Genomic DNA, 72089 nt, shown 5'->3' with positions numbered 1-72089 from the left:
TAAATCATGGAAGGAGCCAAGATGCCCTTCAACAGATGACTGGATTAAGAAGTTGTGGTCCATATATACAATGGAATATTACTCAGCTATCAGAAAGAACGAGTTCTCAACATTTGCTACAACATGGACGGCACTGGAGGAGATAATGCTAAGTGAAATAAGTCAAGCAGAGAAAGACAATTATCATATGATTTCTCTCATCTATGGAACATAAGAACTAGGAAGATTGGTAGGGGAAGAAAGGGATAAAGAAAGGGGGCTAATCAGAAGGGGGAGTGAAGCATGGGAGACTATGGACTCTGAGAAATAAACTGAGGGCTTCAGAGTGGAGGGGGGTGGGGGAATGGGATAGACTGTTGATGGGTAGTTAAGGAGGGCACATATTGCACGGTGCACTGCGTGTTATACGCAACTAATGAATCATCGAACCTTGCATCAGAAACCATGGATGTACTGTATGGTGACTAACATAATGTTATAAAAAAAACATTAAAAAAAAAAAAAAAAGACACCAGGGCAACTGTTTCTGCCCCCAGGTCCTGTCCCCCTGCTTTAATAAAACCACCTTTTTGCACCAAAGACATTTCAAGAATTCTTATGAATAAGGCATGTTTGTCTTGACCTTAACGTTCCTCTAAGTGACTTTAACAGTTCTTGACATTTTCCTCTATATCTAATTCTTCATATCCTGAATATTGGTAGAACATCTGCACAACTTACTACTGAGGGTGATTATACCTCATGGAGTCTTCTTAGGGTTCTCTTATTTCCATCAAGCTTACAAATCATTTTGGTTCCCTGTTTAGGTCTGCAGAAGTCTTTCCACAGTATAAGAGGTCAATGAATATGACAGCTTTAAATAACCCTGTTTTGGAGTTTCTTCATTCTCCAGTTGGGACTGTTTTATTTGGGAGCACGTTGCTCCTTGTGTTACTCCTCAACACATTCTTATTCCAGTCCCATGCAAAGAGGCCTATAGATTTGATATTCACCCATTTCACTTAGGTAATAACAATTCCTTTCAGTGGGATTCCAGAAGTAGTAAATGCATTTGGAATACGAAATTTTCTAGATGATATTGGTTGTAAGGCAGTGGTTTACATATACAGAGTCACCGGGGCTTTCCCTTTGCACCTCTTTTCTCAGTATTTTTCAGGCTATAATTACTACTTCCCACAACATCGATAGGCATGTCTCAAACCAAAAGGCTTCACATACATTTTCCATCTCTCTCTGCTTTCTAGATCATTAACATCAGATCTACATCCATGTCATCACCAGTTCCTTGGCCCCCTTCAACACCAATGAAGTTGCACAAATGTGGTATCTGACATGCTGTAGCAGGAGAGAACCTGATAAACTTCAGGAGGCTGCTTTTGTAGGGGGCATGGGTTTATGAGATTTCCTGTGTGTGTTCCTCCTGATCTGTACCAGTGTGTCCATGGTAGCATTCCTCGACAACAGCCTCTGCCCAAAACCCTTTCTTGAAACTAAGGCAACCCACAAGACCCTGGCATTTGTGAGCTCCTTGTTTGTTTTTGCTTTTGTTTTTACTCAGCCAGTAGCTGCCTTACCATTTACAGAAGTTATAGACAGAAAGTACAAGGGCTGGAGAACATCAGACTTTTCTCTCTCCTTGTTATCCAGCAATCTGTTCTCTTGTACTGATGAAAAATATCAAATAGTACTTCCTAAACTGTGCCTTTGTAAAGATTAGAAAGTCCTCTCTAAACTATTTCCCTCAGAAGTTTGAACTCCCTCACACAATTCTCTGTCACAAAGGTCATGTGATTAGAATTTCCCACACTACAATTTTAATGAGGTAAAATTCTGAAAAGACATTAATAAATTTTACTTTGAACATTTCATCAAACCATTCAGCTTCATGAACATACAAAATAAATGACCAGATGTTGGACTAAAACATGTTTGAGGGGTGCTGGGTGGCTCTGTAGATTGAGTATCTCACTCTTGATTTTGGCTAGGGTTGTGGGATCCAGCCCCACATATCCAGCTCTGAACTAAGTGTGGAGTTTGCTTGAGATTCTCTCTCTCCCTCTGCATCTCCCCCTATTGACACCCTCTCTCTCTCTCTAAAGTAATAAATCTTTACAAAAATGTTTTAGACTGTTGTGCATGGATGGAGCCATCTTTGACCTTTCTGAAAATGATTGTCAAATATTTATGCTTATGATTATTTGGATGCCCTTAATTTTTTAGAGATCTTCACTAATGTGAAGGATCTATCAAATAAATTACAGTAGCTACACTTGCTGATTATGCTAGACTGTCTTCATCAGTCAAAATATTTTATGTCTTTATTGTTATATACTTAAAACTCAAACAATTCTTGAGTTTACTATATGCTTTTGATTATATCTGATTAAGTATGGAGAGTGATGTAACTGTAAATATAACTATGTTCCCTTCACACAGTGAATACTGATCAAGATTCCCCAAAACACAAAGTTATTATACATTCTCAAGTACTTTATGAAACCCATATATTACTTTTTATTTATTTGGAATTATTTGCCTCACTAGAAGTATTTCTTCAGTTTCCAATATATTTTTATAGGCATATTTGTGTAACAATAGCAGAAAATTTATCTGTGTACTTTTGTACTTCTATTAAAATATTTAACAATTCCCATGTTTCACAGTATAACAATTAGAAATGTAAAATTTTTTCCTGAAGACTAATAAAATCTCAATAAAATAATTTTAAATATAAGTAAATGAAATAACAAGGTTAATTGAATTTAAATAAAAAGATCAAATAAACTATTAGAGTAATAAATTATATATATATTTAAGATTTTATTTCTTTGAGAGAGAGAGAGAAAGAGCGAGTTGGGGGCGGCAGTGGGAGAGGGAGAAGAAGACTCTCTGCTGAGCAGGGAGACTGATTCGGGGCTTGATCTTAGGACCCTGACATCATGAGCTAAGGCAGGGCAGACACTTAACCAACTGAGTCATCAGGGTGCCTCAATAATTAGAAATACTTTTGAACTAAGTAGTGTGATCAATCAAATATAATTTGAATCTGATGAGGAAAAAAAGAGAAGCCTAATGATGAAAGTGCAGCTGCTCTCAGTACATGGGTGAGTCATAAATCACAGACCTCTGTGCTTCAAAGCTCCACGGGATAGAGAAAACTCATAGTTGGAGGCAGAGAACAGAGATTTAAAGTAAAGATAGATGGAAGTAAAACAATTCAAATACATTCTTCTTATAATAGAAACAACTAATGCACGAGAACACACAAATGTTGAAAGTAAAAAGGGACAAAATTATAATAGGCTAATTGAGAGAAAGCTAAATTAACCAAATGTGAATTATGAGTCAAAAACTTGCACCTGTAATGGACAGGCTTGTATAATAATGAAAGAAAAGTGCTGGTCGGATTTTGATAGGAGTTGCTTTAAATATGTAGGTTGCCTTGGGTAGTACAGACGTTTTAACAATCTCTGTTCTTCCAATCCATGAACGTGGCATGTTTGTGCATTTCTTTATTTATTCTTCAATTTCTTTCATCAGTGTTCTACAGTTTTCAAAGTACAGATCTTTTACCACTTTGGTTGTTTATTCCTAGGTATCTTATGATTTTTGGTGCAATTGTAAGTGGGATCGATTCCTTGATTTCTTTTTCTGCTGCTTCATTATTGGTGTATAGAAACGCAACAGATTTCTATATATTGATTTGTATCCTGTGACTTTGTTGAAATCATGTATTAGTTCTAGCCATTTTTTGGTGGAGTTTTCAGGTTTTCTACATGGAGTATCATGTTGTGTGTGAATAGTGAAAGTTTGGCTTCATCCTTGTTGATTTGGATGCATTTTAGTTCTTTTTGTTGTCTGATTGCTGTGGGTAGGACTTCCTGTACTATGTCAAATAATTATGGTGAGAGTGGACATTTTTGTCTTGTTCCTGATAAGGAGAGGAACAACTCCCAGTTTTTTCACATTGAGGATGATATTAGCTGTTGGTCTATAGTATATGGTCTTTATGATGTTGAGTTATGTTCTGCCTATCTGTACTTTGTGGAGGGTTTTTATCAAGAATGGTCCTGGATAGAGTTAGAGTGTATTATGCTAAGTGGAATAAGTCAGAGAAAGACAAATACCATATAATTTCCATCATATGTGGAATTTAAGAAACAAAAGAGATGAACATATGGGGGAAGGGGGAGAAAGAAAAGTAAAACGAGAGAGGAAAACCTCATAAGTGACTTTTGATGATGGAGAACAAACTAAGGATTGATGGAGGGAGGTGGTTGGGGGATGGGCTAGATGGGTGATAGGTATTAAGGAGGTATTTGTTGTGATGAGCCCTGGGTGTTGTGTGTGAGTGATGACTAACTGAATTCTACTCCTGAAACCAATATTGCACTGTATGGTAACTTACTAGAATTTAAATAAAAATTTGGAAAAAAATAATGAAAGAAAGTTAAATTAACTGAGAAGAAATATCTGTCCTCACATTTTGTACAATAAAAAGAGTAACTCCATAAAAGTTTAGTGCTTTTAGAATCTGGTAAACTTAACTGACCATTAATTTTATAGAAACTGCTGTACAAATGAAGATGTTATATATGCACCTGGTGGTAACTATGAATCAAACACCTATAATATATGCAGAAAACATAAAGAGAAAGACTCCAAGTATAACACGAAAGAAAATCATCAAACCACAAAAGAAAAGAAGGGAACAGAGAAGAAATGAAAAACAACCAGAAAACAATGAACAAAATGTCCATAAGTACATGCCTATCAATACTTACCTTAAGTGTAAATGCACTAAATCCTTCAATCAAAAGATATGGGGTGACTGATGGATATGAAAAAACAAGACCCATCTATATGTTGCCTATAAAAGACTCACTTCAGACCTAATGACACACACAGATTGAAGTGAAAAGCAAGGAAAACATATTTTCATATGCCATATAAATGAAAATAAAAAAAAAACCAGTGTAGCAATACTTATATCATACAAAATAGACTTGAAAACAAAGACTGAAGAAAGAGACAAAAACAGCCACTCCATAATGATAAAAGGATGAACACAACATGAGGAGCTAACAATTGTAACTATGTATGCACATAGGAGCTCATAAATACTTAAACCAAAAATTAAAAGACTTAAAGGGCAATAACAAGTCATAGAAGAGGACCTTAACACCCAGTTACATCAATGGATGGATCATTCAGGCAGCAAATCAACAAGGAAACAGTGGCTTTGAATGACACATCAGACCAGATGGACATAACTGATGTATACAGAACATTAGATCCAAAACCAACAGAATACACATTCATTTCAACTGCAAGGAACATTCTCCAGGACAGATCATGTTAGGCCACAAAGTAAGTCCCAATAAATTTAATTGGGATGCCTGTGTGGCTCAGTCGTTAAGCGTCTTCCTTCTGCTCAGGGCGTGATCCTGGCATTCTGGGATTGAGCCCTGCATCAGGCTCCTCTGCTGGGAACCTGCTTCTTCCTCTCCCACTCCCCCTGCTTCTGTTCTCTCTCTTGCTCCCTGTCTTTCTCAGTGAAATAAATAAATAAAGTCTTTAAAAAATTAATAAATTTAAAAAGATTAAATTCATATTGAGCATCTTTCCTGACCATAGCAGTATGAAACTAAAAATCAGGTACAAAAAATAATTGGAAAAATCACAGACATGGGGAGACTAAACAACATGCTACTAAACAAGAAATGGGTCAACCAAGAAATCAAAAAGAAAATTTGAAAATAAAAGGAGACAAATGTAAATAAAACCTCAGTGATTCAAATCTTTGCCATAGCAGTTCTAAAACAGAATTTTACAACAATACAGTCCAATCTCTAGAAACAAACCAAAAAAATCTTGAACAATCTAATCTTACCCCTAAAAGAAGTAGAAAAAAGAACAAACAATGCTCAAATGTAGTTGAAGGGGGAAATAATAATGATTAAAGCATAAATATATGACATAAAGTCTAAAAATAAAAATTTGAATTAAACCAAGAGCTGATTCTTTGAAAATCTGAACAAATTTGATAAACCTCAAGTTAGACTCCTAAAGGAGAAATGATAAAGGACTCAAAGAAATAAAGTCAGATACAAAGGAGGAAAATAACAATCAACACACAAAAACACAAAAGATTTTAAGAGCATATTATGAAAAATTAGATGTCAACAAACTGGACAACCTAGAAAAAAATGGATGAATTCCTAAGAACATATAATTTTACAAAACTGAACTAGGAAGAAATAAACAATGGGAACAGACTGATTACTACTCATAAAATTGAATTAATAATAAGCAAAATTTAACAAACAAAAGTCTAGAATGAGATGGCTTTACAGGTACATTCCAGCAAATACTTGAAGAGGAGTTAATACTTATTCTTCTCAAGCGCTTACAAAGATGGATGAAAATGGAAAACTTCCAAATTCATTCTATGAGGCCAGCATCAATCATCCTGATACCAAAACCACACGAAGACACCACAAACAAAACAAATTAAAACAAAACAAAAAAAATGTTCAGGCCAATATCCCTGATGAACACAGGTGGAAATTCCCTGAACAAAATATTTGCAAACCCAGTTCAACTATACATTATAAAATCATTTCCATGATCCAGTGGGGCTTGTTCCAGGGATGCAATATTCACAAATCATTAAGACTGATGATAAAACACCGTATCAAAATGAAGGATAAAACTGATATGATCATCTCAATAGATGCAGAACAAGCATTTGACAAAATTCCAATATCCATTTATCATAAAACTCTCAATAAAGTGAGATTAGAGGGAACATAACTCATCATAATAAAAGTCATATATGAAAAATCAATAGCTAACATAATATTTGAAGGTGAAGAACTGGAAATGATTCTATAAGATCAAGTCTACTCTCATCGCTTTTTTTCAACAGAATACTGAAAGTCTTAGACACAGCAATCAGAGAAGAAAAATAAATAAAAATCATCCAAATTGGTAAGGAATGACTAGAACAATAACACTTTCTGGATGACATGATATTATAGATAGAAAATCCTGAAGACCCTATCAAAAAAATTTAAAGTGATAAATGAATTCAGTAAAGTAGGAAGGTTCAAAATTTATATACAAAAATCTATTGCATTGGGGCGTCTGGCTGTCTCAGTCATTAGGGCATGTGACACTTGATCTCAGGGTTGTAAATTCAAACCCTATGTTCAGTGTAGAGATTCCTTACTAATAAAATGTTTAGGGGTGCCTGGGTGGCCCAGTCAGTTAAGCATCCCACTCTTGATTTCAGCTCAGGTTTTGATCTCAAGGTTCTGGATTGGGGCCCTATGTTTTCCTTTATGTTAGACATGGAGCCTACTTAAAAAAAAATAAATTCTTTTAAAAAATCTGTTGCATTTTTATATACTGCTAATGAAATAGCAGAAAAATTAATAATTCCACTTACAATTCTATCAAAAATAATAAAATATCTAGGAAGAAATTTAATGATGAAAGAAAAAGATCTATACTCTGAACATTATAAAACACAGATGAAAAAATTGAACATAACACAAACAAATGGAAAGATATACCATGCTAGTAGATTAGAAAAATTAATATGGGTAAATGTCCAAAAAAAAAATCCATACCACCCAAAGCAATCTATAGATTCAATGAAATCCCTATCAAATTACCAATAGCATTTTTCATAGTATTAGAAGTAATAATATAAAGATTTGTTTGAACCACAAAAGGTAGCCATAGAAATCTTTTTTTCTTTTTTAACCTTTTCACTTCCAGTTTACCTAGTAGAATATATTTTCTCTCACAGGTTTTTGTAGCTAACTTCTCATCAATCAGGTTTCACCTTATATAACACTTTTTCTGAGAAGTTTTCCCTTGCAGATCTATCTAGATTAAGGCTCCTGCAATTGTATCACATATTTGTTGGGCTTTTAATTTAATTCCAGTTAGTTAACATACAGTGTTATATTAGTTTCATGTGTACAATATAGTAATTCAACAATTCCATACATCACCAGCTCCTAATAAAATCTTGAGGAATAAAAATTAAATTGGAGGATTCACAATCCCAGAGCATTTTTTTTTAGAGGTGGAGGAGGGACAGAAGGAGAGGGAGAGAAAATCTCAAGCAGGATCTATGCTCAGTGTGGAGCCTGATGTGGGGCTTGATCTCATGAAGCTAAGATCATGACCTGAGCCAAAATTAATAGAAGGATGTTTAACCAATGGAGCCACCTGGTCTCCCCTCATAATCCTAGATTTTAGGATATGCTACAAAGCTATAGTCATTAAAACAGTATGCTGTTGGCAGAAAAATAGACACATAGACCAATGGAACAGAATAGAGTGCCTGCATTTGTAAGCTTGAGGCAAAAATATAAAATGGGGAAAAGACAGTCTTTTCCATAAATTGTACTGGGAAGCTGGTCAGCTACATGGAGAAAGAAGGAAACTAGACCACTTTCTTACACCATGCACAAAAACAAACTCTCAAATGGATTAACGATCTAACTGTGAGACCTGAAACCATAAAATAACTAGAAGAATTAAGAAGCAGTAATCTGTTTGTCATCAGCCATAGAAACATTTTTCTACATATGTCTCCTTGTCAACGGAAACAGAAGCAAAATTAAACTACACTAAAATAAAAAGCTTTCTTCCTGCTAGGAAAACAATCAACAAAACATGAAGACAACCTACTGAATGGGACAAGATTTTGCAAAGGACATATCCAATAAAGGGTTAGTATCCAAAATATATAAAGAACTTACCTCAACAGCAAAAAACCAAACCAAACCAAACCAAACCAAACCAAACCAAACCAAAACAACAGTCCAATTAAAAAATGGTCAGATGACCTGAAGAGATATTTTCCAAAGAAGACATCCAGATGGCTAGTAACCACATGAAAAGATCCTCAACATCATTCATCATCAGGGAAAAGCAAATTTTTAAAAATTTAACTTCTTTTAACCAACATAGAGTACATCATTAGTCTCAGATGTAGCGTTCAACAATTTATCAGATGTGAATAACACCTCGAACTCATCACATCATGTGCTGTCCTTAATGCCCATCACCCAGTTACCTCAACCCCCCACCCGCACCCCTCCAGCAACCTCAGTTTGTTTCCTATACTCCAGAGTCTCCCATGGTTTTTCTCCCTCACTGATGACTTCCCATTCTGTTTTCCCTCCTTTCCCCTATAGGGAAATGCAAAGGAAATGAAAATGAGATATCACCTCACACCTGTCATAAAGGCTAAAACAAAAAACACAGGAAACAACAGGTGTTGGCAAGGATGCGGAGAAAAAGGAACCTTTCTTGCACTGTTGATTGGAATGCAAACTGGTGCAGCCACTATGGAGAACAGTATGGAAGTTTCTCAAAAAGTTAGAAATGGAACTACCTTGTGATCCCATAATTCTACTACTGGGAGAGAGAGAAAAAAAAACACAATAATTTGAAAAGATATAGGCACCCCTGTGTTTATAGTGGCATTATTTACAATAGTCAAAATATAGAGGGTCCATCAGTAGACAAATGGCTAAGGAAGATGTGGTGTGACATCCCTCTTCCTCTGGCTGCAGTGCTCCCCTCCCAGGTTCCTGGATGCCCTTTTCTTCATCTCTTCAGTCATTGCAGAAACCTCACCTTTGAAGAAGGGCCCATCCTGACCCCTCCTTTCAAAATGCAAATCCTCCTGCCTGCACCAAGAAATCTGTTCACATACATATTTTTTCCAATTTACTAACTATTATGCCTCTTTCAATAAAAAATAGGAGCACAATTAAAACGTTCTTTGTGTCTCCTTTGTTCACTAGTCTATGGCCTCCATCTGAATATACCACCTTAAGGATGATGGTTGCCATGTGTGTTGTTGATGACTTTTGAAACCTTGACTACTTGGTGCATAGTTGTCCAGTGATCAGTTCAGATAAGAGATGGTACCTTTGGTCTGATGTTTTGGGGTTTGGTGCCTATGTTATTAAAGAAGGGGTACACTGCTGGGATATGAGCAGGAAAGAACCTCTACCTTCCCACAAGATACACGTTAGCATGGGACCAGACTCTGTAGAGCTCACTTTGGAGAAACAGGAGCTAAGTGATCATGTTAATAATGTACAAAGAAATCTGATGTCAGCACTTATCTCATTGGCCTGGTCCCTACACCAATATCAGCTTCATTTTGTTTTTCAACTGGACTGGTTTATCACAAAATGTAATTTTTAACAACTCTATTAATTCCAAAAAGAAAAATAAAAACCACAGGGTAAATTGCTTAAATTATAGTTACATTAGTTATAGTTTTTATTCTGTATTCAGTATTTAATTGAATATTCAGCTTTGGTTATTAACCTTGAGCACTAGCATTTATATATATTTTAACTAAATCAGTGTAGAATTAGACACTCCAAATTGAGCTATGGATCCATAGAAGTCTCAGAAGAGAAAAATTACTCTCTGGATGGCTGTACTTTGACTACAGCAATAAAACACCTTTGTTTTCTAGCAGCTGAAAACAATGAGCACTCTAAGTGTACTTCCTCCTCTGGTCTTGTAGAACTCTCTAGAATCACTTGTCAATTTAGGAAGAGATGTTTGTGACCACAGGTGCTGACTTTAATTAAATACATTTCTAAGTTTATCAAGAGAATTTGTTGTAATTTGTGATTCCTCTGGACAAATCAAGAAGTTCACTCTGCACAAACCGGTTTCCAGTCCTTGGGGATCCAGCAACCGGCCCCTCCTACAGCCCTGGATCCAGGCACCTGCACCCAGCTGCAGCCATCAGAGGTGTCCCCTGCACTGCTGAGGAGCTCAGATGAGGTAAGTCCTCTCCCTGTCTGCAGCTCTTGCATGAAGGGAGACACCTGGCCATTTTTCCAAGAATTTGCTTCTTCAATTCCTTTTTTGTTTCAGATCTTCTTATGCTAAATCCTTTGTCTTTCACAGTAAGTCTCTTCTCTCTGTGGTCCTACTCCCCCACTTACCATTTTTTCCCTATCATTTCTTTTCTATTCCAATTCTCTCCTCTCTCTTTCCTCTTCCACTTTTTAGTTTTCTGTCTTCTCCTCTCATTGCTCTTCTTCTATAAAGCTCATTGCTCTGATTAAAATTATAGAGTTTTTCTTCCACTTTGCAATCTTCAAACTCACCTCATATATTAAAATTTGTTTTATTTTTAATATACCTTACTTTTTATGTTTGTTTATGCCTTTACTAATCTTCCACCTCTGGGACTGTTCTTATCCATTCTCATTTCTCTGACTTTATTTATTGTCTTCAAAACTCTGTTTTTACTTTCCTCTTGAATTTTCCCCTGGTTTTCTTTTTATCCTCCAGTTTTGTTACTCTCTCTTTCTTGTCTGTGCCTCTGTTTTATTAAATGCATATATTTTATTTCTTTCTGTCATTTCTTTACATTCTTTAACCATAGTTTCTGTACTATTTTTCATTCTTTTGTAATGTCCTTTCACATAAGACTAAGCACCTATTCCTGTCATTCTTATGTGCTCTGCCTTCCTCTTGCACATGTTCTAATTTTATAATAAACTTAAAAACTTTTAGTGAGTTTATTTTCACTCTCATTTATTCTAGTATAGTTTTCTGTCCGTGTATAAGTCTTCTTAGTCTCTCTTTGCAAGTCTAATTTAAACATCATTTAAAATATTTTTATGGACCAATAAAGTGCACAGAATTGAGAAACTTTTAAAAACATTAAGAAAGGATGCTGTAAAAATTTCAACTCATTCTGAACTTTATATATCTATATAGAATACTCTCTAAAAATATATCATTCTCACATTCAAATTTATACACTAACATGAAGAATAAAAGCTGCTTTCTCTAAGGTGCATTTCTAGGTATTTGTTTCCATGATTTTTACTTATTTAAGTTTGTATAAATTTATACTGTGTTTATACTTTCTTCTCTTTGTTTTTCTTTTCTTACTAATTCAGTCTACTCCCTCCCATCCTTTGTTTCTGTTATTAGTGTCTTTTTTTTTCTCTTTCTTTCATGTCCACTTCTCTTTTCCCTCTTCTTTTTTTTCTTGTCTCACAGGTCTTTCTGTTGATTTGGAATTTTACTTTTTTTTTTTTAAATTTTTTATTATGTTATGTTAGTCACCATACAGTACATCATTAGTTTTTGATGTAGTGTTCCATGATTCATTGTTCACTTATAATACCCAGTGCTCCATGCAATACATGCCCTCCTTCATACCCATCACCAGGCAAGCCTATCGCCCCAACCCCCTCCCCTCTGAAGGCCTCAGTTTGTTTCCCAGAATCCATTGTCCCTCCTGGTTCATTCCCCCTTCTGTTTACCCCCCCCTCCTTCTTCTCTTCCATCTTCTACTGATCTCTGTGCTATTCCTTATATTCCACAAATGAGTGAAACCATATGATAATTGTCTTACTCTGCTTGACTTATTTCTGGAGTTTTAATTTTTAATTCATTTTTCCTTTTGTGGCTATATAAGGTACTAAATTCCTTTTTTGTTGTTTGTTAATTTTGTTATTAGCTTTTTATTTCTGATTGCGTTGACACGCCATTCCTCACACCTATGAGTGATTTCGGATATTTATATTGTACCAATGTATATCTTCTTTGAGCTTTATAATTCTTGTTGATTATGTTGGGGAGGACATTCTTTTCCTCTCCTCTTTTATGTTGGGTCTGGGGCCTGCAAATTAAGCCTCCAAAAGACATTTGAACAGAAGGAAAAAAAAACCCAAATTTGTTCATGGGCCTATGGGAGCTCACAAAAGACAAACTTGTAAATTATTAAAATTAGGGTCTTTTATACCTAATCTCAAAAAGGAAATGGAGTGAGGGTGAAGAGGATTTATAAGATAAACAAGTAGGTTTTCAGGGGAGGAAAGGCAGATACAAAAAGTTTGTGATGACCATTGTCTATGCAGGTGTAAGTGGTGTTTTTCATCCTTTTCATGGTGATAAAAACCACCCAGAGAGGGGATTTTTTTTAACACTTTCATTGCCAGAAGTTCCTGCTTTCAGTGAGGTAAAGGAAGCTCCTAGAAGGCTTTTTTTTCCTGCTAATATCTTTACTTTAATATAATCCTTATCATAATTTTGAGAGTTTATGTGGTTCTCCACAATCCTATGTAAATGTTTTCATAGCAGTCTCTTACTCAGATCACTGATGCTTCTAGAAATTTATTCTTTTTTCTTGTTTACCTAAAGTTCCCCATCTCCTGTCTTCTAATTTATTCTGACAGACATATATCATAATAGTTTTTCTATTTCTTGTTAAACTTTATTTTTCCCATAATCCTCTCTTTGCTTCTGAGCCTTTTTTATTTGCGCAGTCTTCTTTAGCTGTTTGCCTGCCTTCACTTGTGTTTTGTTGTTTGCTTTCTCTCTCTCTTTCCCCTCATTTTGTTTAGGTGATTTCCCTGCTGGGATGACACTACCTCCATCCTCCTGTTCTTTCTAGTGTCACTTGTTCCTTCATATTTATTGTCCCTCTCTTTACTTTTTCAATTCGGTTAACTGTCCTCTCCTGATTTTAATTCTCTTTCTCCTATATTTCCTTTCACCTCTTCCACTTATGTCCTCATTTCTTTTAACCAGTCTCTCCACATAGTGCCTTGTTTTTTTTTGTTCATGTCTTGGCTCTTCATCATCCTCTGATATGACAAACAAAATATAGAAACAATTTGTCAAGGTCAATGCAACAAAAGGTTTAGATTTTGTTGAAAATTGCATTTTCATTTCATTTCATAGATTTTACATTCCATTTAATAAATTTTAAATATTTGTAAGAATTGACGTTTTATCATATTGGATATTCTGATGTATAAATGTCAATGTAGTGCTACTTAGTTCCATCTTTCTTAACCTCTGTCAATTGAGTTACATAAAATATCCATGAAATTTTTGCAGAAATTTAAGATAATGTCATAGTATTACTTATTGTAAATCCATTATTTTCTAAAATTTCATTCTCTGGTCAAGGAAATAACTTGTAAAATCATGAGTTGCAGTACCTATTACACTATTTTTCTCTAGAGTTTTAACCTTTTTTTCAGTGTAGACCTTTTTCATCAGTAAATGATAATAATCACTTTTTTTTTGGTGTTTTGTAGTGCTTATCCTTTTTAAATTCTTTACCACAGATCTTAAGAGATAAAATGCAATAAAAATGGGGACCAGATAGTTGGTACAGTTCTGACATTTCTGACTAATAAATAAGTATCTTGGGTTTCATAATTTATTAGTTTGTTCTGTTCATATTAGGTAACTACCTTGCACAAACTTAGTAATTTCCTTCATATTTATACTATAGGACAGAATGTTATTTTTATCATAAATGGATATTAAATGTATATGAATGTACTTTTCCCATATACTGTGAAAGTCATACACCTTTGTTCTTTAGGATGTTAATATGGACAATTATGTTAACAGAGTCCCTGAAGTTAAGACATATTAGCATTTCTTTGTAAATCTAAACTCTTAACATTACATTATTCTTGTTTATATCTTCGTGCTTACAATTTACAATTATTTAGATGTATATTTATATAATTTATTGAGGTGAAATGAATATAAGATAAAATTAACCATCTTAAAGTGTGCCTTTCAGTGGCATTTATAATATTTGCAATGTTGTACAACCACCACTTTGTTAAGGTTCAAAATATTTCACCACCTGAAAGAAATCACAGACGCCCTCCTCCCCACCCAGTCACTCCTCTACCCCTTATCCTTCCAATATCTAGCAACCACATGTTTGCTCTGTCTATGCATTTATGCATTTGGTATATTTTGTATACATACAATCATACTCTAAGTGACTTTTTGATTGTGAGTGGTTTTACTTCTAGGCTAGGCTTTCTCATGCAAGTGTGGTCATGTCAGTAGTTAACTAGAGGATGACTGGTGTCCCATACGGGCTTTGATGTTGTTTGGAATGAAATGGCTTCACATATAGTTTTGGAATTTGCCTGAAGATTTCTTCTCTGTGGTTGCTCATCCCATAAAAGGCTAGGATGCTTCACATGGTGTTGTGGTGGGTTTGCTGTGAGGCAGAACAGCAAGCTCCACCTAAGGGCACTTATCAAGATTTTGCTTGTGTCGTGTTTACTCTATGCTGACTGGCCAAAACAAGCCAAGTGACAACCAACGTTAAAGGGACAGAGAAAAGCCACCTCATGTGTGCAACCTCAATTTCAGGGGAGAATTTATAGGCATTTTTGTAGTCTACCACTTCCCGGGATCAAGAGCGAATGAGATGTAGGGAATTGGAGACAGGGAGTAGAGACAATACCTCAGAGGAGAATTGCTCAAAAGAAAAGAAGAGAAATTATTCAGAAATGCGCAAGACACTACTTTCGCATATTGATGGGGGAAATTTGATAATGCCTGAGAGAGAAAAGAAAAACAGAAGAGATGTTCACGAGCAGGAAAGATATTTCCAGATGTATTGCACAATGGCATGGATAGAGTGTGACAAAAAACATAGACAACCCATTCTCAGAGCCAGAGGACAAAGCTGAGATTCTGAGCAAGGATACAGAAAGTGGGATTGATGTACTGGTGGAATTTGGGGGAATATCTTTTGATTGCTTTATTTTTCTGAATTAAATATGGAGATCATTGATGGATGAATGAATGAAAAATATATGGTTTGTATATATATATACACAGATGAAATATACATATACATACTTATACAATGGAATATTATATGTAATATATATACAAGTGTATATACATAATGGCATATTATTCATATATATAATGGAATATGTATATATACACACACAATGGAATATTATTCAACTAAAAAGACAAGGGAATCTTGCCATTTGCAAGAACATGGGTGGACGTTGCTGGTATTATGCTAAGTTGAATAAGTCTCACAGAGAAAAACAAATATTGTATGACCTCACTTACATGTGAAATTAAATAAAAATCCCCAAACGTCCACTGATTTCATAGATAAAATCAGACTGATAGTTGACAGAAGTGGAGATTGGAGTGTGGGTGAAATGGGTGAAGGGAGTCAAAAGGTGTAAACTTCCAGTTCTAAAAAAATAAGTCACGGGGATGTTATGGGTAACGTGGACATCGTACTGAATGGTGCTATATTGTATATTTGAAAGTTACTTCGAGTGTAGAATTTAAAATTATCATTACAAGAAACAACATTGTAACTATGTGTGGTGATGGATGTTACATTGACTTTTCATGTTGATCATTTTGCAATATACACAAGTATCAAATTACTATGCTGTACATCTGTAACTAACATAGTATTTCATTTCAATTATATCTCAATGAAAATATGCAATACACCATCAATTGAATATGAGAGTTGGAGAGGATTTGTTGGTATTTTGAGAAAGGACAAGTTATGAAATAGTCACCAATAGGAGTGAGAATACTCAAGGAATACTCTTGAAAATTTAGTGGAATTGCTGGCTGTAATATAGCTCGCTGGAGCTTAGTGGTGAGGAATTTAATATAAGTTCACTTAATATGGTTATGTCTTTTTCTCTAAGCCTTGCTTATCTGAGTAGAATGATATAAAGTAGGCAGACTATGTGTGTGTGTGAGGACTATAGAAGCAGGAAAAAAAGTGATGGCATCACATGCTTTTGCAGGAAATAATTTTAATCCTGGATCAAGGAAGTTTAGACAAAGAGGAGAGATTGGGAGATCTTGTGGAGTGTAAAGAGATCAAGTTTTGCAGACCCAGGTGATCTCAAAGTAATTTTGGGGTCAGAGATTACATAAACTAAGCTGGAAATAGCTGGTACCAGGAGGACGAGATGCTTGGAAGTGACACTTAATGAATTTCCAATATTGGCAATGACAGACTGGAGATGGGGAAAGGCAGTGACAGACTGTGCATGAGTTGGGTGAAGGCAGAGGCAGGAGTGTTGGAAGAGAGGAAATCACAAATGTGAGAGAGGCTGAGGATACTGGACAGGCCATTTATGTGGATCCTACGATCACCAAAAATATGACAGGAGGTGAATTGGGGAGTGTTACAGTGAGTCAAGTTCTAGAAGGAGAGTGATTTGCGGTGAGTAGATTACCTCCACATGGACAGTGGTGTGTGTAGCCTGATGACAATTTGCTTCAAAGCTGGGGTCATGAAGAATTATCTGAAAGTGCTGGGAATCAAAGAAGACATTCCCACCTTCAGGCCTGGTGATACAGGGTACAGGGGAGAGATAGATCTCACTACCTGAGAGAGATTCAAGATAATCAGTGACTTTAGTGTAGAATAAAAAGATATAGTGAATTTTCAAAACAGAACTGGAGGATGCAGTGTGCTGACCCAGGAGCCGATGTGATATCATGTACATTGGAAGGGTCTTGGAGCTGGGAAGGTGTAGCAGGTTCAGAAAGCCATTTAAAGAGCGAGATGGTCATGTGCAACTCTGGGGATGGAGTGTTCTCCTGGTGATTGACTATATCAATAATGTGTGTCATGTACAGGAGAAACTGAATAATATGCATTAAAATACATAATAATTTTCTATTATTCATGACAGAAGTTGGAAATTCGTTCAAATATTTGAGGTGAAGTTCAGAACATACACATAGAACATAAATGGAATCTGTATACATCTGACGTATTGTTTTTAATAAACAAAAAAAATCTTCTTTAGATTCTTATTTCCTAGAATTGCGGTTAGGTGTTCATAAAAAAGCATGCTTTATCTCATCCCATATATTCCTGTGCAGTGACATCAATAATCCTTGATATTTACCTCTAGAACTAATTCTTACTTTCCTGAATGTTGTTACAGAGCATCTGCACAACCTCCTGCTGAGGATGATCTTACCTCATGGAGTCTCCATATGATCCCATTTTTTCCATCAGGTTTACAAACCATTTTGGGTTCCTTTTGAATCTGAGCAAGAGTGTATCAAAGTAAAGAGGGCAATGAATGTGATGGTTTCAGGTGATACTATTTTGGGAGTTTTCGTTCTCTCTCAAATTGGGATTGGTTTTATTGGAAACACATTGCTACTGGTGTTACTCATCAACACCTTCTTAGTCCAGCTACCTACAAAGAAGCCTATAGATTTGATATTTATCCATTTGATTTTAGGGAATGTCATGACAATTGTTTTCAGTGGGATTCCAGAAGTAAAGAATGCCTTTGGAGTAAGAAATTTTCTAGACGACATTGGTTGTAAGGCAGTGCTCTACATCCACCGAGTCATCCGGGGTCTTTCCGTCTGCACCACGTCTCTCCTGAGTATTTTCAGGGCATCATTATTACTCCCAGCAACTCGAGGTGGGCATGGCTCAAGCCCAAAATCTCTACATACATTTTTCCTGCCTTCTGTTCTTTCTGGATCATCAACATGCTGATCTACATCCGTGTCATCATGAGTACATGGGCCCCCTACAACACCGCTGATGTTGGATCAGTGTATTCTCTCACATACTGTATTGGGAAGGATCCTGATTACATTCAGTCAGTTGTCTTTCGAGGGTCCGTGGTGTTACGAGATTCCCTGTATGTCTTCCTCATGGTCTGGAGCAGTGCGTACATGGTAAAGTTTCTTTTCACACATCGCAGGACAGTCCAGCATCTCCACAGGACCAGCCTCAGCCCAAGACCCTCTCCTGAAACCAAGGCCACCCACACAATCCTGGCACTGGTGAGCTGCTTTGCTTTCTTTTACTGGAGTAACAGCTTCCTTACCATTTATGTAAGTTATAAACGTAATGTAATTGGCTGGAGAACATCACTATAATTCTATCCCAAGGTTATCCAGCAATCTGTCCTTTGGTACTGATCAAAACTCAAACAATTTTTTTGAAGTGTGCCTTTGCAAAGATGAGAAAATCCTCTCAACACAAAATTTCTCTCAATGCATGATGCCTCACACTTTTCTGACCCAAAGGGCCTCAATTAGAATTTTCCACCCTTAATTTAGGGAAGGTCAAATTGTGAAAGAGTGTTAAGAATTGTCCCTTTGGACATCTCTCAAACCATCCAGCTTCCTGAACGTAGGAGATAAATGGCTAGTCTTGTGGAATAAAACATGTTTGAGAGCATTACACCTAGATGGGACAATCTTTGTATTATAATGATTCTCAAAAATGCATTTTGATTTTTTTGCATTACCCTATTTTTAAGAGAGAAATCCTATTGTGACATATTTATTCATTCAGTTACAGTAACTACACTTGCTAAATTATGCTAGATAGATCTTCCCTTAGATCAAAAGACTTAGTATCTGCACTATTCCATACTTTACACCTTGGTGTCCATACATGAGTTTACCATATGTTTCCAATTATACCTGGTGTAACCAATAACAGTGATATGTGTAAATATAATCATGTTTTCCTCATCTTATGAATAACACCCCAGTCCCCAAAAAACTATCCTCATATACTTTACGAATCCCCACTTACTTCCTCTATGCACACCTTTCAATGTTTTTGCATCACTGGAGGTATTTCTTCATTAGTTTTGTTTTCTGAAGGCATGTTTATTGTGTCAATAGCAAAATAAGTTTTCCTTGTAGATTTCTACTTTTAGAAAGAAATATGGAGCCATTCCATTCTGTCATATTACGCTGTATCAGAAATCCTCAAAAATTCTGCTAGACAAGAGCTAAAATTTTCAATAAAATATTTTAAAATATTTTCCCCTTATAACTATGCTCAAACAAGTATAAGGGAGCAAACATCACACTGAAAGTGAAGCTGTCCTCAGAACATGAGTGACTCTTACAGCACAGACCACTGTGCTTCACAGCTTCTCAGAAGAGGGAAGACTGGGAATTGGAGCCAGAGTACAGAGACTGACTGATGAGTTTAGAATAAAAAAATTCAGCTACATAAAAACAAGGAAGGCATGAAATCACTCAAATTGAAAACAATTACTATATGCAAATACTAATTTTTAAAAGATAATGTGAGTATTTCTAAACTGTCAGACAAAAATTGGGACTTGTGATGGAGAGGATACTACAGTTATGATAAAGTTTAAAACAACTGAGAAGAAAGGGTGCCCTAAAATTTTGGACCCTTAAGAGGTTAACTTCAATATAAGAAGACAAATTAGAAACAGAAGGCAGCATGTCCATGATTTTAGTGGGGGATTCACACACATTTATTTCAGTAATTAATACCCTTATAGGGAAAAATTGTGCACTTAAAACACATACCATGGATCAATGCAAATCAAAACCATAATGAGATACTTTACACCCACTAGATTGGCTAAAATAAAAAAGACTGATGATTACAAGGGTGGAGCGGATGTGGGGAAATTGGAACCCTCTTACACAATTGGTGAGCTCGTAAAATGGTGCAGCCACTTTGGAAAAGAGTTCAGAAGTTTCTCAATAAGTTAAACATAGAATTAACTTCTACAGCCCAGCAATTCCACTCCCAAAGAACTGAAAAGAGTTCTCCAAACAAGCAGGTGTATGTGAATATTCACAGCAGTGTTATTCATAATATAAAAACATGGGAACAACTGAAATGTCCTCCTACCAGTGAGTGAATGAAAAGCTGTGGTATATTCATAGCATGGAATCATATTCAGGAATAAAAAGAAAAGGAGGACTGATACAGTCATGAACCATGAAAATATGCTAAATGGAAGAAGTGAAAAATTTTTTAATATTTATTTATTTATTTTTAAAGATTTTATTTATTTATTTGACAGAGACAGCCAGCGAGAGAGGGAACACAGGCAGGGGGAGTGGTAGAGGAAGAAACAGGTTCCTAGCGGAGGAGCCTGATGTGGGGCTCAATCCCAGAATGCTGGGATCATGCCCTGAGCCGAAGGCAGATGCTTAACGACTGCGCCACCCAGGCCCCCCCCCCTTTTTTTTTAGAGAGAGAGAGAGAATGAATGGTGCAGGGACAGAGGGGGAGAGAGAATATCAAGCAGACTCTGTGCTGAGTGCAGACCCAACATAGGGCTTGATCTCATGACCCTGAAATCATGAACTGAGCCAAAATCAAGACTCAGACACTTTACTGACTGAGCCACCCAGGCACCTCTGGAAGAAGCTAATCTTAAAAGACCACATAATGTATCATTCCTTATATGAAGTGTCCAGAATAGGCAAACCCATAGAGACAGAAAATAGATTAGCAGCTGTCTAGGGCTATGGACAGGAGTGGTTGGGGGAGGGTGGGGTGAAACAGGGAATGCTTCTACTGGGCACAGAGTTTCCTGTAAGGGTGATGAAAACATTCTAGCATAGATTGTGGGGATGGCTGCACACACCTGTAAATATACTAAAAACCACTGAATTGTACACTTTAATTTGGTGTATTATATGGTATGTAAATCTCAGTTCAATAAAGCCATTATTTAAAAAAAGGATACATATCAATGGACAACGTACCTAAAATTGTAATTTAAAGTACATATTAGAAATTATTTTCAACCCTGTGTTAGGGAATATACATTTGTTCACATGTACATTTAGACCATTTAGAAACTTGGAACATTGAGAAAGTTGACCTGAGTGAGGAGTTCATAACGTTTCTAAAGAAAAAGCAGAAGTGTTTCTACACAGATCACATTCTCTGGCTTCTATAAAAATAAGGTAGCAATTTAAAACAAGACAAGAAAAGCTGCAATACTTTAGGAAATTGGAAGTAGTTTTTAACATAACTTACTTGATGAGAAAATGTCAGAGAAATGGTATGTTATGCATTCTTCAATACTGAAAGGCTACATAACTAAATTGAACAATGCAGCTCAAGGGGTAAATGGAGGACAATTTATGATCCTAAAAGCTAGAAAGGAAAAAGTCTAATAGTGTAATAAAATAAGGGTTCAAATTAAAGCAATATAAAAACTAAAATGCAAAAAAGAGTAAATGTGGATAAATAAATTACACAAAAACCAGACACGAATGAAACAAAAAAATTAAGAAAAGGAGAAAGGAGAAAGCCAAGGAATTTACCTTGACAAATATTATAGAGTAAGAGATTTCAAGTTGGAGTTAATAAAAATACATGTAATTCAATAAAGCTGAGCTGAGAAAAAGAATTCCCGTGTGATCACTAATGCAATTGAAACAGTCGTTTAAAAACTACATACATGGGATTTCTACTTCTGGCAATGTTGGAATATGTAATTTAGACAGCCCTTCTGCTGAAAACAACTGCAAAAAATGGATAAATATAAGAAAGCATGCTCTAGGTGAAGGAAATATGAAGGGGCCATGTAGAAAGAGTAGAGTCAGATTGAGGGCCCATATTTTGTGCTGTGTTCATCACGGAGATGTTTCACAGTTACTGCAGAGATTCCATGGAGAGAGAGAGAGACTTTGCAGAGCTTTTAACAGTCTCACAAAAACAGAACCAAAAGCAGAGTCCAGGGCTCACACAGAGTGAGCATGCCTGTTAATAACCCAAGTTTGGCTGGCTGCCCATAGCTGGAAAGATCATTACTCAAGAGACACGTTTTGATTGGAAATGAATTTGACCTTCATTCAGAAAGCCAGCAAACCGCGGAGAAGGCAGATTCTTGTCCAAAAGTCAACTCTGAGGTTTCTGCTATTCCAGGGTTTCTTAAAGTGGTTTAGGGTAAGCAGTAAAGGGAGTGCAGTGGTCTGCAACGTTTCTCGTTATCTCAGTGCTGGTGTTGGGGTGCTCCAGGTTCTGGTTTTTGTTTCCTTGCATGCAGGAATACCTTTTTCCTTCTGCACAGGAGGGCAAGGTCTACAGATGCACAAAGGGAGGTTAGTAAAATAATTTGTATGACCTAAAGAAAGAAAAACATTTTTCTAAAAAAATTACTAGGCTAATCAAAGAGCCTAGGGGGATTCAAACAGACTTGCTGGCTTCTGTGACCTGGGAAAGTTCTGGTCCTTTAGTTCTCAAGACCATTTTTCTATCTGCTACAGATCAAGGGACTAGGTCAGCAACTAAGGAGAATGCTAACCTGAAGCAAGCAAACCCTCAGGACTGACTGGAGTGCTATACAGGTCCCAGGCAACCATCAAACTAGATATAAACCAGTCTTCTCAGGCACTGAGGTCAAGCATTGATTCCTCTCTGTCTAGTAAACAAGATTAACTGAAGTGTCAGAGTTCTTCAGAGAAACAGAACCAATAGGATACACACACACACACACACACACACACACACACACACACGCACAGTCCTATACCTACAATGATAGATTTATTTTAAGGAATTACATCAGATGACTGTGAAAGGTGGCATGTCTGAAATATGTAGGGAAGGATGGGTGTCCTCAAATTCAGGTAAAGTCTGATGTTCCAATCTTGAGTCCAAATTCCATATGGTGCCTACAATCTAGGTAGGATTTCTATGGTAAGGACTTGAGCTAGAATTTCTTCTCCAAAAAACCAATTTTCGCATTTAAGGCCTTGAACTGATTGGATGAGGCCCACCCCAAATATTGAGATAAATCTTCCTTATTTAAAATCAACTTATTGTAGATATTAAGTACCATTACAGCAACATCCAGACTAGTGTTCAACCAACCAACTGGGTCAAGTGACACATAAAGTTTAACCATCACAGCATGGTTGCTACAACCCTTTGCCATCTGCAAAGAGCAAATGTAAAGCCTCTCTGAGCAGATATCACCCAGAGCCTCAGATGACTTGTATGGTGTTTTATTTACCATGCTCAGACTTTTAGGGAAGGTAACCTGAAAGAAAAACTGAGATTATTAATGGAATGAAAAAAAACCCAGAGTCATGGGGTTTCAAGTGATACACAAGTGATTCATAGAGTTCTGTATAACTGTATTGCCCCTGGGGAGGAGAATTTAAAAGTGCAAAGTATGAACATGGCAGGAAAAAATGGAATTAGGAGGAGGAGTTAAAATGACAGAGGAGTAGGGGACCCTAATTTCATCTGGTTCCTGGAATTCAGCTAATACTTATCAAATCATTCTGAACACCTGTGAAAGCAACTGGACATCTCAGAAAAGAATTGCTGCAATTCCACAAATAGAAAAGTGTCCTCTTTTTGAAAGGTGGGAAGTGCAGAGATGTGAATCTGAGGTGATATAATGGACGATAAACCACGGAGGTGGGGAAAGCCTCTGTAAGTTTGGTACCAGAAAGTATTATAATCAGTGGAGCACAAAATCAGAACGTTTAGAAGTCTGCCTGAAAGGTGCTCAGGGGGCAAAGCCAGGCAGTATCCCCAGTGGGACAGCATGGTCTCAGGATCCCCACGGTCACAAAAAGAACGGGGGTGCCTAAATGTGACAGAGTTCCCAAGCATCAGAGAGGGGAAGCCAGCTGCAAACAGCTAGTCTGGGTGTTGGCTTTCTGCTCAGTGTTGCCATTAACTGCAAACCACTATGTGGTCCAGTTGATGAGGAAACAGAAGGCAAGCTGAGGACAAAGCAGAAACTGACACCCTGCAACCCGCCCACCAAGGGATGTATGTGACATTCCTCAGGCACTCCTGGCTGCCCTAAAGGACAAAGAGTTAACCTACAGAGACCACAATCCTGTAAGACTTGAATCTCCCTCAGTTTACAAATGTCTTAGTGATCTACAAGAACAAAACATTTCTATCAGGAGCCTAGCTTCCAGAAGGAAATGTAGATACAATTATATGTCCTCACAATCTGCAGCCTCCCTGAAGTCCCCAAATATCTTCATGTTAATGCCCTATTAGAGCGGTAAACAACCTTAACTTGAAAATGGCAAGAACCCTGGTATCCTGTGAGTCTTCTTTCACACATGAAAGTACTCTCTTGAAACCTCCCTTTTTCCTTACCTCCCCCAACCCCATAGTATATAATCAGCCACCCCACACAACCCCAGTGCAGCAGCTTTTTCTGCCATGGGTCCTGTCCCTGTGCTTTAATAAACCACCATATTGCACCAAACACGTCTCAAGAATTCATTCTTGATCATGGGTTCCGGACTCCACCACACCAAACCTCACCTATATTTCAAAACCACATCATATTGATGTGGGAAACAAAGGCAAAAGAAAAAATTTAATTTTCTTACTGCCTACAACCCATTGGCAAATCCTTGAAACAGGCTAAGTGATCCTCCTCTAGGAACTCAGCTGCCTCCATGTTAATACTTTGCTAATGGCAAAAGGCAATCTTAGCCCAATCCCCAGGATTCTGCTAGTCTACTCTAACATATAAAAATTATTTTGGAAACTTCCTTTATCTCTATCCCCAAGGTACATGTTGGCAATCATCCCCAAAGCATATGACCCACCCATATACATCTGAAAGGAATCATGACTTTTAGGAAGCAGTAATAAATGACCCTTTCCTAACAATAGCTAGCCCCCTCAAGGTCCAGAGAACTGTGCTGTCCTTAACCCCTTCCCAACTTCAACGTATATAATGGGCAACTCCTCAGGACACCAGGACAGCTCTTTCTGTTCCGGGGTCCTGTCCCTCTGCTTTAATAAAACCACCTTTTTGCACCATAGACATCTCAAGAATTCTTATAAATAAGACATGTTTGTCTTGACCTTAACGTTCCTCTGAAGTGACTTTAACAATTCTTGACATTTACATCTAGATCTCATTCTTCATATCCTGAGTGTTGGTAGAGCATCTGCACAACTTACTGCTGAGGGTGATTATACCTCATGGAGTCTTCTTAGGGTTGTCTTATTTCCATCAACCTTATAAATCATTTTGGTTCCCTTTTTAGCTCTGCAGAAGTGTATCCATAGTATAAGAGGTCGATGAATATCATAGTTCTAAATGAGACTATCTTGAAGTGTTCCTCATTCTCCAAGTGGGATTGTTTTATTGGGAGCACGTTGCTCCTTGTCTTACTCCTCAACACCTTCTTATTCCAGCCCCATGCAAAGAGGCCTATAGATTTGATATCCACCCATTTCACTTTAGCTAATAACTATTCTTTTCAGTGGGATTCCAGAAGTATTAAATGCCTTTGGAGTAAGAAATTTTCTAGACGATATTGGTTGTAAGGCAGTGGTTTACATATACAGAGTCACCCAGGGTCTTTCCCTCTGCACCACATCTTTTCTCAGTATTTTTCAGGCCATAATAATCACTTCCAACAACATCGATAGGCATGGCTCAAACCCAAAGTCTTCACACACATTTTTCCATCTCTCTTTTTTTTCCTAGATCACTAACATCAGATCTACATCCATGGCATCATAAGTGCTGTGTGAGGCCCCCTTCAACACCAATGAAGTTTCACAAATGTGTTACCTGACATGCTGTAGCAGGAGAGAACCTGATAAACTTAGGAGGCTGCTTTTGTAGGGGGCATTGGTTTATGAGATTTCCTGTGTGTGTACCACATGATCTGGACCAGTATGTCCTCAGTAACATTCCACAAGACCAGCCTCTGCCCAAGACGCTTTCCTGAAACTAAGACCACCCACAGGACCCTGGCATTTGTGAACTCTTTGTTTGTTTTTGTTTTTACTCAGCCAGTATCTGCCTTACCATTTACAGAAGTTATAGACAGCATGTACAAGGGCTGGAGAACATCACTACTTTTCACTCTTCTTGTTATCCAGCAGTCCGTCCTCTTGCACTGATGAAAAATAACAAATGATCTTCCCTAAACTATGCCTTTGCAAAGATGAGAAAGTCCTCTCTATAAACTATTTCTGTCAGACATTTGAATACCGTCACACGTTTCTCTGACACAAAAGGCATGTGATTATAATTTCCCACACCACAATTTTAAAGAGGTAAAATTTTGAAATGGCATTAATAAATTTTACTTTGAACATTTCATCAAACCATCGAGCTTCATGAACATACAAAATAAATGACCAGATACATGGAATAAAACTTGTTTGAGGGTGCCTGGGTAGCTTAGTGGATTGAGTGTTTGACTCTTGATTTTGGATAGGGTGGTGGGACTGAGCCCCACATCGGGCTCTGAGCTAAGTGTGGAGTTTCTTGAGATTCTTTCTCTCTGCCCCTCCCCCTACACACAAGCCCTCCTAATGTAAAAAAATAAATCTTTACAAAAACGTTTTAGAGTGTTGTACATGGATGGAGCTATCTTTGACCTTTCTTAAAATAATTGTCAAACATTTATGCTTATGATTACTTGGGTGCCCTTAATTTTTTAGAGATCTTCTCTAATAAGTTACAGTACCTACACTTGTTGAATATGCTTGACTGTCTTCATCAGTAAAAATATTTTATGTCTTTATTTTTATATAAGACCCAACAATACTTGAGTTTACTGTGTACTTTTGATTATATCTGATTTAATTATGGAGAGTGATGTAAGTGTAAATATAAATATGTTCCCTTCACACAATGAATACTGATCAAGATTTCCCAAAACAAAAAGGTATTATACATTCTGAAATACTTTATGAAACCCACATATTACTTTTTATTTACTTGGAATTATTTGCATCATTAGAAGTATTTCTTCAGTTTCTGCCCCATTTTTATAGACATACTTTTTTAATCAATAGTAGAAATTTTATCTATGTAGTTTTGTACTTCTATTAAAATATTTAACAATTCCCAAGTATCACAGTATAACATATTAGAAACGTAAAATTTTTTCTTGAAGACTAATAAAATCTCAATAAAATAATTATAAATGTAAATAAATGATAATAACTAGGTTAATTGAATTTAAATAAAAAGAATAATAAACTATTACAAAGAGTGAGAAAGCATATAAATATTTTAAAGACTTTATTATTTCTTTGAGAGAGAGAGAGAAAGAGCATGAGTTGGCGAGGGGCAGTGGGAAAGGGAGAAGGAGACTCTCTGCTCAACAGGGAGACTGATTCAGGGCTTAATCTTAGGACCCTGACATCATGAGCTGAGGTAGGGCAGACACTTAACCAACTGAGCCATCTGGGTGCCTCAATAATTGGAAATATTTTTGAACTGAGTTGTGTGCTCAATCAAATATAACTTGAATCTGATGAGAAAAAAAATGAGAAGCTTAATGGTGAAACTGCAGCTGCTCTCAGTACACGTATGAGTCATAAATCACAGACCTCTGTGATTCAAAGCTCCTTGAGAAAGAGAAAACTTGTAGCTAGAGCCAAAGACAGAGATCGAAGTAAATAGAGATTGAGGGAAAAAAATTCAACTAAGTACCTCTTATAATGGAAACAACTAATGTGTGAAGACACTCAAATGTTGAAACTAAAAAAGGACAAAAATTTCAATAGCTTAATTGAGACAAAGTTAAATTAACCACATGTGAAATATGAGACAAAAACTTGCACTTGTAATGGAAAGGCTACTATAATAATGAAAGAAAAATGCTGGTGGTTTTTGATAGGAGTAGCTTTAAATGTGTAGGTTTCCTTGGGTAGTCCAGACATTTTAACGATGTTTCTTCTTCCAATCCATGAACGTAGGATGTTTTTCCATTTCTTTACTTCTTCTTCAATTTCTTTCATAAGTATTCTACAGTTTTCAAAGTACAGATCTTTTACCACTTTGGTTAGGTTTATTCCTAGGTGTCTTATGGTTTTTGGTGCAATTGTAAGTGGGACAGATTCCTTGATTTCTTTTTTTGCTGCTTCATTATTGGTGTATAGAAAGGCAACAGATTTCTGTACGTTGATTTTATATCCTGTGACTTTGCTGAATTCATGTATTAGTTCTAGCAATTTTTTGGTGGAGTTTTTCAGGTCTTCTACATGGAGTATCATGTTGTGTGTGAATTGTAAAAGTTTGACTTCATCGTTGTTGAATTGGATGCATTTTATTTCTTTTTGTTGTCTGATTGCTGTGGGTAGGACATCCTGTACTATGTCAAATAACTGTGGTGAGAGTGGACATCTATCTCTGTCTTGTTCCTGACCAGGAGAGGAGCAACTCCCAGTTTTTTCGCATTGAGGATGTTGGTCTTTAGTATATGGCCTTTATGCTATTGAGGTATGTTCCTTTTATCTGTACTTTGTGGAGGGTTTTTATCAAGAATGAACATGAATAGAGTTAGAGTGTATTATGTTACATGATATAAGTGAGTGAGATAAAGACAAAACCATATAATTTCACTCATATGTGGAATTTTAGAAACAAAAGAGATGAACATATGGGGGGTGGGGTGAAAGAAAAGTAAAAAGAGAGAGGAAGACCCCATAAGTGAATTTTAATGATAGATAACAAACTGAGGGTTGATGGAGGGAGGTGGTTGGTGCATGGGCTAGAAGGGTGATAGGTATTAAGAGGGCATTTGTTGTGATGAGCACTGGGTGATGTATGTAAGTGGTGAGTTACTGAATTCTAAGTCTGAAACCAATATTGCACTGTATGGTAACTTACTAGAATTTAAATAAAAATTTGGGAAAAAATAATGAAAGAAAGTTAAATTAACTGAGAAGAAATATCTGTCCTCACATTTTGTACAATGAAAAGAGTAACTCCATAAAAGCTTAGTGCTTTTAGAATCTGGTAAACTTAACTGACCACTAATTTTATAGAAACTGCTGTACAAATAAAGATGTTATACATGCACCCAATGATAACTATGAATTGAACACCTATAATATACGCAGAAAACATACAGGGAAAGACTCCAAGTATAACAAGAAAGAAAATCATCAAACCACAAAAGAAGAGACCAAGAAAAGAAGGGAACAGAGAAGAACTGCAAAAACAACCAGAAAACAACTAACAAAATGGCCATAAGTACATGCCTATCAATACTTACCTTAAGTGTAAATGCACTAAATCCTTCGATCAAAAGATATGGGGTGACTGATGGATTTGAAAAAACAAGACTCATCTATATGCTGCCTATAAAAGACTCACTTCAGACCTAATGACACACACAGATTGAAAGTGAAAGGCTGGAAAACATATTTTCATATGCCATATAAATGGAAACGAAAAAAAAAAAAAAAAACCCCAACAGTGAAGCAATACTTACATCATACAAAATAGACTTGAAAACAAAGACTGTAGAAAGAGAAAAAGACAGGCACTCCATAATGATAAAAGGATCAATACAATATGAGGAGACAACAATTGTAAATATCTATGCACATAGGAGCTCATAAATATGTAAAGCAAAAATTAAAAGACTGAAAGGGAGAAAATAGCAGTACTAAGTCATAGTAGAGGAGCTTAACACCCAGTTACATCAACGGATGGATCATTCAGGCAGCAAATCAACAATGAAACAGTGGCTTTGAATGGCACGTCAGACCAGATGGACATAACTGATAAGTACACAGAACCTTAGATCCAAAAACAACAGAGTACACATTCATTTCAACTGCAAGGAACATTCTCCAGGACAGATCTTGTTAGGCCACAAAATAAGTCTAAATAAATTTAAAAAGATTATATTCATACTGCGCATCTTTCCTGATCACAGCAGTATGAAACTAGAAATTAGGTACAAGAAATAATTTGAAAAAGCACAGACATGTGGAGATTAAACAACATGCTACTAAGGAAGAAACGGGTCAACCAAGAAATCAAAAAGAAAATTTGAAAATAAAAGGAGACAAATGTAAATAAAAACTGAGTGATTCAGATCTTTGCAAAAGCAGTTCTAAAATAGAAGTTTATAGCAATACAGTCCAATCTCTAGAAACAAACAAAAGAAATCTCAAATAATCTAATCTTACCCCGAAAGGAAGTAGAAAGAAGAAAAACAATGCTCAAATGTAGTAGAAGGAGTAATTAATAATGATTAAAGCATAAATATATGAAATAAAGACTAAAAATAATAGAAAAACTTAATAAAACTAAGAGCTGATTCTTTGAAAATATAAGCAAATTTGATAAACCTCAAGCTAGACTCCTAAAGGAAAAAAATAAAGGACTCAAATAAAAAAAATGAGATACGAAGGTGTAAAGAACCAACACACAGAAAGAGAAAAGATTGTAAGAACTTATTATGAAAAATTATATGTCAACAAGTTGGACAATCTAGAAAAAATGGATAAATTTCTAAGAACATAATAATTTTCCAAAACTGAACTAGGAATAAATAAACAATTTGAGCAGACTGATTACTACTCATAAAATTAAATTAGTAATAATCAAATTTTTAACAAACAAAAGTCTAGAAGGAGATGACTTTACAGCTACGTTCCAGCAAATACTTATAGAGAAGTTAGTACTTATTCTTCTCAAGCTATTTCAAAAATGCAAGAAAATGGAAAACTTCCAAATTCATTCTATGAGGCCAGCATCAATCACACTGATACCAAAATCATATAAAGACACCACAAACAAGACAAAGCAAAACAAACAGACAAACAAAATGTTCAGGCCAATATCCCTGATGAACACAGATGGAAATTTCCATAAAAAATATTTGCAGGTATGCCTGGGTGACTCAGTGGTTAAGAGTCTACCTTCGGCCAGGGCGTGATCCCAGGGTCCTGGGATCAAGCACCACATCAGGCTCCCTTCTCCACTGGGAGTCTGCTTCTTCCTCCCACTCCCCCTGCTTCTTCCCCCCACTCCCCCTGCTTGTGTTCCTCTCTTGCTGGCTGTGTCTCTCTCTGTCAAATAAATAAATAAAATGTTTAAAGAAACAAAACCAAAAACAAAATATTTGCAAACCTAGGTCAAGTATACGTTACAAAATCATTTACCATGGTCCAGTGGGGCTCATTCTAGGAATGCAATATTCACAAATCATTCAAGATAGAATGATAGAGCACCTTACCAAATGAAGGATAAAATGGATATGATCATCTCAATAGATGCAGAACAAGCATTTGACAAATTCCAATATCCATTTATCATAAAACCCTTAATAAAGTGGGATTAGTGGGAACATAACTCATCCTAATAAAAGTCATATATGAAAAAACAATAGATAATGCATTATTTGAAGGTGAAGAACTGGAAGTGTTTCTATAAGATCAGGTCCAACTCATCGCTTTTATTCAACATTATACTGGAAGTCTTAGCCACGGCAATCAGAAAAGAAGAATAAAAATAATTCAAACTGGTAAGGTAAGAGTAAAGCTGTAACACTTTCTAGATGACATGATATTATAGATTGAAAATCGTAAAAGCCCTATCAAAGAATTTTAAACTGATAAATGAATTCAGTAAAGTAGTAAGATTCAAAGGTAATATACAAAAATCTCTTGCATTGGGGCTCCTGGCTGGCTCAGTCAGTAGAGCATGTGACACTTGATCTCAGGGTTATAAATTCAAGGCCTATGTTGGGTATAGAGATTCCTTAATAATAAAATGTTTAGGGGAGCCTGGGTGGCTCAGTCGGTTAAGCATCCCACTCTTGATTTCAGCTCAGGTTTTGATCCCAAGGTTCTGGGATTGAGCCCTATGATGGCCTTTATGTTGGGCATGGAGCCTACTTAAGAAAAAATAAATGAAATCTTTAAAAAAATCTGTTGCATTTCTATATACTGCTAATGAAATAGCAGAAAGAAACTAAGAAAATAATTCCACTTACAAATGTATCAAAAAGAATAAAATATCTAGGAATAAACTTAATGAAGAAAGTAAAAGACCACAGGTGCTGACTTTAATTAAATACATTTCTAAGCTCATCAAGAGAATTTGTTGTAATTTGTGATTCCTCTGGACAAATCAAGAAGTTCACTCTGCACAAATCAGTTTCCAGTCCTTGGGGATGCAGCAATCTGCCCCTCCTACAGCCCTGGATCCAGGCCCCTGCACCCAGCTGCAGCCATCAGAGGTGTCCCCTGCACTGCTGAGGAGCTCACATGAAGTAAGTCCTCTCCCTGTCTGCAGCTCTTGCTTGAAGGGAGAGACCTGGCCTTTTTTCCAAGAATTTGCTTTTCCAATTCTTTTTTTGTTTCAGATTCTTCTTATGCTAAGTCCTTTGTCTTTCACAGTAAGTCTCTTCTCTCTGTGGTCCTACTCCCACACTTTCCATTTTTTCCCTTATCATTTTCTTTCTATCCCATTTCTCTCATCTCTTTCCTGTTATACTTTTTACACTTCTGTCTTCTCCTTTTATTGCTCTTCATCTCTAAATCTCATTGCTCTGATTAAAATTATCGAGTTTTTCTTTCACTCTGCAATCTTCAAACTCACCTCTTATATTGAAATGTGTTTATTTTTAATATACCTGAGTTTTTATGTTTGTTTATGCCTTTACTAATCTTCCACCTTCTGGGACTGTTTTCATCCATTCTCATTTCTCTGACTTTATTTATTGACTTTAAAACTATATTTTTAATTTCCTCTTGAAGTTTTTCCTGCTTTTCCTTTTATCTTCCAGTTTTGTTACTCCCTTTCTTTTCTGTGCTTCTATTTTATTAAATGCATATATTTTATTCCTTTCTGTAATTTCTTTACATTCTTTAACATAGTTTCTGTACTATTTTTCATTCTTCTACAATGCCCTTTCACATAAGACTAGGCACCTCTTACTGTCATTCATATGTGCTCTGCCTTACTCTTGCAGTTGTTCTAATTTAATAAACTTAAAAGCTTTTAGTGAGTTTATTTTCACTCTCGTTTATTCCTGTATATTTTTCTTTTCTTGTATAAGTCTTCTAAGTCTCTCTTTGCAAGTCTAATTTAAAAATCATTTAAAATATTTTCTGGACCAAAAACGTGGCAAACAATTCATAAACTTGTAAAAACATTAAGAAAAATGCTGGGGAAATTTTCAATTCTTTCCAAATTTATATATCTCTGTATAATACTCTATAAAATATATCATTCCCACATTCAGATTTATAAACTAATGTGAAAAGTAAAAGCTGCTCTAAGATGCATTTCTATGTGTTTTTGCTTCCATGATTTTTACTTATCCAAGTTTGTATGAATTTATATTGTTTATAAATTCATCTCATTCTTTTTCTTTTCTTACTAATTCAGTCTACTCCCTCCCATCCTTTGTTTATGTTATTAGTGTTTTTTCCTCTTTCTTTCATGCCCACTTCTCTTTTTTCCTCTTTTTTTTTCCTATTCTCACAACTCTTTTTGTTGATTTGGAGTTTTAATTTTTAATTCATTTTTCCATTTGTTGCCATATATGGCAATAAATTTGTATTTTTTGTTTGTTTGTTAATTTTATTATTTTTTCATTATTGTTGTTTGCTTTGACACCCTGTTCCTTACACTTACAAGTGATTTCTGATGTTTAAATTATACCAATTTATATCTTTTTGTGCTTTATGATTCTTGTTGATTATGTTGGGGAGGAAATTCTTTTCTTCTCCTCTTTTATGTTGGGTCTGGGGCCTGCAAATTAAACCTCCTAAAGACAGATGAACAGAAGGAAAAAAAACCCCAAATTTGTTCATGGGCCTATGGGAACTCAAAAGAGAACCTTGTAAATTATTAAAATTAGGAACTTGTATTCATAATTTCAATAAGGAAATGGAGTGAGGCTGAAGAGGATTTATGAGATGAACAGATAGGTTTCCAGGGGAACAAGAGGCAGATACAAAAAGTTTGTGATGATCATTGTCTATGAAGGTGTAAGTGGTATTTTTCATCCTTTTCATGGCAATAAAAAAAACCCCTAGAGAAGGGATTTTTTTTTTTAAATTTTGATTCCCAGAAGTTCATGCTTTCAGTGAGGTAAAAGAATCTCCTAGAAGGCTTTTTTTCTACAACCATTGAATCTCAAATGTCTTTAATTTAAAATAATCTTCATCATAACTTTGAGAGTTTAAGTTGGTCTCCACAACCCTATCTGTTTTCAAAGAAGTTTCTTTCTCAGATAACCAATGTTCTGGAAAAGTATTCTTTATTCTTGATTTCCTAAAATTCCCCATTTCATGTTTTCTAATTTATTCTGATGGACATATATCCCAATATTTCTTCTATTTCTTGTGAAACTTTACTTTTACCATAATCCTCTCTTTGCTTCTGTGCCTTTTTTATTTGCACAATTTTCTGTAGCTGTTTGCCTGCCTCCACCTGTGTTCTGTTGTTTGTTTTTCTCTCTCTTTCCCCTCATTCTGTTTAGCTGATTTCCCTCTTGGGATGACACCGCTTACACCACCCTGTGCTTTCTAGTTTTACTTGGTCCTTCATATATATTGTCCCTCTCTTTACTTTTTCAATTTGGTTAACTGTCGTCTACTGATTTTTATTCTCTTTCTCCTATGTTTCCTTTCATCTCTTCCACCTATTTCCTCATTTCTTTTAACCATTCTCTCCACATACTGCCTTGTGTTTTTTCTTCATGTTTCTTGGGTCTTCATCATCCTCTGATCTGACAAACAAAATATAGAAATGATTTGTCAAGTTCAATTCAACAAAAGCGTTTAGATTCTACTGAAAATTATATTTTCATTTTATTTCATAAATTTTGCATTTTATTTCATAAATTTTAAATATACATAACAATTGACCTTTCATAAGAGTGGATATTTGAATTTATAAATGTCAATGTAGTGCTACTTATTTCTCTCTTTCTTAACTTTTGTGAATTGATTTATATAATTTTATCCAAGAAATATTTGCATAAATTTGAGATTATGTCATAGTATTACTGTTGTTGTAAATCTTTTATTTTCTAAAATTACATTGTCTAGTCAAGGAAATAACTTTCAAAAGCATGAAGTGCAGTACCTATTGTAATATTTTTCTGTAGAGTTTTAACCTTATTTTCAGTGTAGACCATATTATCATCAGTAAACGATTATAATCACAATTTTTTGGTCTTTTGGAGTGATTATCCTTTTAAATTCTTTACCACATATGTTAAGAGATGAAATGCAATAAAAATCGGAAATGAATAGTTGGTACACTTATGACATTTCTGACTAATAATCCTGTGGGGATTCATAATGTATTATGTTGTGCTGTTTAAATCAGGGAGCTATCCTGCACAGCGTTAATGATTTCCTTTGTATTTATAATATACTATAGAATTTTATTTTTGTCATAAATGGATATTAAATGTATATGAATGTATTTTCCCATTTACTGTGATAATCATGTGCCTTTCTTCTTCAGGATGTTAATATGGACAATTATGTAAAGAGATTCCCTAAAGGTAAGACATCTTAGCATTTCTTGGTAAATCTAAACTCTTAACATTACATTATTCTGGTTTATATCTTTTTGCATACAGTTTACAATTATTTAGATGTATATTTATGTATTTTATTGAGGTGAAATGAATATAACATAAAATTAACCATCTTACAGTGTGCCTTTCAGTGGCATTTATAATATTTGCAATGATGTACAACCACCACTTTAAGTTTCAAAACATTTCATCACCTCAAAGAAAGCACAGACCCCCCTCCCCACCCAGTCACTCCTCTATCCCTTATCCTTCCAATCTCTAGCAACCACATGTCTGCTTTCTGTCTATGGATTTATGCATTTTGGAGATTTTGTATAAATACAATCATACTATATGTGATTTTTGGATTGTGAGTGTTTTACTTCTAGGCTAGGCTTTCTCATGCAAGTGTGATCATGTCAGTAGTTAACTGGGGAATGACTGGTGTCCCATATGGGCTTTGATGTTGCTTGGAATGGAATGGCTTCACATATAGTTTTGGAATTTGCCTGAAGATTTCTTCTCTGTGGTTGCTCATTCCATAAAAGGCTAGGATGCTTCACATGGTGGAGTGGTGGGTTTGCAGTGAGGAAGAACAACAAGCTCCACCGAAGGTGATTTATCAAGATTTTGCTTGTGTCATGTTTACTCAAGAGTGACTGGCCAATACAAGCCACATTAAAGGGACGGAGAAAAGCCTCCTCATGGGTGCAACTTCAATGCCAGGGGAGAATTTATTGGCATTTTTGCAGTCTGCCACTTCACGGGATCAAGAGCAAATGAAATGTAATTGGAGACAGGGAGTAGAGACAATTCCTCAGAGGAGAATTGCTCAAAAGAGAAGAAGAGAAGTTATTCAAGAAATGTTCAAGATACACAGTACATTTGCATGTTGATGGGGGAAATTTGATAATGCCCAAGAGAGAAAAGAATAACAGAAGAGAGGGTCTTGAGCAGGAAGGATATTTCCAGATTTGTTGCACAAAGCCATGGATGGACTGTGACAAAAAGCATAGACAATCCATTCTCAGAGCCAGAGGACAAAGCTGAGGTTCTGAGCAAGGATGCAGAAAGTGAGATTGATGTACTGGTAGAATTTGGGGGAATATCTTTTGATTGCTTTATTTTTCTAAATTATATATGAAGATCATTGATGGATGAATGAATGAGGAAAATATGGTATATATGTATGCACACATGAACATATATACACTTATAGAATGGAATATTATATATATAATATATATACAAGGTGTATATATATAATGGCATATTATTCATACAGAATGGAATATGTCTATATATATACACACACAATAGAATATGATTGTTTCATAAAAAACAAGGGATCTTGCCTTTGCAAGAACTTGGTTGGAACTTGTTGGTATTATGTAAAGTTGAATAAGTCAGTCAGAAAAAAACAAATATTGTATGACCTCACTTCCACGTGGAAATAAAAAAATTCTCAAAACATCCACTGAATTCATAGATACAAAAATCAGACTGGTAGTTGACAGAAGTGGAGTTTGGAGGGTGGGTGACATGGGTTAAATGAGTCAAAAGGTGTGAACATCTAGCTATAAAAGAATAAGTCATGGGGACGTTATGGGCAGCATGGAGACCATAGTTAATGGTTCTGTACTGTATATTTGAAAGTTGCTTGGAGTGTGGAATTTAAAAGGTGTCATTTCAAGAAAGAACATTTTACTATGTGTGGTGATGGATGTTAAATTGACTTATGATGTTGACCATTTTGCAGTATATACAAATATCAAATTACTATGATGTACATCTGAAACTAAAATAATATTTCATTTCAATTATATCTCAGTGGAAAATATGCAATGGACCATCAATTGAATATGAGATTTGGAGAGGATTTGTTGGTATTTTGAGAAAGGACAAGTTATGAAATAGTCATCAAGAGGAGTGAAATAGTGAGTACTCAAGGAATACTCTTCAAAAGTTAGTGTGATTGCTGGCTGAAACGAAAGCTCACTGAAGCTAAGTGTTGAAGAATTTAACATAAGTTCACTTAATATGGTTATGTCTTTTTCTCTAGCCTTGTTTATCTTTGTAGAGTGATGTGAACTAGGCAGACTGTGTGCATGTGAGGACTATAGAAGCAAGAATAAAAGTGATGGCATCACATGCTTTTGTAGGAAATGATTATAATCCTGGATCAAGGAAGTTTATGTGAAGAGATGAGATTAGGAGATCTTGTGGAGAGTAAGGAGATCAATGTTTTGCAGACCCAGGAGATGTCAAAGTAATTTTGGAGTCAGAGATTACATAAACTAAGGTGGAAATAGCTGGTACCAGGAGGATGAGATGCTTGAAAGTGAGACTTAATGAGTTTACAATAGTGACAATGACAAACTCTAATATGTGGGTAGGAGAGTGTGGGTGAGTTGGGGGAAGGCTGAGGCAAGAGTGTTGGAAGAGAGGAAATCACAAATGTGAGAGAGGCTGAGGATACTGGACAGGTCCTTTGTGTGGATCATATGATCACCAAAGATATGACAGGAGGTGAATTGGGGAATATTACATTGAGTCAAGGGCTAAGAAGGGGAGTGATTAGGGGTGAGTAGATAACCTCCAAGTGGACAGTGGTTCCTGTAGAATGATGACAAGTTGCTTCAATGCTGGATTGATGAAGAATTATCTGAAAGTGCTGGGGATCAAAGAAGATATTTCCACCTTCAGGCCTGGTGATATAGGGGACACGGAAGAGATAGATCCCACTTCCTGTGAGAGATTGAAGAGAATCAATGACTTTAGTGTAGAATAAAAAGCTGAAGTGAATTTCAAAACAGAAGTGGAGGATGCAGTGTACTGGCCCAGGAGGTGATGTGATATCATGTATATTGGAAGGGTCTTGGAGTTGGGAAAGGAATGTGGCAGGGTTAGGAATGGCATTTAATGATTCAGATGGTCTTGTGTGACTCTGGGGATGGGGTCTACTCCTGGTGAATGACTATAACAACAATGTGTGTCATGAGCAGTAGAAGTGGAAAAATATGCATTAAAATACATAATAATTTTCTATTATTCATGGCAGAAGATGGAAATTCATTCAAGTATTTGAGAGGAAGTTCAGAACATACACATAGAACATAAATGGAATCTGTATAAATCTGAAATAATGTTTTTAATGAACAAAAACAACTTCATCAGATTACTCAATTTATTTCTTAGAATTACAGTTATGTTTTCATAAAAAGCCTGTTTTACATCAACCCGTATATTCCTGTGCAGTGACATCAATAATCCTTGATATTTACCTCTAGAACTGATTCTTACTTCTGAATGTTGTTACAGAGCATCTGCACAGCCTCCTGCTGAGGATGATCTTACCTCATGGAGTCTCCATGTGATCCCATTATTTCCATCAGGCTTGCAAACCATTTTGGGTTCCTTTTTAATCTGTGCAAGAGTGTATCAAAGTATAAGAGGCCAATGAATGTGATGGTTTCAAGTGATACTATTTTGGGAGTATTCATTCTCTCTCAAATTGGGATTGGTTTTATTGGAAACACATTGCTACTGGTATTGCTCATCAACACCTTCTTAGTCCAGCTACATACAAAGAAGCCTGTAGATTTGATATTTATCCATTTAATTTTAGCGAATGTCATGACGATTGTTTTCAGTGGGATTCCAGAAGTAATGAATGCCTTTGGAGTAAGAAATTTTCTAGATGACATTGGTTGCAAGGTAGTGATGTACCTGTACAGAGTCACCCGGGGTCTTTCCCTCACACCACGTCTTTCCTGAGTATTGTTCAGGCCATCCTTATCACTCCCAGCAACTCTAAGTGGGCATGGCTCAAGCCCAAAATCTGCACATACATTTTTCCTGCCTTCTGTTCTTTCTGGATCACCAATATGCTGATCTACATCCATGTCATCATAACCATTGTGGCCCCGTACAACACTACAGAACTTGACAAATTCTATTCTCTGACACACTGTATTGGGAAGAACCTGATTATATTCAGTCAGCTGTCTTTCGAGGGTGCATGGTCTTACGAGATTTCCTCTGTGTGTTCCTCATGGTATGGAGCAGTGCGTACATGGTAAAGTTCCTTTTCACACATCGCAAGACAGTGAAGCATCTCCACAGGACCTGCCTCAGCCCAAGACCCTCTCCTGAAACCAAGGCCACCCACACAATCCTGGCACTGGTGAGCTGCTTTGTTTTCTTTTACTGGAGTAATAGCTTCCTTACCATTTATGTATGTTATAAACGTAAGATAAAAGGTCTGGAGAACATCACTATAATTCTCTCCCTTTGTTATCTGGCAATCTGTCCTTTGGTACTGATCAAAAATCATAACAAACTATTCTTTCTGAACTGTGCTTTTGCAAAGATGAGAAAACCCTCTGAACACACAATTTCTGTCAACATATGATGCCCTCACACACTTTTCTGACACAAAGGGCCTCAATTAGAATTGCCCACTCTTAAATTAGGGAAGGTCAAATTGTGAAGGAGTGTTAAGAATTTTCCCTTTGGACATCTCTTAACTCATCCAGCTTCTTGAACATAGGAGATAAGTGGCTTGTCTTGTGGAATAAAAGATGTTTGAGACAGTTACACCTGGATGGTGCAATCTTTATCTTATAATCCTTCTGAAGAATTCATTTTGATTTTTTTGCATTACCATATTTTTTAAGAGTTTTTTCGTAATATGACAGATCTATTGGTTGAGTTATAGTAAGTACACTTGCTGAATTGTTCTAGACAGATCTTCTCTTAGACCAAAAGACTTGATATCTGCACTAATCCATACTTTACACCTTGGAGTCAATACATGAATTCATCATATGTTATCAGTTATATCTAGTTTAACCATAAACAGTTATATGTGTAAATACAACCATGTTTCCCTCACTTTATGAGTAACACCCCAATCCCCAAAAAACCATCCTCATATACTTTATGAATCCCCACTTTACTTCTTGTATGCAAACCCTTCAACCTATTTGCATCACTGGAGGTATTTCTTGAATAGTTCTGTTTTTTGAGGACATGTTTGTTGTGTCAATAGCCAAATACGTTTTCTTTGTAGATTTCTACTTTTAGAAAGAAATATGGAGCCATTCCCTTCTGTCCCATTACACTGTACCTGAAAACCTCAAAAATTCTGCCAAAAAAGAGCTAAAATTTTCAACAAAATATTCTAAGATGTTTTTCCCCTATGAACTATACTCAAACAAGTATATGGGAGTGAACATCACACTGAAAGTGAAGCTGTTCTCAGCACATGAGTGACTCTTACAGCACAGACTTCTCTTCCTCACAGCTTCTCAGGAAAGAGAAAAATGGGATTTGGAGCCAGAGAACAGAGACTGACTGATGAGGTAAAAAGAAAAAAAAAAAAGAAAAGAAAAGAAAGGAAAAGAAAAGGAAATTCAGCTAGATAAAAACAAGGAAGGCATGAAGACACTCAAACTGAACACAATTACAATATGCAAATACTAATTTTTAAAAGCTAATGTGAGTATTTCTAAACTGTCAGACAAAAACTGGGACTTGCTATGGAGAGGGTACTATAATAATGATAAAGGTTAAGACAACAGGGATGAAAAAATTGCCAGCTGCCCCAGGTTCTGGTTCCTGTTTCCTGGTAGGTAGGAATACCCTGGTCCTTGTGCACAGGAGGGCAAGTCTATAGATGCTGAAAGGGTGGTTAGTAAAATAATTTGTCTAAAAAAAGAAAGACGTTTTGCTAAAAAAATTGCTTTGCTAATCAAAGAGCCTAGGTGGTTTCAAACAGACTTGCTGACCTCTACAGCCTGGGAAAGTTCTGGTCCTTCAATCCTCAAGGCCATTTGTCTATCTGCTACAGATCAAGGGACTTGGGTCAGCAAGTAAAGAGTGTGCTATCTTGAAATAAGTAAACCCTTAGGACTGGCTGGAGTGCTGTTACAGGCCCTAGTCAACCATTAAACTAGATATAAACCAGTCTTCTCAGGCACTGAGATCAAGTACTGACTCTTCTCTGCCTAGTAAACAAGATTAATTTAAGTGTCAGTGTTTTTTTCAGAGAAACAGAACCAATAGGATACATACACACACACACACACACACACACACACACACACACACACACACACACACATTGCTATACCTACACCTATTGATTTATTTTAAGGAATCACCTAACTTGACTGTGAAAGCTGGAATATCTGAAATATGTAGGGCAGGCTGGCTGTCCTCAAATTCAGGTAATGTCTGATGTTCCAATCTTGAGTCAAATTTCCATATGGTGCTTGGAAACTAGGCAGGATTTCCATGGTAAAGGCTTGAACTAGAATTTCTTCTTCTCCGACGAACCAATTTTTACGTTTAAGGCATTGAACTGATTGGATGAGGCCCACCCTCAATATTGAAAAAACTCTTCCTTATTTAAAACCAACTTACTTTAGTTGTTAACTATATCTATAAAATACCATAACAGCAACACCCAGAGTAGTATGTTTGACCAACCAACTGTATCAAGTGACATATAAAGTTTAACCATCACAACATGGTTACTACAACCCTTTGCCATCTGCAAGGAGCAAATGTAAAGCCTCTCTGAGCAGATATTGCCCAAAGCTTTAAATAACTTGTATGGTGTTTTATTTGCAATACTCAGCCTTCCAGGCAACATAACCTGAAAGAAAAGGCGACATCATTGATGGAATGAAAAAAACAAGCACAGACATGGGGTACCAAGTGAGACACAAGTCATTCATAGCGTTCAAAATAACTGTATTGCCTCTGGGGAAGAGAATTTAAAAGCCCAAAATATGAACATGTCAAGAATAAATGGAAATGGGAGGAAGAGTTAAGGTGACAGAGGAGTAGGGGACCCTAATTCCATCTGGTCTCTGGCAATCAGCTAGATAGTTATCAAATCATTCTGAACTCCTGTGAAAGCAACTGGACACCTGAGAAAAGAATTGCTGCAATTCTACAAATAGAAAAGTGACCACTTTTTTCAAGGTGGAAGGTGTGGTGATGTGAATCTGATGCTATATAACAGAGGATAAACCACGGGGGGGGGTTGATGGGGGGAGTCTCTGTAAGTTTGGTAACAGAAAGTGTTACAAGCAGTGGAGCAGAAAATCAGAAATTTTAGAAGTCTGCCTGAAAGGTGCTCAGGGGGCAAAGCCAGGCAAAATCCCAGTTGGGACAGCATGGTCTCAGGATCCCCAAGGTCAATAAAGAATGAGGGTGCCTGACCATGGCAGCGTTCCCAAGCATCACAGAGGGGAAGCCAGCTGCAAACAGGGAGTTCAGGTGCTGGCTTTCTGCTCAGTGTTGCCATAAACTGCAAACTGCTATATGGACCATGGTGGCTCTCCAAGCAGGGACCCACCAAGAGGCAGAACCAAGGGGACACCCCACTCCTTTCCCCAGGAGTAGTGGCACATTGTGGGCTGCAGGAGTCCATACATTTTAGAGACTCGTAATGGGGTCATGTGCCTGAGATAAAAATGCTCGGTCATATGCTGGGGGAGCATAGAGTTTCAATGGAAAGAGGGAGACCAAGTGATTGACTGCTTTTCTGTGAGGGCTCACTGAAGAGTGAGGGGTGTGAACTATCAGCTCTGGGGCTAGAGATCAGGGTGCTGCCATTTTCATCTCCACACCCAATTAGTGCTGACAGCCTTCAGGGAACAAAATTACCACATTAAGCAAAGTGGTGCCCCTTACACTGAGCCTGGCCCCGTGGCAAAGGTGATAAAATTCTTCCCAAAGACAACTGAGAATCAGTGCAACAGGCCCTTCCTCCAGAAGAGAAGGAGGAATTTCTGGCTAATACCCAATTTACTAATCATAAATAACTGCAAAACCTCAGCTCTTAGGGAAATCAGTATATAGGGTCCATGGTTTTTCTTATTATTCTTTAAGCCTTTAGTCTTACTTTTTTTTTCTTTTCACCTATTTCCTTATTGTATCAACTGTTATTTAAAGTCTTTTTTTTAATTTTCATTTTACATTATATATATATGTGTGTATATATAAAATTTGGTTTCCTTCCCTTGTATTTAATTTTATTTTTGAATGTATGTAAGTTTTTCTTTCTTTCCTATTTTGAGATCTAGTTTCTTCTAACAAACAGACCAAAATACACCCAGGATCTAGTTTATTGTTCTGTTCTATTCAACTTATTGTTAGATTTTACTCTCTCTCTTCTTGGTGTCAGTTCTCTTCTGATTTGTTTAGTGCATCTTTCTCTGGTGTCGTTGTGCTATTTTTGTATTTTCTCTCTCATTTATCTATTCTTTTCTAGACATAATGACAAGACAGAAGAACTCATCCCAAAAGAGACAATAAGAGGCAATACTCACTGCTTGGGACTTAATCAATATGGATATAAGTAAGATGTAGGAACTAGAATTCAAAACAACTATTATAAGGATACTAGCTGGCTTGAGAAAAGCATAGAACACACTAGAGAATTCCTTTCTGGGGAAATAAAAGAACTAAAATCTAATCAGGTAGAAATAAAAAAAGGCCACTACTGAGATGCAATAAAAAATGGAGGCTGTAACTGCTAGGATAAACAAGGCAAAGAGAGAGTCAGTGATATAGAAGACAAAATAATGGAGAATAAAGAAGCTGATAAAAAGAGAGATAAATAACTACTGGATGATGAAGGAAGTGTTGCGGAAAAATAGAATCAGACCGGGGAGAGAGCAAGTGACACTCGGAGAAGTGGGAAAGCTTGGATTTATTTTATACTGGCAGACTCAGATGAAGTCCTGCTCCAAATTCTGGGCCCTGGACAACGGGGTTACAGGGCTTTATAGGGGACTGTAGGCAGTCAGTCCCCAAGGGCTATGCTGACTGCTGGTAGGTGGGTATGAACTGGGGGAGCAGGGGCTGCTTTGGGTGGGAACATTAGTGCAGATAGCCTGTGGCGGGAAGCCTGTTAACAGAAGCAGAAAGGGCTGGTTATCTCTGGCTCCGTAGGGCTTCTGGTTCTCTCTAGCTTATTGTTAGTAACTTTCCATCTTGTGGGGCCTCCTGGCCTGGGCCTGCTCTGGGCTGTCTCCCTCTTCATTCCTCCCTTTTGATGCCTTTTCTAACTTAGAATGGGCATCAACCATGACCATTGGGTTTCTTGCTGGTCTAGACCATTGAGTTACCAGCAGTGGATTTTACCAAACAACCTCACTGTACCTCTATAGACTATGGCTAGAGCGATTTTCTGTATCCAATTCCAGTCACCTGGGGCTGACTCAGCTTCAGCTACAGAGAACACTGGGGTCGCAAGTACCACCATTATTACTGGTATAGGATGGCACTGGGACTTTAGGGTCCAAATGTTCTCTGTTGTGTTCCTCAAGCTTCTACCATGTGTTGACCAGTCAGCCTCCAGGTTTGCAACTGGAGCAAGGTTGTGGACTCCTTAACCAGGGGAGTGTGGGTTTCCTTAGGGCATCAAGTGGGGCCGGAGGCCCTCTTGGTGGCCTCGGGTTGGTGGGTCATCTCCTGGATCTTTAACTTGAGGGGGTCAGTCAGGTCCCAAGCTGTCTGCCAATTGTCAAGGTCTGCAGGGGCCATTGCCTTTTTTACGCAGGAACAATGGATCTGATGTGGGAACAGAAGGCAAGCTGAGGACAAAGCAGAAACTGACACCCCCCAACCCCCCAGCCCCCATGGGATGTATGTGACATTCCTCAGGCATTCCTGGCTGCCCTGAAGAAAAAAGAAATAATTAACCTATAGAGACCACAATCCTGCAAGACCTGAGTCTCCCTCAGTTTACAAATGTTTTAGCAGTCTACAAGAACAAAGCATTTCTATTAGTAACCTAGCTTCCAGAAGGAAATGTAGATACAATTAAATGTCCTTATAATCTGCGGCCTCCAGGAAGTTCCCAACCATCTTAATGTTAATGCCTTGCTAGGGGGAAAAGCAACCTTAACTTGACATTGGCAAGGCCTCTGGTATCCTGCGAGTCTTTAACATATGAAAGTACTCTCTTGAAACCTACCTTTTTCCTTATCCCCCAACCCCATAGTATATAATCAGCCACCCCTCACAAACCCTGGTGCAGCAGCTCTTTCTGCCCATGGGTCCTGTCCTTGTGACTTAATAAACCACCAATTTTGCACCAAAGGTGCCTCAAGAATTCTTTCTTGGTCGTCGGCTCCAGATTCCACCCCACTGAATATAGGTGAGGACCTATATTCCGCAACCTCATCAGATCCAGGGAGTGATACCTGCAAATTTAGCAGCAGTGGGAGTTGCCAGTATTACTAGATGGGGCCCGTGCAAGTGCATTGGAGCAGTTCCTTCTTCCAGTCTTTTACCCATACCATGTCCCCCAGTTGTTGGGGGTGGGTCCAGTTACTCATGGGCATAGGGGTCCTTTTGAAAACTTCTCGGGAGATATGCCTTAGAGTTTTTCCCAGGGCTTGGAGGTGTCGGGACACTTCTAAGTCTTTAATCTGTTTGAGGTGTCTTCCAAGCCTTATTATGGGGGGTGGCCTGCCACAGAGCCTTTGAGGTGAATTATAGCTAGGTAAGTACACAGCATTAAGAAGAGTAAGGCTTTGGCAATTGCTAAGCATGAGTGAACTCTATAGCATACCCAGCTTTTTATTCCCCTTTTCATAAAACTATTCTCATCAGTAACCCAACTACCACCTATATTTTCATAGGGGAATCTTTTAAATCTGGTTGACTAACGTATATAAGATCAATAACCTCTGAACAGTTACGCTCTATAGAGGTACGATGGCCTGGTCCAGGCATAAGTGTAGCTGGGTTTAAAGTTTGACAGATTTTAAGTATTATCTAAAAGTATTGCCTGGTATTTAATAAGTCTGCCTCCCATAATCTATTGGGGCCTTTGGTGTCTAAGACACTCTGGACCTGATGTGAAGTCATTCCAGTCAGGGACTGTCCCTTAGGGAGCTTTGAGGTTCTTTTTACAAGGAGGGCTGTTATGTGCTTGGCTAAAGCCTTTGTTTACAATTGTACCTTAATAGTATAAATATGACTATGAGGAATGAAATCCATCAAAAGGACTTCATGGTCTAGCCTTAACAATATCCTAATTATAAGGAATCACTGGCAAATGGGAGAAGACTTGTCAAGAGATAAAGGCATCCCCAAGTACATCATCCAATCCAATCATAAAGAAAGTGGGGTCATCCATTATTTCCACAAGCCCATAGTTAAACATATTGAGTGGGGTATGCTCTGTCTTTTATAGAATGATTTCATTGTCCCAGCCACATAGAATTGGTCAAGGTACTAGTTGAGTTCTATAATTGTTGGGGAATCAATCCCATTTCCAGTTGTTTAAATAATCATATGCTCATGGGGTCCTGTTACTATCGCCACAGAATAAAAGCATGAAGATTGTCTGTATGAGCTATTGTGCAATTTTCTCTGAAGTTTACCTCAAGTTGTCTAGCTTAGGTAAACATCATTCAAAGACAATCAGAACTGGAATTTCACATCCACAAAAGTGTGTTACTGGAACATAATTTTTCTCTATAATAACCCTCATTTCCAGAGATAGCCAAATAAGACTAATTTATTTGAAAAACAAGTCCAGTTTTAACAGATGGCATAATTATTTACATAAGCTCAGCAACAATGATTGATCAGGTAGATCTTTTAGAATCTGCTTTGCTGGAACTTTCATAAGGAATCTCTAGGTCGAACTTCTTAGCAGCCTCTCCAGACCAGAAGCCAAGCCAAGTACTTGCCATCAGACATGCCTCCAATACCTGTAGATTTGGGTGGATTATTCTCCATGAGGTCCCCAATATATTTTGAGGTTTCCTGCACCTGCCAGGAAGTGACATTCTTCATTCACCTGGTGAGGCTGCTAGAAACTCTGTAAGCAAGGTATCAGGCCAACATTTCCAAGGGGCATTATGGCTCCACGTTTCATAAAGTCAACCTTAGTTCCTTAAAGCTGTTTGGTCATATCTGAGTCTGTCTGTCTCCAATATGACATTCCAGTCAAAGCTTTGATAAAATAACCAATGTTTCCAGTTGTGTCCTGTTACAAGGAGAACAGATTCTTATTGAACTTATGCAAATGACCATGATTGCCTTGGAAGAAAGTATGCCTACTGAGACATTTGAATTTCAGAGGGTTCAGGTATAGAGAAAAATGAAATGCTTCAATTGTTCACAAATGAATACTTTATCATGTTTTTGTAAGTCAGAGATACCTTAAGAGAAAATTTTCTTAATCTGGAAGAGTAAACATTAGAGAACTGGAAATGTTTCAAACAATTATCTTTTTAGTTACCATGTTACTAATTTTGGTTTAGTTTGAATGAAGCTTCAGTTAGCTCTGGAAATTCTTACTCATTTCAGTTTTGATCTTAACGATACTAAATACCTGTTTTTGTCCTAAAAGTCCTTCATATGAACTTCCTTGAAGATGAAACTCATTTTGCAAGACAATAAGAACAATTATAAATGACCAAACAAAGCTCAGAAACGGACACTGCCAATGATCCAATATGAGAGATCACCACGATACGATTAACAAGGAAACTCAGTTATTTGGTGACACACAACACTTCAATAGCCAGAACATCAATTGGTGATCTTGTATTAGCACATTAAAACTTTAGGAACTGCTCATGACCTCCAGAATAATTATAGCACCCACCCAAATGTAACCCAAGGCTTATCATTTGTTTAACAGTACTTCTGAAGTAATGTAGCATACCAAATAAAAGGTCTAATGAGTTAAAGAGACTTCAATTTACAATTTAAATCTTGGGAAGGTTTGTTAAAACCTTAGTTCTAGTACGTGCCTGAATAGGATTACAAATCATCACAAAACTCAATTTTATTTTACCAAGGTGACAATAAGAGATTTGAGAAGCAATAATGTAGGGTTCTATAGTTGTTAGTAAAACTTAGTTACTTTAACACTGAGACGTTTTAACTAAGTAGTCGAAGACCTGATAAGGACTAAACAAAAAAGAGACAGAAAAAAACCTTTGTTTACATTCCCTTATCCAGATCAGATGAACAATACAAGAAAACATGTCTCTTTTTTTCTTTTGAACATAGAAAAAGTGGCCTTTCAATATTATACTAATGTATACTATTTTAAAATCTATTTATTTTAATCTTAATCTGTCCTGACCACACCTAAAATTTCATTCCAAAGTTTTTCCTTTACAAACCTTCTACAACCTTTCTTTGCATTTAGAACCTGTCCCAAGCCATTTCTTTTAAGCAACTAGCCTCATTTAGGAGACAGTTACCTTCTTTTACCTTTACAAAAATGTATTCCCATTTTTTAAATATCTTTCTTATATATATTTTACTTTTTATATACAGAGTTGTTTTCCTTATTTCCATCAGTCTCATTTATGCTTAGCAGGATTTTGCACTCCTAGAAACCGTAGTTTCCAGCGAAGACTAAGAGCAGCCAGTTGTGAATTGTTACATCAGAATTCTTAGATGGCAAATTTATTAATTAAAATTAAGCACAAAACATGTTTACCAACAGATTTAAATATCCTTAGTTTCTTTGCAATAAGAAGTCAAAGCACAAACCTATGTCTAGTTATCAATGATTTAGCACTTTATCCTATTTTGGAAAAGACTTAGATGTCTAACAAATTTTATTTTAGAACCTTTGGTAACAAATTGCAACAGAGATAACACGAATTTATTTGACCTTCAGCAAATCTTGGTAGAATAAAAGTTCACATTTAGTGCTGATAACTTAAAAGACTCATCTATCTTAATGAAACCAACAGACTTAACTTAGTTTAAATACTGAACTATGTTCCACTTGGATCCTCCCATTGTCAATTTTATCTGAGACACTGGTGGGGAAATCTGGAGTGGGTGGTGTTCGGTCCAGGGGGTGCTCTTCTTGCTAATTCACACTGAAGGGAGAAGGAGCCATGGTGCCTGGGGCACTGAGGATGGTCTAGAAGCCAGTTATGCAGGTCGCACCCAAGGTGGTGCCAAAACAGGAGACGGGGAAGGGGAGACAGAAGAGGCAAAGTGCTGCCAGAAGTCAGAGAAAGGGTTCCTGGTGTTAGGGCTCATCAGCTCCAATGTCATGTCTTCCCACCACCAAAGGGGAATAGGCAGTCATGTCAGGCCAGAGAAGACAGGGAGTTTCCCGAAACAAATGGAGTTTCATCAGCTGCTTGGGAATATTCCTTAAAAACCCCAATCCAGGAGACTAACCCCAGGTGGCTCCAGTTACAGCCTTTAACCCAGGAAATGAGTGAGGGAGAAACCCCCACATCTATTAGGCGGGCAGTTTCCATTAGCCCCCTTCTCTTTCTTACTTGTTCTCTTCCTGGGCTCCGTGCCTTGTGACTGTCTTGCTTTTTTCTTTGCCTGTCTACTCACAATCCCTAAGGCTAAGTTACCAATTAAGTTCTTTGTTGTTGTTGTTGTTTTTAAATAATGTATTACTTATAACTCATCAAAGAGCAACTTTCAAACAATAACGGTAAATTAAGTTGAGTTTTAACAAATACACAAATGGCATAAGATTATCACCATAATTAAGATTAACTAATCTTGATAGAAACATGAAAAGTATATTTCAGTAGGTATTATGATTGTTACACTCAAATACGGGAAGCAGAATGACATTTTAGAATATCATAGATTTTGAAGATCGTTGGAAAATAGTATCAAACATTTTCTGGGGAGTTACTAAACGTTAGTTATTTGTTTATGCAATTAATAGAGATAATCTAATTTGAATCTTACAACTCTGTTATGTAAACACTACCGACAGTTTGCAGATGAGTAACCAAGACACAAAAGGTTAGAGAAGTTGTTGAAGCCTCATCGCTAGGAAGTGGTTGAAACAAATTTTGAAACCAAGTTGTAGGATTCCAGAACCCATACTTTTCCTCCCTGTCTTTGAATCCATGCTTCAGATTATCCGATTTTTTAAAAACGTATTACTTATTTTTACTAGATGTAAAAATAGTAAAATAGTAAATAGTAAAATAGTAAAAATAGATTTTTCTAGTAAAAATAGATTTTTACCATTTAACTAGATGACCAAAGTTACATTGTTTAAACTCTATAAGCATACATGGTGTTTTGGGAAATTAAATGAAACCATATGCTTAACATACTCAACATAATGCCTGGTTTATCAGGGACACTCAGAATTCTTGGTTTCTTCTCTTTCTTATTTTTTTTAAGACTTTATTTATTTATTTGACAGATAAAAACAGCCAGCGAGAGAGGGAACACAAGCAGGGGGAGTGGGAGAGGAAGAAGCAGGTTCCCAGCAGAGGAGCTTGATGTGGGGCTCGATCCCAGAACACAGGGATCACGCCCTGAGCCGAAGGCAGACACTTAACAACTGAGCCACCCAGGTGCCCCTCTTCTCCTCTTTCTTAAATTCAAGGATGAGAGCTCCTGTTATTTTACATTTTGTTTCTGTCTGGATCAAGTTTTCTGTGGGCTGTCAGAGCTGCTAAATCAGTTATCTCTTCATACATGTCAAGTAGAAGAAGCAGGGACACTCCCATCCTGCAGCTCTTGGGCCCTTTACATACAGAGTGAGAGCCTCTCCCTGGTCTATCCCTGCAGCACTCACTGTTGGCACCTTAATGCAGTCTGACCGGCACAAGAGCCTGGCGTTCTTGATAATAGAAATAGAGAAATGTCTGAACCCTGACTGACACTGATGGCAGGGGCTGTCACTCCCAGTGGGCTGTGACCTGGGCCACATGCAAACAATGCATGCCAAAGGCTGAATCCACTTTGATGAAATCTGGTTCTTTTCTCTATAGGGGGGTACACTGGACTCATTTAAACTGGGTTGTAATTCTCATTGGAGCAGGCAGATCTTGGAAACTAATAATACTTTCACCATTCCTTTGAAATGCAGTCAGCTATATACAAATTTCATCCACAACTACTAAGTCACAGTGTGACTTCCAGTCAGAACTGCATTCTGCCATATTTTATTCTGATTTCTGAATCCATTGTTTCACATAGAGTCTTATCACCAATTAAAAGAAATATTTCCAATCTTAGTTTACTTCCCATTTATCATTTCCTCTTCTCTGCAGCTCAGCCTCAGGTCCTAAGTCAGAGGAGGACGGCAGTCCCCATGCTTCCTGATGGGCTCAACCTTGTCCAGAGCTCATCCCCACTGCTGCCCCTGCTGCTCCCAGGCAGGGCCTTCTGATAAACAGGCTCTGCTTCCTTACAGCCTTTGGGCTTTTTACTTGGGTTACAAATATTCTACTCTGGCCCTTCCTATTAGCACAGAATCGGACTCACAGGGGCCGAGTTTGGGCTATCTGGAGTTAAGAATTAATATACGGTAATTGGTCAGAGTGTCTGGGAGTCCCGAACATGATTTTGTAAACTAATTGGACAGTGGGTAGATCTTAGGGCACCCTTGGAGGGCCAGTAGACCCTGAAGATGGCACATTCCAGTTCAGCTAATGTGTGTAATTTTCCAGGAGATATTTTGATCCCATAGTCTCCTGAGAGTCCCCTCTTAAAATTTTGAGCATACAGTCTAGGATCACAGGTTTTGAACAGCTTCTACCCCATGATGAGCAGGGGCTCTCTTGCCCACTCTATGTGCTTCCTCCCTGCCTCAGTGGTGCAAAGACAAACCAAAGGGTGGGTGCCCCTCCAAAGGAGAGACCAATCAGATGCCCACCTGTCTGCTCTCCCAGAGGAGACATGGGTGCCTCTTAGCCATAGTGAGTCTGTATAAACCCCAACTGGCACACAAAGAGCTTGCCCTAGACTCTGAGGTCACCCTGGAATCACACTGGGGCTCACTCAGACTCTGTAGTCTCAAGACCGTGGAGCCACAAACACAAACAGGCCATTCATTTACTCACCCATTCACACCGAAGTTATTACAGGACCTCCCCCCTGGGAAGCCCCCCAATGTGTGAAATTCCTTTCAGAAATTGCTTACTGTACCCCCTTTCAGGAAGTTCCTATTTTGTGGGACCTCCCCCCTTGGGAGGCCCCTTACCTGTGGAATTCCTTTCAGAAATTCCTTCCTGGTCCCCCCTTCTGGGAGGCTCTTGTCTTATGGGACACCCCCCGGGAGGTTCCCAATCTGGAGAATTCCTCATGGAGATTACTGGAAGGTAGCCAGACTTCCCTTCTGCTCACTGGAACAGGAACTGAATACAGATTCCCAGGATGCTTACTGAGTCCAGATGAGTTGTCAGGTGAGTTGGTCCACTTCTCCTTAGAGTGCAGCCAGGGCAAGACTGTCCAGAGGATTGGAACTCCAGGGTGCAGGAGGACCTGGAATAGTGTTGGGTGGCATGCCACCTCTGTTCAATCCCAAGTTCTTCCCTGCTCCTGTACAGTCAAGCCACCGGCTGGTGGCTCAAGGGGTCAGAACAGTTGGAATCTCACTGGGGCCTCCAGAAATGTTGCAGAAAAATAAGAATCAGACTGGTGAGAGACCAAGTGACACTTGGTGAAGTAGGAGAACTCAGATTTATTTTATGGCAGCAGACCCAGATGAAGTCCTGCTCCAAATTCTGGGCCCCAGGCAACGGGGTTGCAGGGCTTTTATAGGGGACTGTAGACAGTCAGGCTCCAAGGGTTATGGTGACTGCTGGTAGGTGGGTATGAACTGAGGGAGCAGGGGCTGCTGTAGGCGGGAACACAGGGAGCCTGTGGTGGGAAGCCTGTTAACAGAAGCAGAAATGGATGGTTATACCTTGCTCCCAGTAGGGCTTCTGGTTATCTCTAGCTAATAGTTAGGGACTTTCCATCTTTGTGGGGCCTCCTGGCCTGGGCCTGCTCTGGGCAGTTTCCCTCTTCAGGAGGATTCAAGGTATCAGAGATACCATGAAGCAAAACAATATCTGAATAATTGGGGTCAGAGGAAGATGAAAGACAGTGAGGGACAGAAGATTTATTTGAACAAATTATATCAGAAAAATTTCCTAATTTGGGGAAGGAAACAGACATTCAAGTCCAGGAGGCACAGATAACCACCCTCAAAATCAGTAAAAATAGGTCAACAACCTGACATATAACAGTGAAGCTTGCAAAATTCAGAGATAGAGAAAATCCTGAAAGCAGCTCAGAATAAGAGGTCCTTAAACAACAAGTGTAGAAATATAAGGCTAGCAGCAGACCTGTCCAAAGAGACCTGGCAGATCAAAGGACTGAGATATCCAAAGTGCTAAATGAGAAAAACATGCAGCCAAGAAGACTTTATTCAGCAAAGCTATTGTTCAGAATGGAATGAAAGATAAAGAGCTTCCAGGACAACCAGAAACTAAAGGAAGCTGTGATCATTAAAGCAGCCCTGCAAAAATATTAAGGGGGATCTTTTGAGCAAAGAGAGAGCCCAAAGGTAACAAAGACCAGAAAGAAACAGAGACAATCTACAGAAACAATGACCTTACAGATGAAATAAAGGCATGAAATTCATATCATTCAATAATTATTCTGACTGTAAGTGGGCTAAATGCTCCAATCAAGAGACACAGGGTATCAGATTGGATAAAAACAAGACTCATCCATATGCTATCTTCAAAAGACTTATTTTAGACCTAAAGATGCTCCACATTGAAAGTGAGAGTGTGGAAAACCATTTATCATGTAAATGGACATGAAAAGAAAGCTGGGGTAGAAATCGTTTGATCAGAAAATCAGATTTTAAAGCAAAGGCTGCAATGAGAGATGAGGAAGGACACTATCATAATTGAAGGGTCTAAAAAAAAAATCTAACAATATGCCCTTAACTTCGCTGCAGGCAATTATATAAACCACTTAATAACAAAACTGAAGAAACACATTGATAATAATACAAAAATAGTATGCAACAAATTAGGGATTCTGGAAGAAATGGATGCATTCTTAGAAACATATAAACTACCAAAATTGAAATAGGAAGAAATAGGAAACCTGAACTGACCCATACCAGCTACAAATTGGAGTATTAATCAAAAATCTCCCAATAAACAAGCTTCCAGGAAAAGATGGACCCTCAGCAGAATTCTACCAAACATTTAAAAAATTAATATCTATTCTTCTGAATCTGGATCAAAAAATAGAAATGGAAGGAAAAATTCAAAACTCATTCTATGAGGCCAGCATTATCTTAATCCCAAAACCAGACAAAGACCCCACCAAAAAGGATAATTACGGACCAATATCTCTGATGAACATGGACTGAAAGATTCTCACCAAGACACCAGCCAATAGGATCCAACAGTACATTAAAAGGGTTATTCACGGGGCGCCTGGGTGGCACAGCGGTGAAGCGTCTGCCTTTGGCTCAGGGAGTGATCCCGGCGTTATGGGATCGAGCCCCACATCAGGCTTCTCTGCTATGAGCCTGCTTCTTCCTCTCCCACTCCCCCTGCTTGTGTTCCCCCTCTCTCTGGCTGTCTCTATCTCTGTTGAATAAATAAATAAAATCTTTAAAAAAAATAAAATAAATAAAAGGGTTATTCACTACAACCAAGTGGGATTTCTTCCTGGGCTAGAACGTGGTTCAGCATTCAAAAATCAATCAATGTGATACACCACATTAATAAAAGAAATGAATGAACTATATGATCCTCTCAATAGACACAGTAAAAGCATTTGAGAAAGTACAGCATCCTTTCTTGATTAAAACCTTTCACAGTGTAGTGATCGAGGGAATATACCTCAATATCATAAAAGCCATATCTTAGAACAAAAGTCATTCTCAATAGGGGAAAACCTGAGATCTTTCCCTCTAAGGTCAGAAACATGACTGGGATGTTCACCTCAGCACTGTTGCTCAACATGGTACTAGAAGTCCTAGCCTCAGCAATCAGACAACAAATGAAATAAAAGGCATCCAAATCAGCAAAGAAGAAATCAAAATTTTCCTCTTCCCAGATGACGCGATATATTCTATGTGGAAAACATAAAAGACTACACCCCAAAATTTCTACAACTCATATAAGAATTCAACAAAGTGGAAGGATATAAAATCAATGCACTGTTGATTTCTACACACTAGCAATGAGACAGAAGAACAAGAAATCAAGGTATCAATACCATTTACAAATGTTCCAAAATCCATAGATACCTCAGAATAAACCTAACCAAAGAGATAAGGATCTGCATTTGAAAACTACAGAGCACGTATGAAAGACATTGATGAAGACACTGAGAAATGCAAAAACATTCATACCCATGGATTGGAAAAATAAGTATTGTTAAAAAGTGTATGCTACCCAAAGAAATCTACACGTTCAATGCAATCACTATCAAAATACCATCAACATTTTTCAGAGCACTGGAACAAATAATCCTAAAATTTGTATGGAACCAGAAAAGACCCCGAATAGCCAGAGGAATGTTGAAAAAGAAAACCAAACCTGATGGCATCACAATGCCTGACTTTAAGCTCTATTACAAAGCTGTAATAATCAAGACAGTGTGGTATTGGCACAAAAACACACACATAGAAAAATGGAACAGAATGGAGAACCCAGAAATAGACCCTCAACTCCATGGTCAACTGATGTTTGACAAAGCAGAAAGAATATCCAATGGAAAAAAGACAGTCTTCAATAAATGGTGTTGGGAAAATTGGACAGGCACATGTAGAAGAATGAAAATGGACCATTTTTTACACCATACACAAAAATAAACTCAAAATTGATGAATTAACTGAATGTGAGACAGGAATCCATCAAAATCCTAGAGGAGATCCCAGGTAGCAACGTCTTTTACCTTGACAGCATCAACTTCCTGCCAGACATGTCTTCAAAGGCAAGTTAAGGAAAAGCCAAAATGAACTATTGGAATTTCATTAAGATAAAATGCTTTTGCACAGCAAGGGAAATAGCCAAGAAAATCAAAAGACAGCCTACAGAATGGGAAAATATATTTGCAAACGTATCATCATGTAAAGGGCTAGTATCCAAAATCTGTAAAGTACTAGTCAGAATGGCTAAAATGAACAAAGAACTATACAAAGAACTCATATAAATAAAAAGTGCAAATACCTCAATAAATCGGAAAAATATTTGTATAGGAACTACATAATAATGCATAGAATGAAAATATCCACATGGCCAATATGCCAAAAAGTATGTAGAAATATTGCCAACAGGGAAATGATAATTAAAATCAGAAAATGAGAACTTAGGAAAGATGGCGGAGGAGTAGGGGACCCCTTTTTCAGCTGGTCCCCTGAGTCGAGCTGGATGTGTACCAGACCATCCTGAAAACCCACGGAATCAGCCTGAGATGCAGGAAGATACATCTGGATCTCTACAAAGGAACATCTCCAGTGCTGAGTATGGAGTTATGAAGCAGGGTGCCATGAATCCGCACGCAGATATTGGAAGATAAATGGAAGGGGGAGGGAGCCGCACACTCAGGTGCTGGGAAGCAGTAGCCACCTGCACTGGGGAGTGGGCTGGACTCAGGGACCAGCACCCTCAAGAAAGCAGACTTAGACCGTGAGCCCAGGAATGCACGCGATCAGACTGAAAACTGGAGCTCCGGAGCACACAAACTAGACTGAAACTGAGAGCTCAGAAGGGCATGTGACCAGACTGAAAACCAGCGATCCGGAGTGCACACAAACCACACTAAAACAGGGAGCTCAGGAGCACACGTGGGAAGCGGGGGCTGGTGACGGTGTTAGAAGCACAAAGATCAGAAATGTGCCGACCCTGGAAGTGAGGGCTGAGACACCAGCTGTGGGGGAAACAATCCGGGATGCTCATGGGTTTTTGGCAGCACTGACAGAAACAGAGTTAAAGTAGCCAAGAAAGCTCAGTGGAGAGCAGACTGTGATCTCTCTGTTCTGAGATAGAGGCTAGGATTTAGCCACTGCTGCTCTGACTCTCAGAAGAGGCACAGAAAAACACCAGGGAAAGCTGCCAAAGAACAAAAGCCCAGAAATACCAACTCACATTGTGCCCATCCTCATCCCCCCTCTCAGGGGACACGGTGACCCTACTCAAACAGGGTTGCCTGAGTATCCGCACGGCAGGCCCCTCCCCCAGAACGCAGGCTGAAAAATCAAGAAGCCCACATCCCTAACGTCCCTAGAAAGCAAGTGAACACTGCCTGGATCCTGGTCAATAATTTGGGCTCTGGGCAACCCTGCAACCTTTTCTCATCAGAATGACGAAGAGGAGAAATTCCCCCCAGCGAAGAAAAGATAATGAGCCTGTGGCCTCTGCCGCAGAACTGATGGATATGGATATAACCAAATTGTCAGAAATGGAGTTCAGAGTAACAATGTTCAACATGATATGTAGGCATGAAAAAAATATTTAAAAAATATTAACAAGATTATAGATTCTCTAAGGGTGGAAATAAGAGCAAATATGGAAGAAATTAAAAATGCTATGAATCAAATGCAGTCAAAACTAGATGCTCTGATGGCCACGGTAAATGAGGCAGAAGAACGAATTCGTGAATTGGAGGATGGGATGGTAGAAGAGAAAGTTAAAATAGAAACTTGGCTCAACAAAATCCAATCTCAAGAATGTAGGTTACAGGAGATTACTGACTCAAACATTCCAATGTCAGAATCATTGGCACCCCCCAGGGGCTGGAGAAAAAGAGAGGTCTAGAAGAGATATTTGAACAAATTGTAGCTGAAAACTTTCCTAATCTGACAAAGAAAACAACCATTCATGTCTACGAGGCAGAGAGGACCCCTCCCAAGGTCGACCACGGCAAACCTACATCATATCACATCATAGTGCAATTCGCAAATATTAGATCCAAGGATACAGTAATGAAAGTGGCCAGGGCAAAAAGATTTCTCATGTACAGAGGAAAAAATAGAATAACATCAGACCTGTCTACACAGACCTGGCAAGAGAGGAAGGGTTGGCAGGGTATTTTTAAAGCTCTATCCGCGAAGATCATGCAGCCAGGGATCCTTTATTCAGCAAGGCTGTCATTCAGAATTGATGGAGAGATAAGGACCTTCCAGGATCGGAAGACACTGACCGAATTCATAACCACCAAACCAACCCTACAGGAGATATTAAGGGGGGGTTCCATAAAAGTAAACAGGCCCCAAGAGTAATACAGAACAGAAATTTACAATCTATAGAAACAAAGACTTCACAGGCAACATGACATCATTAAAATCATATCTCTCAATAATCACTCTCAATGTGAATGGCCTAAATGCTCTCATAAAATTCCAAAGGGTTGCAGACTGGATAAAAAGACAGGACCCATCTATTTGCTGTCTACAAAAGACTCATCTTGAACCTAAAGATACATCCAGACTGAAAGTGAAGGGATGGAAAACCATTTTTCATGCCTATGGACCTTGAAAGAAATCTGGGGTAGCAATTCTCATAACAGACAGATTAGATTTTAAACTAAAGACTGTAGTTAGAGATACAGAAGGACACTATATTATCCTTAAAGGATGTATCCAACAACTGCATATGACAATTATAAATATCTATGCCTCCAACATAGGAGCAGCTAGATACACAAGCCAACTATTAACCAGAATAAAGAGACATATAGATAAAAATACGTTATTAGTAGGGGACCTCAACACTCCACTATCAGCAATAGACAGAACACCTAAGCAGAAAATCAACAAAGAAACAAGAGCTTTGAATGACATTCTAGACCAGATGGACCTTATAGATATATACAGAACACTACACTGCAGAACAACAGAGTATTCCTTCTTTTCGAATGCACATGGAACGTTCTCCAGAATAGACCATATGCGGGGTCACAAGACAGGTCTCAACCAATACCAAAAGACTGAGTTTATTCCTTGCATATTCTCAGACCACAATGCATTGAAATTGGAACTCAATCACAAGGAAAACTTTGGAAGGAACTCAAACACTTAGAAACTAAGAAACATCCTGCTCAAGAATGATTGGGTAAACCAGGAAATCAAAAATCAATTTAAACACTTTATGGAGACCAACGAGAATGAAAACACACTGGTCCTAAACCTATGTGACACTGCAAAGGTGGTCCTAAGGGGAAAATACATAGCCATCCAAGCCTCATTCGATAGAATAGAAAAATCTAAAATGCAGGTTTTATATTCTCACCTCAAGAACCTGAAGCTGGAACAGAAGAACAGGCCTAAACCACACACAAGAAAGCAGTTGATGAAGATTATAGCAGAGATCATTGAATTAGAAACCAGGAGCACAGTAGAGCAGATTGACAGAACTTGAAGCTGGTTCTTTGAAGGAATAAATAAGATCAATAAGCCACTGGCAAGACTTATTCAAAGGAATAGAGAAAGGACCCAAATTAATAAAATTATGAATGAAAAGGGGCAGGTCACAACCAACACCAGTGAAATAGGAAGGATCATTAAAAACTTCTATCAACAGCTTTATGCCAATAAATTAAACAACCTGGAAGAGATGGATGCCTTCCTGGAAACCTATAAACTACCAAGACTGAAACAGGAAGAAATTGATTATTTAAACAGACTGATTAATTATGAAGAGATTGAACCAGTGATCAAAACCCTCCCCAAAAACAAGAGTCCAGGGCCTGACTGATTCCCTGGGAATTCTACTAAATATTCAAAGAAGAAATAATACCTATTCTCCTGAAGCTGTTTCAAAAATAGAAACAGAAGGAAAACTACCAAACTCATTCTACGAGGCCAATATTACCTTGATCCCCAAACCAGGCAAAGACCCCATCAAAAGGAGAATTACAGACCGATATCCCTGATGAAAATGGACGCCCAAATTCTCAACAAAATCTTAGGTAATAGGATCCAACAGTACCTTAAAAGGATTATCTATCATGACCAAGTGGGATTCATCCCTGGGACGCAAGGGTGGTTCAACATTTGCAAATTGATCAGTGTGATAGATCATATCCACAAGAAAAGAGTCAAGAACCATATGACCCTCTCAATTGATGCAGAATGAGCATTTGACAAAATACAGCATCCTTCCTTGATTAAAACACTTCAGAGTGTAGGGATAGAGAGTACATTCCTCAATTTCATAAAAACCATCTATGAAAAGCCTACGGCAAATATCATTCTCAATGGGGAAAAGCTGGAGGCCTTTCCCTTAAGATCAGAAACACAACAAGGATTCCCACTCTCGCCACTATTATTCAACATAGTACTAGAAGTCCTTGCAACAGCAATCAGACAAAAAAAGGGATAAATGGTATCCAAACCGGCAAAGAAGAAGTCAAACTGTCTCTCTTCACAGAGGACATGATACTCTATATGGAAAACCCAAAAGAATCCACTCCCAAACTACTAGAAGTTATAGAGCAATTCAGTAATGTGGTGGGATACAAAATCAATGCTCAGAAATCAGTTGCATTTCTATACACGAAAAATGAGACTAAAGAAAGAGAAATTAGGGAATCTATTTGATTTACAATAACACCAAAAACCATATGTTACCTTGGAATTCACTTAACCAGAGATGTAAAGGATCTATATTCTTGAAACTACATTTCACTCTTGAAAGACTTTGAAGAAGACACGACAAGATGGGAAAATATTCCATATCATGGATCAGAAGAATAATCATCGTTAAAATGTCTATGTTACCTAGAGAAATCTATACTTTCAATGCCATCCCAATCAAAATACCAATGACATTTTTCAAAGAACTGGAACAAACAGCCCTTCAATTTGTGTGGAACCAGAAAAGGCCCCAAATTGCCAAGGAAGTGTTGAAAAGGAAAAACAAAGCTGGGGGCATCACGTTGCCAGATTTCAAGCTATACTACAAAGCTGTGATCACAAAGACAGTATGGTTCTGGCACAAAAACAGACACATAGTCCAATGGAACAGAACAGAGAACCCAGAAATGGACCCTTGGCTCTTTGGCAACTAATCTTTGATAAAGCAGGAAAAAACATCCAGTGGAAAAAAGACAGTCTCTTCAATATATGGTGTTGGGAAAATTGGAGAGCTACATGCAAAAGAATGAAACTTGACCACTCTCTAACACCATACTCAAAGATAAACTCCAAATGGATGAAAGACCTCAATGTGAGAAAGGAATCCATCAAAATCCTCGAGGAGAACATAGGCTGCAACCTCTTTGACATCGGCCACAGCAACTTTTTTCATGACACATCTCCAAAGGCAGGAGAAACAAAAGATAAAATGAACTTGTGGGACTTCACCAAGATAAAAGGGTTCTGCACAGCTAAGGAAACTGTCAAAGAAACTAAGAAGCAGCCCACGGAATGGGTGAAGATATTTGCAAATGACACTACAGATCAAAGATTAGTATCTAAGATCTACAAAGACTTCTCAAACTCAATACATGTGGAACAAATAATCAAATAAAAAAGTGGGCAGAAGATATGAATAGACACTTTTCCAATGATGACATGCAAATGGCTAACAGACACATGAAAAAATGTTGAAAATCATTAGCCATCAGGGAAATTCAATTCAAAACCGCCTTGAGATACCACCTTATGCCAGTTAGAATGGCAAAATTGACAAGGCAAGAAACAACAAATGCTGGTAAGGATGTGGAGAAAGGGGATCCCTCTTTCATTGTTGGTGGGAGTGCAAGTTGGTACAGCCACTTTGGAAAACAGTGTGGAGGTCCCTTAGAAGGTAAAAATTGAGCTACCCCATGACCCAGCAATTGCACTACTGGGTATTACCCCAAAGATACAGATGTAGTGAAGAGAAGGGCCATATGCACCCCAATGTTCATAGCAGCATTGTCCACAATAGCTAAGTCATGGAAGGAGCTGAGATGCCCTTCAACAGATGACTGGATTAAGAAGATGTGTTCCATATATACAATGGAATATTACTCAATCATCAGAAAGAATGATTACACAACATTTGCAGCAACATGGACGGTCCTGGAGGAGATAATGCTAAGTGAAATAAGTCAAGCAGAGAAAGACAATTATCATATGGTTTCACTCATTTATGGAACATAAATAGTAGGAAGATTGGTAGGAGAAGAAAGGGAAGAAGTAGGGGGGTTAAACAGAAGGGGGATGAACCATGAGAGACTATGGACTGTGGGAAACAAACTGAGGGCTTAAGAGGGAGGGGGTGGGGGATTGGGATAAGCCGGTGATGGGTATTAAAGAGGGTACGTATTGCATGGTGCACTGGGTGTTGTATGCAAGTAATGAATCATGGAACTTTACATGAAAAACTTGGAATGTACTGTATGGTGACTAATATAACATAATTAAAAATTATTATAAAAAAATCAGAAAAGGATACTACTGATGAGGAAACAGAAGGAAAGTTGAGGATAAAGCAGAATCCGACACAACATAACACCCCCCCCCCCCCCCGTCATTTGATATATGTGACATTCCTCAGGCACTCTTGGCTATCCTAAAGCTAAGGAAAGGAAAAGTAAATAGTTAACTTAGAGATCACAGTCCTGCAAGATAAGAGTCTCCCTCAGTTTACAAATGTCTTAGCAATCTACAAGAACAAAGCATTTCTATCAATAACCTAGTCCCAGAAGGAAATGTAGATACAATTAAATGTCCTTATAACCTGCAGCCCATTGACAGAAACTTGAAGCATGAAGAGTATAATGTTTCTCCAGGAAGTTCCCAACTGTGTTTTTTTAATGACTTGCTAGAGGGAAAAACAACTTCAACTTGACAGTGGCAAGGCCTCTGATATCCTGTGAGTCTTCTTTAACAAAAGTCCTTTCTCAACCTCCCTTTTTCCTTACCTCCCCCAACCCTTCACAACCCTGGGCAACATCTCTTTCTGCCCATAGGTCCTTTCCCCATGCTTTAATAAACCAAAATTTTGTGCCAACGATGTCTCCAGAATTCTTTCTTCATCATTGGCTCCGGACTCCACCACACCAAACCTCACCTATATTCAAAACCATATCATACTGATATGGGAAACAAAGGCAAAAGAAAAAATTAAACTTCCTTACTGCCAAAGCAGATTAGGAAGTCCTTGAAATAAGGCTGAGTGACATTCCTCTAGGAACACAGCTGCCTCCATATTAATATTTTGCTAAGTGTGAAAAGCAATCTTAGCTCAAATCCCAGGATTCTGTTAGTCTACTTTAACATATAAAAATTCCTTTAGAAACTTCCTTTACTCTACCCCCTGAGGTACATGTTGGCAATCATCCCCAAAGCATATGATCCACCAATATACATGTAAAAGTGATGAGATTGTGGAATACAGTTGAGGTTCAGTGGGGTGGAGTCTGGAGCCGACAATCAAGAAAGAATTCTTGAGGCATCTTTGGTGCAAAATGGTGCTTTTTTTTTTTTAAAGATTTGTTTTTATTTATTTATTTGACAGAGATAGAGACAGCCAGCGAGAGAGGGAACACAAGCAGGGGGAGTGGGAGAGGAAGAAGCAGGCTCACAGTGGAGGAGCCCGACGTGGGGCTCGATCCCGTAACGCCGGGATCACGCCCTGAGCTGAAGGCAGATGCTTAACCGCTGTGCCACCCAGGCGCCCCAAAATGGTGCTTTATTAAAGCACGGGGAAAGGACCCATGGACAGAAAGAGCTGCTCCACTGGGTTTGTGAGGTGTGGCTGATAATATACTTGGGAGCTGTGGAGGTGAGGACAAGGGGGGTGTCTAGAAAGACTGTCATATGCTAAAGAAGATTCTCAGGATAATGGATATCTGGTTATTGTCAAGCCAAGGCTGTTTTTCCCTCTAATGAGGCACTAACATGAAGATAGTTGGGAGTTTCATGGAGGAATGTTACTTTCCTCCTATCACATGTCCTTATCAATGGGCTGCAGGTTTAAAAGAAATTCTATTTTACTTACATTTCCTTCTGCCTCAGCCTCCCTCAATTTTATGGAGAGGATGATAATGTTAGGGCTTCAGTAAACTGAATTATGGGTCTCTGGAAGTTAGGCTATTGATAAGAAAGCTTCTTCCTTGTAAATCACTAGGGCATGTGTAAACTGAGGGAGACTCAGGTCTGGCAGGTTTGTGATCTCTGTTAGCTAACTATGTGTTTTTCCTTTCCTTAGCTTTAGGGCAGCCATCGGTGCCTGAGGAATGTGAGGTACATCCCATGGTGGGGGGTTTGCGGGGTGTCAGTTTCTGCTTTGTCCTCAGCTTGCCTTCTGTTCCCTCATCAACAGGACTCATGACTTTTACTAAGCAGTAATAAATGACATTTTCCTAATAGCTAACCCCCTCAAGGTCGTTTCCAACAACGTTTCCAAATTCCTTGGACGACTATGCTGTCCTTAACTCCTTCCCAACTTCAAAGTATATAATGGGCCACTCCTCAAGACACCAGGGCAGCTCTTTCTGCCCACAGGTCCTATCCCTTTAATAAAACCACCTTTTTCACCAAAGACATCTCAAGAATTCTTATGAATTAGGCATGTTTGTCTTGACCTTAATTTTCCCCTGAAGTGACTTTAACAATTCTTGATGTTTACTTCTAGAACTAACTCTTCATTTCCTGAATATTGGTAATGCATCTGCACAACTTACTTCTGAGGGTGATCATACCTCATGGAGTCTTCGTGGGGTTGTCTTATTTCCATCAAGTTTATAAATCATTTTGGTTCCATTTTTAGCTCTGCAGATGTCTATGCACAGTATAAGAGATCAATGAATACAATAGTTTTAAATGATGCTATTTTGGAGTGTTCTTCATTCTCCAATTATGACTGTTTTATTGGGAACACGTTCCTACTTGTGTTACTCCTCAACACCTTCTTATTCCAGCCCCATGCAAAGAGGCCTATAGATTTGATATCCACCCATTTCACTTTAGCTAATAACTATTCTTTTCAGTGGGATTCCAGAAGTATTAAATGCCTTTGGAGTAAGAAATTTTCTACACGACATTGGTTGTAAGGCAGTGGTTTACATGTACAGAGTCACCCAGGGTCTTTCCCTCTGCACTACAACTTTTCTCAGTATTTTTCAGGGCATAATTATCACTTCCTACAACATCGATAGGCATGTCTCAAACCCAAAGTCTTCACAAACATTTTTCCGTCTCTCTTTTATTTCTAGATCACTAACATCATATCTACATCCACGTCATCAGAAGTGCTGTGGCCCCCTTCAACACCAATGAAGTTGCACAAATGTGTTATCTGACATGCTATAGCAGGAGAGAACCTGATAAACTTCAGGAGGCTGGTTTTGTAGGGAGCATGGGTTTATGAGATTTCCTGTGTGTGTTCCTCATGATCTTGACCAGTGTGTCCAGGTAATAGTCCACAAGACCAGCCTCTGCCCAAGACCCTTTCCTGAAACTAAGGCCACCAACAGGACCCTGGCATTTGTGAGCTGCTTTTTTTGTTTTTGTTTTTGTTTTTCCTCAGCCAGTAGCTGCCTTTCCATTTACAGAAGTTATAGACATAATGTATAGGAGCTGGAGAACATCACTACTTTTCACTCTTCTTCTATCCAGCAACCTGTCCTCACACTACTTTTCACTCTTCTATCCAGCAACCTGTCCTCTTATACTGATGAAGGATAACAAATGATCCTTCCTAAACTGTGCCTTTGCAAAGATGAGAAAGTCCTCTTTATAAACTATTTCCGCTAAGAGTTTGAACACCCTGGCACATTTCCCTGACACTAAGGGCATGTGATTAGAATTTCCCGCACCACAATTTTACAGAGGGAAAACTCTGAAAAGGCATTAATAAATTTCATTTTGGATAGTTCATCAAGCCATCCAGCTTCATGAACATACAAAATAAATGACCAGATCCAGGGAATAAAACTTGTTTGAGGGGTGCCTGGGTGGCTCAGTAGATTGTCTGACTCTTGATTTTGGCGAGGCTCATGGGATCGAGCCTGACATTGGGCTCTGAGCTAACCTCTGGGCATTTGCTTGAGGTTCTCTCTCTCACTGCCCCTCCCCCTGCTCACACCCTCTCTCTCTATCTAAAGTAAATAAATAAATCTTTACAAAAACGTTTTAGAGTGCTTTACATGGATGGAGCTGTCTTTGATCTTTCCTAAAGTAACTGTCAAATACTTAGGTTTATGATTATTTGGATACCCTCATTTTTTTAGAGATTTTCTCTAATGTGAAAGATCTATCTCATAAATTACAGTACCTACACTTGCTGATTATGCTAGACTGTCTTCATCAGTCAAAATATTTTATGTCTATACTGTTATATACATTAATCCCAAACAATACTTGAGTTTACTATATGCTTTTGATTATATCTGATTTAATTATGGAGAGTGATGTAAGTAAAAATATAACTATGTTCCCTTCACACAGTGAACACTGATTAACATTTCCCAAAACACAAAGGTAGTATACATTCTCAAATATTTTATGAAACCCACATATTACTTTTCCTATTTTGGATTTATTTCCATTACTAGAAGTATTTCTTCGGTTTCCACTCCATTTTTATACACATATTTTTTAAATCAATAGCAGAAAATTTACTGTATAGTTTTGCACTTCTATTAAAATATTTAACAATTCCCATGTATCACAGTATAACATATTAGAAATGTAAAATTTTTCTTGAAGACTAATAAAATCTCAATAAAACAATTATACAAATAAATAAATGATAATAACTAGGTTAATTGAATTTAAATTAAAAAATTAAGGTTAAATAAGCTATTACAAAGAGTAAAAAAGTACATATATATTTTAAAGGTTTTATTTATATGTTTGAGAGAGAGAGAGAAAGAGCATGAGTTAGGGGAACAGTGGGAGAGGGAGAAGCAGAATTTCCTGAGCAGGGAGGCTGATTCAGGACTTGATCTTAGGACCTTGGCATCATGAGCTGAGCCAAGGGCAGACACTGAACCAACTGAACCATCTGGGTGCCTCAATAATTGGTAATATTTTTGAGCTAGGTAGTGTGCTCCATCAAATATAATTTGAATCTGATGAGGAAAAAAAATGAGAAGCTTAATGGCGAAAGTACAGCTGCTCTCAGTACATGTGTGAGTCATAAATCATAGACCTCTGTGTCAAAGCTCTTTGGGAAAGAGAAAACTCGTAGTTGGAGCCAGAGAACACAGATTGAAGTAAACAGAGATTGAACTAAAACAATTCAACTAAGTTCTTATAATAGAAACAAATAATGCATGAAGACATTGAAGTGTTGAAACTAAAAAAGGACAAAAATTACAGTAGGATAATTGAGAGAAAGCTAAATTAACCATATGTGAAATATGAGACAAAACCTTGCATTTGTAATAGAGAGGCTAGTCTAAAAATTGAAAGAAAAATGCTGGTGGCATTTTGATAGGAGTTGCTTTAAATGTGTAGGTTACTTTGGATACCCCAGAGATTTTTAACAATGTTGGTTCTTCCAATCCATGAACATGGGATATTTTTCAATTTCTTTATTTCTTCTTCAATTTCTTTCATAAGTATTCTACAGTTTTCAAAGTACAGATCTTTTACCACTTTGGTTAGGTTTATTCCTAGGTATCTTACAGTTTTTGGTGCAATTTTAAGTGGGACCGATTCCTTGATTTCTTTTTCTGCTGCTTCGTTATTGGTGTATAGAAATGTAACAGATTTCTATACATTGATTTTATATCCTGTGACTTTGCTGAATTCATGTATTATTTCTAGCCATTTTTTGGTGGAGTTTTTCAGGTGTTCTACATGGAGTATCATGTTGTCTGTGAATAGTGAAAGTTTGACTTCTTCCTTGTTGATTTAGATGAATTATAGTTCTTTTTTGTTGCCTGATTGCTGTGGGTAGGACTTCTTGTAATATGTCAAATAATTGTGGTGAGAGGGGACATCTCTTTCTTGTTCCTGACTAAGAGAGGAGCAACTCCCAGTTTTCTCACATTGAGGTTGATATTAGCTGTTGGCCTTTAGTATGCGGCCTTTATGGTATTGAGGTATGTTTGCCTATCCATACTCTGTGGAGGGTTTTTATCAAGAATGGACAAGGATAGAGTTAGAGGGTATTATGCTAAGTGAAATAAGTCAGAGAAAGACAAATACCATATAATTTTGGTCATATGTGCAAGTTAAGAAACAAAAGAGATGAACATAAGGGGCCTGGAGAGAAAGAAAAGTAAAAAGAGAGAGGAAAACCCCAAGTAAATTTTAATGATAGAGCACAAACTGAGTGTTGATGGAGGGAGGTGGTTGGGAGATGGGCTAGATGGGTGATAGGTATTAAGGAGGGCATTTGTTGTGAGGAGTATGGGGTGTTGTAAGTAAGTGGTGAGTTACTTGATTCTATGTCTGAAACCAATATTGCACTGTATGGTAACTAACTAGAAATTAAATAAAAATATAAGAAAAAATAATGAAAGAAAGTTAAATTAACTGAGAAGAAATATCTGTGCTCACATTTTGTACAATGAAAAGAGTAACTACATAAAACCTTAGTACTTTTAGAATCTCTGAACTTAACTGACCATCAACTTTGTAGAGACTGCTGTATAAATAAAGATGTTATATATGAACCCAATGGTAACTATGAATCAAACACCTATAATATATGCAGAAAATATAAAGAGAAAGACTCCAAGTATAACACGAAAGAAAACCATGAAACCACAGAAGAAGAGACCAAGAAAAGAAGGGAACAGAGAAAAATTGCAAAAAGAGCCAGAAAACAATGAACAAAACGGCCCTAAGTAAATGCCTATTAATACTTACATTAAGTGTAAATGTACTAAATCCCTTTCCTGACCACAGCAGTATGAAACTAGAAATCAGTTACAAGAAATAATTGGAAAAAGGACAGACATGTGGAGACTAAACAACATGCTACTACACAATAAATGGGTCAACCAAGAACTCAAAAAAAATTTTTGAAAATAAAAGGAGACAAATGTAAATAAAAACTCAGTGATTCAAATCTTTGCCATAGCAGTTCTAAAACAGATGTTTACAAAAATATTACCCTCTGGATGGATGTAGTTTGACTAGAGCAATAAAACATTTTTGTTTTCTAGCAGCTGAAAGCAATGAGCACTCTAAGTGTACTTAGTCCTCTGGCTTTGTAGAACTATCTAGAATCACTTATCACTTGAGGAAGAGATGTTTGTGACCACAGGTGCTGACTTTAATTAAATACATTTCTATGCTCATCAAGAGAATTTGCTGTAATTTGTGATTCCTCTGGACAAATCAAGAAGTTCACTGCGTACACACTGGTTTCCAGTCCTTGGGGATCCAGCAACCTGCCTCTCCTACAGCCCTGGATCCAGGCCCCTGCACCCAGCTGCAGCCCATCAGAGGTGTCCCCTGCACTGCTGAGGAGCTCAGATGAAGTAAGTCCTCTCCCTGTCTGCAGCTCTTGCTTGAAGGGAGAGACCTGGCCTTGTTTCCAAGAATTTGCTTCTTCAATTCTATTTTTGTTTCAGATTCTTCTTATGCTAAGTCCTTTGTCTTTCACAGTAAGTCTCTCTCCCTGTTCCTACCCCCACACTTACATTTTTTCCCTTATCATTTCTTTTCTATTCCATTTCTCTCATCTCTCCTTCCTGTTCCACATCTTAGTCTTCTGTCCTCTCCTTTCATTGCTCTGCATCTATAAATCTCATTGCTCTGATTAAAATTATTGAGTTTTTCTTTCTCTTTGCAATTTCCAAACTCACCTCTTATATTGAAATGTGTTTTGTTTTTAGTGTACCTTACTTTTTGTTTGTTTATGCCTTTACTAATCTTCCACCTTCTGTGAATGTTCTCATCGTTTTCATTTCTCTGACTTTATTTATTGTCTTTAAAACTCTGTTTTTAATTTCCTCTTGAATTTTCCCCTGGTTTCTTTTTATTCTCCAGTTTTGTCACTCTCTTTCTTGTCTGTGCCTCTATTTTATTAAATGCATATATTTTATTCCTTTCTGTCGTTTCTTTACATTCTTTAACATAGTTTCTGTAAATTTTTCATTCTTCTATAATTCTCTTTCACATAAGACTAGGCACCTGTTACTCTCATTCTTATGTGCTCTGCCTTCCTCTTGCACATGTTTTAATTTAGTAAACTTAAAAACTTTTAGTGAGCTTCTTTTCACTCTCATTTATTCTTGTATAGTTTTGTTTCCATGTATAAGTCTTCTACGTCTCTCTTTGCAAGTCTAATTTGAAAATTATTTAAAATATTTTTATAGACCAATAAAGTGGCACATAGTTCAGAAACTTTTAAAAACATTAAGAAAAGGTGTGTAGAAACTTCAATTCATTCCAGAGTTTATATATCTATATAGAATACACTCTATAAAATATGTCATTCTCACATTCAGATTTATAAACTAATTTGAAATATAAAAGCTGCTTGCTCTAAAGTGCATTTCTAGATGTTTGCTTCCTCGATTTTTACTTATCCAAGTTTGTATAAATTTATATTGTGTTTATACTTTCTTCTCTTTTTCTTTTCTTACTAATTCAGTCTACTCCCTCTTAGCCTTTCTTTCTCTTATGTCTTTTTTTTTATCTTTCTTTCATGCCCACTTCTCTTTTGTCCTCCTTTTGTTTTCTATTCTCACAACTGTTTTTGTTAATTTGTAGTTTTAATTTTTAATTCACTTTTCCATTTATTGCCATATATGGTAATAAATTTCTTTCTTTGTTTGTTAATTTTGTTATTAGTTCTTTATTTTGGTTGCTTTGACACCCTGTTCCTCACACTTGTAAGTGCTTTCTGATATTTAAATTATACCAATTGATATCTTTTTTGAGCTTTAGGATTCTTGTTGATTATGTTGGGGAGGACATCCTTTTCCTCTACTCTTTTATTTTGGGTCTGGGGCCTGCAATTTAAACCTCCAAAGAAAAAAGATTAACAGGAAGAAAATGTCCCAAATTTGTTCATGGGCCAATGGGAGCTTACAAAAGAAAACCTTGAAAATTACTAAATTTAGGACTTTTTATGCCAAATCTCAAAAAAGAAATGGAGTGAGGCTGAGGATGATTTGTGACATGAACAAGTGGGTTCCAGGGGAACAAATGGGAGATACAAAAAGTTTGTGATGATCATTGTCTATGCAGGTGTAAGTGGTATTTTTCAACCTTTTCATGGCAATAAAAAAAACCCAGAGAAGTGATTTTTTTAAGTTTTATTCCCAGAAGTTCCTGCTTTCAGTGAGTTAAAAAATGCTCCTAGAAGACTTTTTTTCTGCAATGGTTGAATCTCAAATGTCTTTACTTTAAAATAATCTTTATCATAACTTTGAGAGTTTAAGTGTGTCTCCACAATCCTATGTGAATGTTTCAAAACAGTCTTTTACTC

General features: G+C 37.6%; 3 pseudogenes; all 3 read left to right on the top strand.

Annotated features, from left to right (window-relative positions):
* The first annotated feature begins 17947 nt into the window (after positions 1-17947).
* On the top strand, positions 17948-18896 carry LOC113261936 (vomeronasal type-1 receptor 1-like; annotated as a pseudogene).
* A 6815-nt stretch (positions 18897-25711) lies between these two features.
* On the top strand, positions 25712-26670 carry LOC125282922 (vomeronasal type-1 receptor 4-like; annotated as a pseudogene).
* Positions 26671-39402: 12732 nt separating this feature from the next.
* LOC113261935 (vomeronasal type-1 receptor 4-like) lies at positions 39403-40397 on the top strand (annotated as a pseudogene).
* Positions 40398-72089: the final 31692 nt, after the last annotated feature.

Source organism: Ursus arctos, unplaced genomic scaffold, assembly GCF_023065955.2.
Source record: "Ursus arctos isolate Adak ecotype North America unplaced genomic scaffold, UrsArc2.0 scaffold_5, whole genome shotgun sequence".
Taxonomy (NCBI): Eukaryota; Metazoa; Chordata; class Mammalia; order Carnivora; family Ursidae; genus Ursus; species Ursus arctos.
This window is presented reverse-complemented; position numbering and strand designations above follow the sequence as displayed.